At 44.6% G+C, this 51673-nt stretch overlaps 1 protein-coding gene across 1 annotated transcript; it reads left to right on the forward strand.

Annotated features, from left to right (window-relative positions):
* The first annotated feature begins 368 nt into the window (after positions 1-368).
* Positions 369-34265, forward strand: psmb6 (proteasome 20S subunit beta 6). The gene is made up of 6 exons (XM_063048731.1): positions 369-584; positions 4137-4204; positions 6543-6674; positions 7486-7615; positions 19651-19795; positions 33981-34265. The coding sequence occupies exons 1-6, from the start codon at positions 384-386 to the stop codon at positions 34106-34108; spliced, it is 804 nt and encodes a 267-aa protein (XP_062904801.1). The 5' UTR covers positions 369-383; the 3' UTR covers positions 34109-34265.
* The last annotated feature ends 17408 nt before the right edge of the window (positions 34266-51673 follow it).

The following is a 51673-nucleotide window of genomic DNA, read 5'->3' on the forward strand; positions in this document are numbered from 1 at the left end:
TCTGACCAATCTGATTGAAAATTTCTGAACAGGTTACAGAAGTATATTGACAAGGGTAGGGCTGTAGATGAGACTTGCATGGATTTCAGCAAGGCCTTGACGAAGTCTCACATGGAAGGAGGCTAGGGCTGGTGGGATCCTAGGTTAGTTTGTAAGTTGAATCCAACATTGGCTTGGCAATAGGAGACAGAGGCTGATGGTAGAGGTTTCTTTTATGATTTCCCCGCCCCAGCTGTTGCTCGACCCACTAAGCTCCTGCAGCAGATTGTGTGTTGCTCGGGTCTCCGGCAATTGTATGTCTTTACTGGCAGTAATGCTGCGAGGCAATCTGACCCCTGCAGTGTAACGCCGCTGATCTGAAGCGGTTCAATCTCAGCCAGTTAATGGGAGTGCGCAGGCGTCCTCCTGGTTCCCAGCGGCCCCCGCGTGGCGTAGTCCTCCAGTTTCCCGGTATTCCTTCTGGCCGGCTGAAGATGGCGGTCGTGTTGCCGATGATGGGGCGGATTTATGGATCGGCGCTGGAGTCCACACAGTGCTGCTCCAACCTGCACCCCGACTGGATGAGGCAGGAAGTCAGTACGGGGGTGAGTACGACACGAGTATAGACGATTGGTGAGGGAGAGGACCCACACGCAAAGCCGCAGCAGAGCAGGAGGCCACCCGTCTCTACATGTTTAATAAAACGAAGGGGCCGGGGGCTGACCGATTTTCTCTCTCGGCCCCCTTAATTTGCCCATCTCAGATGATCAGATTGAGCTTCCACAGACTTCCAGGTTAGCGAATTGAATGAAGAATTTGTTTCCCTATCTCGGTCTCTTTATTTTGAAGCCATAGCCTATGAATCTAAACTATTCAGCCGGAGAAACAATCTCCCTGCATCCTGCCTGTTGAAACCCAATCAATTGCCTCTTTTTCTTCTAAACGTTTGCCACCAAGTTTCCCCTGTTCTCATTTATTTGATCCACCTTGCTTTTCTGGACTTTGCTGTCTCCATAATCACTGACTGCTTTTGGCAAGCCCACAGATTTGCACAGCAACCACAACTGTTATACTTTCACCCTGGCGCCTGACAGGGCAGCATACTCCTTCCTTTGTCTCTGTCACATTTGTTCTAATGATGAGGCCTTCTGCTCTGGTGCCTCTGAAATGTATTTCTTCTTCCTAAATGTAACATTCCTCTGCCACAGAATATTGGAAACTCTCATCCGCATTTTCACAATTTCCCACTGGTCTGTTCGTACATTCATCATGGCCTAGAACAAAGAGTTCCACGGTATTTGCATTCACCCCATCAGGTTGTTGAGGGGTAATAACTGTTCCTGAATTTGGTGGTGTGAGGCCTGAGGCTCCTGTACCACTTTCCTGATGGCAGCAGTGAGAAGAGAGCATGTCCTGGGTGGTGGGGGTCCCTGATGATGGATGCTGCTTTCCTGCGACAACATTTCGTGTATATTTACTCAATGGTTGGGAGGGCTTTGCCTGTGATGGGCTGGGCTGTATCCACTACTTTTTGTAGGGTTTCTCGTTTAAGGGCATTGGTGTTCCATATCAGGTTGTGAAGCAGCCAGTCAATATACTCTACTCTGCACTACACAGTGGATTGTCAAAGTTCACTAGGGATTGTACACTGTTTGTCAAAGTTCTGGATGTCATGTGAATCTTTGCAAACTCCTAAGGAAGTAGAGGTGCTACCGTGCTTCGTAATTGCAGTTACGTGCCTGACCCAGGACACATCCTCTGAAATAATAACACTGAAAGTTTCTGACAGTCTCTAGCTCTGATCCTCCACTGAGGACTGGCTCTCCTGCAGTCTATAATCAGCTCCTTGGTCTTGCTGACATTGAGTGAGAGATTGTTGTTATGACACCAATCAGCCAGATTTCCAGTTTTCCTCCTGTATGCTGATTCATCACCACCTTTGATTCGGCCTACGACGGGGCGTCGTCAGCAAGATTGAATATGGCATTGGAGCTGTGCTGAGCCACACAGTCACGGGTGTAAAACGAGCAGAGCAGGGAAGCAAGCACACAGCCTTGTGCACCTGTGCTGATGGAGATCGTGGAGGAGATGTTGTCAATTCAAACATACTACAAATGAGGAAATCCAGGATCCATTGCATAAGGAGGTATTGCGGCCAAGGTCTTGAAGCATATTGATTAGTTTTGAAAGGATGATGGTATTGAATGCCGAGCTATAGTTGTTGAAAAGCATCCTCATGTATGCATCTTTGCTGTCCAGGTGTTCCAGGGTTGAGTGAAAAGTCAATGAGATGGCATCTGCTGTGAACCTGTTGCTCCAGTAGGCAAACTGGAGCGGATCTTAGTCACTTCTCAGGCAGAAGTTGATATGTTTCGTTACAACCTTCCAAAACACTTCGTCACTATGGATGTAAGTGCTACTGGATGATTGTCTTCAGACAGGTTACCACATCCTTCTTCGGTACCGGTATAATGGAAGCAGGTGAAGGCCTCCCCATGTGGGAGATGTGTCATTGCTGGAACTGTAGGGGTGCTGCAGCTCAAGAGCTGCTGCTTTGATGCTGGATGTCTTTTTGTTGAAATAACTACCAAATGCAGTGAAACAACAGATGGGAACAGCTTTAGTATGACTCAGTACTCCTGGAGAGAAGTGAAGAATATACACGTGATGTTTAACTTGGAAATCAGGATCCCTAAGCATCATAAATTCAAAAACAAACTCGGAATATCTACAGTTGACATTTCAGGCCAAGACCCTCTTCCCCCTCATTCCCACACCACCTTATTCTGACTTCTACTCCCATTCTTCCCAGTATTGAAGGAAGGGTCTCTCCATAGATGCTGCCAGAGTTTCTCCAACATGCTGAGTGTGTTGCGCTGGATTTCCAGCATCTACAGATTTTCTCTTGTCTCTTAATAGCCAACTGTATCCATAGAGAAGGGGTTCCCAACCTTTCATTATGCCATGGACCAATAACCATTAAGCAGGGGGTCTAGGCTGGAAATCCCTGACGTAGATAGATCTGAGATGTGATGGGTAGAGGTTTGATTGTAATCCATGCGAAGTAAATCAGAGAAGTGGATATTCACGGGAATATTCTATGGGGGCCTGATGTGATAGATCCTGGTTTTCAATCTCCTCTTGGGAGAAATCGAGAATCAGTGATTATTGTTTCAGAATAAGGTGCAACCCATTTAAAGTGGCAATTTCTTTTGAAGGATATAAATGTTTGGAGTTCTCTATTGCAGAGGTTGTAAAGGCTGAACTACTGAAAGCATTCAGAAGGCAGTGTAAACTGTGAGTAATGTGGACCAAGCAGAGTAATGCAGCTGAGGGGAAGGTCCAGTGATCCATGACTTTGGAGCAGACATGAGTGACCCATGGCCAACTACTCTTCCAATTTCAACTTCTAGTTTATTGTCATTCAACCACCAAACAAAACACTGCTCCTCTGGACCAGGGTGCACGACACAGAAAATATAACTCACACACACACAGCACATAAAGTAATATAATTACCAGAAATAAATTAACAAATAAAAAGGTGTATTTACATTGCAAGTTAAAAAATAAACAGTACAACGCTACATTTGTGATGAGACCTGAGTAGTGGCTGGGAGTTCCGTCGTCTCAAGGCCTGGGGAAAGAAGCTGTTTCCCATCCAAACAGTCTTTGTCCTAATGTTGCGGTACCTCTTGCCTGATAGTAGAGGATTGTTGGAAGGATGGAACAGATTATTGACAATGCTAAGGGCTGTGTTCACAGCACTCCTGATAAATACCTAGTGTGGGTGGAAGAGAAACTCTGATGATTCTCTCAGAATTCCTGGCAATCCTTGGCAGGGTCTTTCAGCCAGATGCCTTGCAATTTCCATCCCAGATGGTGATGCAGTTGGTCAGGATACTCTTGATGGTGCTCCTGTAAAGATTAGTTAGAATGGGGGAGGTGGGGTGGTATCCTCGCTTGCCTCAGTCTCCTCAGGAAGTGGAGATGCTGCTGTGCTTTCTTGACTAAAGAGGTGATGTTGAAGGACCAGGTGAGGCGAGTTCTTATGCAACTGAATATAATTGTATAATGGTTGACTCTTTACTTTTAATTCTTGTGTGGTCAATGTTGTGTGTGTTTCCTTTGTAAAATCCGGCTGTTTTTTGATGCAGACAACTATTATGGCAGTAGAGTTTGACGGTGGTGTTGTCATCGGGGCAGACTCAAGGACCACAACAGGGTAAGGCCGTCATTTCAAACGTTGTTTGTAATAAGAGTCATTCTACTCTTTAACTGTGTAAATTTATCCTGTCCTTGAGGCATTGCTTTGCTCCAAGATGAGTGCTTGAAACCTAAATAATATCAGAAAGTAAAGATGATGTAAGTGGACTCATAGAGCACAGAAACAGGCCCTTCTAGAATTTGAACCGTCACTATTAAACGTTATGGCACAGAAAGGGAATTTGACTCAGAGTCTGTCACCTGATAGGCTCATTGTCATGGCCTTTCTTCGAGGGCATGCAAATTATTCTCTCAAGTGCCGACACAATTCACTTTCAAGGGCACTGATATCTTCCCAGCACCCCTACAACAGTAAGTTCTAGACCGTCACCACCCCTGGCATAGTTTGGCCCAAATTCTAAATCTTTGCCCCAGTCTTTGGACCACCCCAAAATGAAAACAAGTTTTGCTGCTTAAGTCATGAATTTATACATACTTCTATAAACCTCTCAGCTTTCTTCCCCCACCGAGTTGACCCCAGTGTAGTCAGCTTAACGTTACAGCTGAGATATCTCACACTTTTAAGTTCAAGGTAAATATATTATCAAAGTACGTTCATGTTACTTTACACAACCCCCAGATTCATTTTCCTGCAGGCATTCACAGTCGAACAAAGAAATACAATAAATTAAATGAAGAACTACAAAGCCAATGTGCAAAAGAAGACAAACTGCAAAACAAAAAAACTAGTAAACAAACAATACTGAGAGCATGGGTTGTAGAGTCTTTGAACGTGAGTTCAGGAGTTGTGGAACCAGTTCAGTGTTGAAGTTGTCCATGCCGGTTCAGGAGACTGATGGTTGTAGGGTAACAACTGTTCCTGAACCTGAACCCCACCCCTCCCTCCTTCTTGATAGCAGCACAGCAGTGAGAAGAGAGCATGGTGGGGGGGGGGGCTCCATGATGATATTTTGTAGAAGTTCCTTGTAGATGTGAACAATGGTGGGAAGGGCTTTTCAGTCCTTTTAGTAAATCTTTTGCAGACCTTAAATTCTTCTTAAAGTTACATGACTAATTAGAGTGAAAATTGGGGGGGGGGGAATTATTTTTACATTTAAATGGGGCATTTAAGGAAGGGTGTAATAATATAAGAAGCAGTTCAGAGAAGGATTACTAGATTGACTCCTGGAATGGGTGGGTTGTTTTATGAGGAAAACTGGATTGGCAAGGTTTATGATCACTGGAATTGAGAAGAAGGACAGGTGATGATTGAACCATACAAGATCTGGGGGTACATATGGATGGGATATTTCCTGTTGAGGAAGTCTCAAATCAATAGTCACTGTTAATAAAATGTCCATTTAACACAAATTACTCAATTCTTTTTAATGAGGATTGTTAGAATTCAGAACTCTCTTCCTCAAAGGGTAATGGATGTGGTCTTTGATTTAGAATGGTTAGATCAATACTTGGTAACAAGGATGATAAGAGCAGTTGTAACGAGGAGTTGAAATGCTGGTCAGTTTTGCCATATTGAGTAGTGAAGCAGGATCAAAGTGCCATAGTGGAATACTCCTGATCCTTACATTTAATCTTTATCTGTACCGTGTACTTCCTTTCCCCCAAGTGCATTGTTACTTTAACCAGGTGTACCCAAGAGTTCTTGTGCATAAATACTGACATATTCAGGCTGTATTCATAAGGATAAACTCTAGTGTTTATGGTTGGGTTGAGTTGTTCTCTAATCTTGGCAATTTATTTGCACATGTTTCATTACCATGCAAGGAGACATCGCCAGTGCACTGTTGACTGTGCTGTGTCCTCCAAATGCTTGGCCTTTATATACTTTTACATCAGCTGATTGAACATAATTTTGGAAACTCCATTGCGACATGGGGAGGAAATCTGGTTGCTGTATGGCGAACTTAGTGTGCTGTGGTCAGAAATTTTGGTCGCATCAACTCATAAATAGAATCAAGGTCTATGTTTTTGTTTATAGAATTCACCGAAAACCATGCTTCTAGGAATGCTTTTGCATGCTGCAAGTTTACTTATGCCGTGACTTTCACTGATGCCCTGTCAAATTTGTGCCCCTCTCGATCTTCATGTAACAATGAAACAGATTTTAGGAAGTAACTGAATGCCTTGATCCAAAAAATGGAGGGAGCAAGAGACCTAATATTTGAAACTGCAAAACATGTGATTGAGCCTTCAGGAATATAATCAGGCAAAACAGTAAACCACATCAGGAATGGACAAGCTATTACCTCAATGTTTTCCGGGACCTTGGTAACAAATGCAAATGATTGTTTATTTCCTGAAGGTATTTTACAGCAAGTATCATTTTATTTTTATAGATCGTACATTGCAAACAGGGTCACGGATAAACTGACCCCTATTCACGACCTCATCTTTTGCTGCCGCTCAGGGTCGGCAGCTGACACCCAGGCAATTGCAGATGCAGTGACTTACCAGCTCGGCTTCCACAGGTCAGTCTGGCAAAATGCTGCTCATATATTCGGCAGCAACTGAAACATTATTTGTTAGAATGATTAGTGAAAATTTTTTGATAACGATTTTCAACTGGAACTAGGCTTCAATATCTAGTAGTCCCAAGCCTCTTGTACAAGCTTATTCTGTATGAACTTCAGGCAGTTTCCCTTCTATTCCCTAATCATTTGATAAAATGTCAATGAGTGTGATGCTCAGAATAGTTCCGCTGAATGAAGAGGTTCTTCCTCTCTATCTACAGTACAACGCAAGGTCTTGGGTACATATATATAGCTAGGGTGCTTAAGACTTTTGTACAATACTGCTGTAGTTTTACATATTGCACTGTACTGCACAAAAAAAATTCAATATACATGTGAGTGATGATTAACCTGATTCTGATATGAGTCTCTATCGTGGACTGAGGGTGGGAAGGGGCAGGGAGGTTAAATCCTTGCTGGAAAAAAAGAAAGAGAGAGGGGAGGGAGCAGGAATCATCGGAGAGACATTCTGTAATGATCAATAAACCATTTGTTTGGAATCAAATGACCTTGCCTGGGTATGTGTGCACCCGAGCCAACCTACCACCCTGGCACTCCTCTGCCACCTGTCCCACACCCCTTCCGTTGTGCTCCACCCTCACCATTCCCAACAGACTTTGCTCCCGCCAGATTTACAAGCGCGCTGTCCATGTTGACAAATACCGTACTGTGCAAGTGCTGTGTCTTGTCCCAGGCTCTTGCTGCCTGTTTGTGTTGTGTGCATCTATGGAAGCTGTAACACTTCTTCTCTGCTTCCCTTTCTTCACAGCATTGAACTCGACGAGCTTCCACTGGTGCAGACTGCTGCCAATTTGTTCAAAGACATGTGTTATAGATACCGGGAGGAGCTGATGGCTGGGATCATCGTTGCTGGCTGGGATAAAAGAAATGGTGGACAGGTAAAGATTGAGGGGATTTAACTGGTCATATTATATCATCACTAATATCAAAAATCTAGTTTATGAGGCCGCAAAGTTTCCTCCGTCACCACTTGGCCATATTTAGCTTCAGATTAGTCCTACGTCAGTCATTGTCCCTCTAATTTGTAATGACCAGTGTGTGCAGAAATCTTGTGCTGTACAACTTTTTGCCTGGTGACAACATGTGCGCACTGAATTTTTAAGTGGAAGTAAACCTGACGCAATTCTAAGGATAATAAATTACCAAGTCCAGTAGCTGCACATTCCTGACCTCTTGAACTTTCAGTGGAGCAGTTTCTACTGTTTCATTACACTTTAAGTGAACTAGCAATTCTGTTGTGCTTTACACCTTTTGCTTCTGTGAAATTTGACATAGTGAATCAATAATTTCTTCAATAAAAACAGTATAAGTAAGCCAGTTCTAAAATCTGCAGGCAAATCATCACAAACTCCACACTGCCTGCATCTGAAACCGGAAAAGGAAATGTGATTGTGTACGATCATGAAATATGCTTACACGCTAACGAGATAGAGGGTGACAACCTTTTGTGCACAGTTTAAATTCCTTTGAGCGCTAGTAGCAAAAGATGTGTGTGCGCACACACCTTAGAGGAACATTGGTGTCAGTCCTTTATTGTTGGACTTTTTCAATTTGATTTGGGAGTCCCTTCAGAATGTTTCTGGCATTGATCCTGTGGTAGCTAAAATTAAAGGTAAATGTGGGGCAGATATTATCTTCCTATTTTGTCTTCTGGCGTCCATCCATCAAAGTCTTGATGAGGACAATAGAAAACTCAAAAGTTGGCCTCTGCAAGATGCCAAACTCTATTCAGCCCATCCCAAGCAGTGAGCAGATCTAAAGGTTGTTGCTCCCAGCTCAATCACGGGACTTTCATATTGCAGTGCAGTCACATTTTCTTACAGCAATTCTTAATCACTGACATTCATTGGCTTCAGCCATTGATAATTCTGCAGCTGAAATCAGAATCAGATTTAATATCACTGATATATGTCATGAAGTTTGTTGTTTTGCGACAGCAGTACAATACACAAAAAAAACTATAAATTACAATAAGAACATATGTTTGTTCATTATGTGCCATGCAGTTTGACATGGGCGATCATGGTCTTTCCATGACTGATTGTTCTTGGCAAATTTTTCTACAGAAGTGATTTGCCATTGCCACCTTCTAGGCATTGTCTTTATGAGATGGGTGACCCCAGCCAGTATCAATACTCTTCAGAGATAGTCTGCCTGGTGTCAGTGGTCGCATAACTAGAACTTGTGGTATGCACCAGCTGCTCATACGACCGTCCACCAGCTGCTCCCATGGCTTCATGTGACCCTGATTTGCAGGGATGCGGGGGTGGGGGGGGGCGCTACACTTTGCCAAGGGTGACATATAGGCCAGTGGAGGGAAGGAGCAAGCACCTCTCACCTCCTTTAGTAGAGACGTGTCTCCACCCCATTACCCAAAGAACATATATAAAAGTTAAATTAAATTAGTCGTGCAAAAAGAGTAAAAGGAATAACGAGGTAGTGTACATGGGTTCATTGTCTGCTCAGAAATCAGATGGCAGAGGGAAAGAAGCTGTTCATGAAACATTGAGTGTGTCTCCTCAGGCTCCTGTACCACCACCTTGATTGTAGTAATGAGAAGAGGAAAGGTTCTGGGTCATGGGGTGTTACGGGGAAGTAGATTCACGGATTTGATGAGAGAAGATGCTGATTGTGAATAAGCATGTTAACTATTTACAAGACAAACAGTGAAGCACTCAGCCAGACATCTAAGTCAAACAAGCAGTTATGTAGGCCCTCTAAGTTAGAAGACCACAACACTACACAGTCAATAACCTCTTATACAGATTCTTATCTAACCTTGAGTGCCCAAAGTGGCAGGAGAAAACAGACACTAACCATACCACACCGTGGCAAATACTAAACTTGAGTGTGCAAAGGCCTTCTGCACTACAACATATGCCCCCTCCCCCCACACACACAAACTTTACCATTTCCGTGGCACACCCTGTCTGTCTGGTCCAAGGTGACCTGAGAATGAAAAAGAGAGAGCATGCTTACTGTGTGCTAGATTTAAACCCCACCATCACCATGATGTCTTCAGCTTCACAGAAGCCAGTGCAAGAGGCTGTAGTGCTCCTTACATGGGCCAGTCCCCGCCTCCCATGGGGGAGTGGCTTTCGATGAGCGGCCAAGTTAAGACACTTACTACAACATTCAACCCCCTGAAAGTCACAGCACCGAGTCACTCATCCGCAGGCTAGTATAACCCCCGCTATACTACACACTATACTACAAACAAGACATAACACAATAATACCCAGAATTATCAGCACACCAGTTACTACCCAGTCTGTTAACAGTAGTCTACCAGCCTCCCTGCATCCCAAAAGACCAACTCTTCCCCCCGGCCCCCAAACCCCTGGGTGCAGTTGTTCTGAAGCAAGCCCTCTACTTTCCTGATCTTATTTACTGAGTGCTGGATATGATCAGCCAAGTGAGCAACATTTCCTGACTTGTCAGTGATGTAGGTGCAGTATTTCTGACCAGGTGAAACCTTTCCCAGTGAGAGGGTAGTGTAAGGCCATCCAGTTCTGCAAGGCAACCATTTGAATAGCCATCACTTCGGCTGATACTCAGGTGGGTGCATCCTCCATGTGCTTCAGAGCTGTGGTCTTCTCGTTGGCCAATGCCTCCATCTTGCTGTGCGCATCAGTTCCCAGGTCAGCTTGGCCATACCATACAGGGCAAAGGCTATCACCCAGAAACTTCCTGCCTCTGTGATATGCCCTTTACTGCGCTGAACTACATAAGCAGGGTGCTCGTTCGGGCAGTGTATATGTACGGTATCGGAAGATGTACCATCCCATGTGAAGCCACAGCATTCAGTACGTACTATTTGGTGTCCGGGGGGTGCCCACCTCCACGGTAGCATTCAATGTCAACATAGTCATCCCAGGATACTGCTCCCGCTCACACTGGCTATACCCCACTGACTGGTTCATTGTGCCACCTGCACCAACACTCCCTGTTGGGAGAGGGATTACTGTCCGAGTTGGGACCTTGGGGTTAGACAAATCATGTTTAGGGATGTCCTTAAAACACTTACTGCATTGGCATTACTGTGACAGAAGTTCTTTAAGACAGACCATTCTCATACTATGGGGGGAGGTTGGCTGTATTGAATACTCTCTCCTTGCTTCCCCCAAAACAGAATGTCAAAGCTGATTAACTGGACAAGTTCCTCCAACAGTTCTGTTTGTTATTGGAGAGGATTGGTGTCAGCAGCAGTGCGATGGTACCCTTACGCAGTCTGAAGCATTGGTGTGGTCTCATATTCGTACATGAATGTGTTGTACGATCTCACAAGGACCACCATCATCGCCGTAAGCAGCTACCACTTTGACATTTTGTAACATGGGGAGACACAAACACTCTCTCCTTCAAAGTTCAAAGTGTGTATACATTCCACAACCTTGAGATTCATCTCCATACAGGCAGCCACAAAGCAAGAAACCCAAAAGAACCCATTAAAAAATATTTGACGAACACCCAATGTGCAGAGAGAGAGAAAACAAAAAGTGCAAATAGCATTTAAAATGCAAGTGAGACCTCATCATGAAGCCCAGAGCAGGCCACAGCCTCAGCTTCGGTTCATCATGTAGCAGAGTAAAACATTGTGGAGTGGGGACCAGCCAGAGCAGGCCCACAGGCTTGGGCTCGATGCAGCAAAAAGGACATGTCACTCCTGCTTCCCCTGGTAACACTACACACCACATATTCTCCAGTCCAAGCACCACAATCTCTCCCTGCTCCAGTGGCCCCTAAGGTGGCTGCACCCAAAATTTCTGGGATTCCTCTTTGAGGTCCTCGCGACTCATCACATCCATAACATCTCTCTTTGGCATGTTAGACATGTCCTCCTATGTGAAGACCGACACAAAACAGTCATTCAAGTCCTCAGCCACGTTAGACACCTTTTTCAGCTTAATTTTTTGATTTTATTTTATTTAGATATATATTGTGGAATAGGCCCTTCCAGTCCAATTGGCCACGCTGCCCATTTACACTAGCCTAATCACAGGACAATGTACAATGACCAGTTAACCTACTAACCTGTACAGCTTTGGACTGTGGGAGGAATCCCACACATTCACGGGTGGAATATACAATCTCCTTGTAGGGGGACTCAACACCCTGAGTTGAAATAGCATCATGCTAACCTCTATGCTACAAAATGTTTTATGATCTGTTTTAATATTTTGTGCTAGTTTCCTTTCATGATCTGTCTTCACACTTATTGCTTGCTTAGTGATTCTTAGTTGGTTTTTAAAAGTTTCTCACTACTCTTGGTGACTTTGTATGCATGAACTTGTGTTTGATGCCTTCTGTTTCCTTAGTTGTGTCTCCACCTTTATTGTTCTTTCTTTTAACTGGTATATACTTTCGTTGAGCTCTGTGAAAGTCTTCTACTGTTCTTCATTTGTCCCATCGTATAGCCTGTGTTCCCAGTCTATGCCAGCTGCTCCTCCCTCATCCCATTGTAGTCTCCCTTGAATAGGCATAGTGCACTGATTTTAGATTGAACTATTGTACTCTCCACTTGTATGAGAAATTCAACTGTGCAGTGATCACTTTTTCGGAGGATCCATAGCTACAAGCAACATTAGCTTTACCTGGCTTATTGCACAGGACCAGATCTAAGATAACATTTTCCCATGTAGGTTCACTAACCTGCCCCTGTATAGAAACACCAGTGCCCGTGAATGGAAAACTATAAGAAGTAGAGGTTACAGACCAATCCATCATGGTTACAGCCCTCCCCACCATTGACACATCTTCATGAACTACTGTTACAGGAAAGCAGCACCCATCACCAGTGACCTCCACTATCCAGGCCATGCTCTCTTCTCACTGCTGTCATCAAGAAGAAGGTACAAGAGTATCAGGACCTACACCACAAGGTTCAGCAACAGTTACTACTCCTCAATCATCCAGCTCTTGAACAAAAGGGAATAACTTCACTCAACTTGTAGTAATGTGGAAACTAGCACAGATCCTAGCCTAAGCATGGGACAACTTACAATGATCAATTAACCTACCAACATGCTGTTTTCCGGCTGCTGCCATCAGGAGGAAGGTACAAGATCTCAGACCTCACACCAGCAGGTTCAGGAACAGTTATTACCCCTCAGCCATTAGGCTCTTGAAACAGGATAACTTCACTCAATTTCACTTGTCCCATCATTGAAATGGAGTCACTTTCAAGGACTCTTCATCTCATGTATTGTTTGTTTATTATTTTATTTTTGTATTTCTATTATCAATATATCTATTATCAAATAATGTATAAATGATACAACCTTGAGATTTTAAAAATGCAAACAACAGGAATTCTGCAGATGCTGGAAATTCAAGCAACACACATAAAAGTTGCTGGTGAACACAGCAGGCCAGGCAGCATCTCTAGGAAGAGGTGCAGTCGACGTTTCAGGCCGAGACCCTTCGTCAGGACTAACTGAAGGAAGAGTGAGTAAGGGATTTGAAAGTTGGAGGGGGAGGGGGAGATCCAAAATGATAGGAGAAGACAGGAGGGGGAGGGATGGAGCCAAGAGCTGGACAGGTGATTGGCAAAAGGGATACGAGAGGATCATGGGACAGGAGGTCCGGAAAGAAAGACGGGGGGTGGGGGGGGACCCAGAGGATGGGCAAGGGGTATATTCAGAGGGAGAAAAAGGAGAGGGAGAAAGAATGTGTGTATAAAAATAAATAACAGATGGGGTACGAGGGGGAGGTGGGGCATTAACGGAAGTTAGAGAAGTCGATGTTCATGCCATCAGGTTGGAGGCTACCCAGACGGACTATAAGGTGTTGGTCCTCCAACCTGAGTGTGGCTTCATCTTTACAATAGAGGTACAGAAGAGGTAAAGTAGAGGTTTCTACCTCCTACCCAAGATCCACAAACCTGCCTGTCCTGGCAGACCTATTGTCTCAGCTTGCTCCTGCCCCACCGAACTCGTTTCTGCATACTTCGACACGGTTTTATCCCCCCTTGTTCAATCCCTTCCTACTTAGGTTCGTGACACTTCTCACGCTCTTAAACTTTTCGATGATTTTAAGTTCCCTGGCCCCCACCGCTTTATTTTCACAATGGATGTCCAGTCCCTATATACTTCCATCCCCCATCAGGAAGGTCTCAAAGCTCTATGCTTCTTTTTGGATTCCAGACCTAATCAGTTCCCCTCTACCACCACTCTGCTCCGTCTAGCGGAATTAGTCCTTACTCTTAATAATTTCTCCTTTGGCTCCTCCCACTTCCTCCAAACTAAAGGTGTAGCTATGGGCACCCGTATGGGTCCTAGGTATGCCTGCCTTTTTGTTGGCTTTGTGGAACAATCTATGTTCCGTGCCTATTCTGGTATCTGTCCCCCACTTTTTCTTCGCTACATCGACGACTGCATTGGCGCTGCTTCCTGCACGTATGCAGAACTCGTTGACTTTATTAACTTTGCCTCCAACTTTCACCCTGCCCTCAAGTTTACCTAGTCCATTTCCGACACCTCCCTCCCCTTTCTAGATCTTTCTGTCTCTGGAGACAGCTTATCCACTGATGTCTACTATAAGCCTACTGACTCTCACAGCTATCTGGACTATTCCTCTTCTCACCCTGTCTCTTGCAAAAACGCCATCCCCTTCTTGCAATTCCTCCGTCTCCGCCGCATCTGCTCTCAGGATGAGGCTTTTCATTCTAGGACGAGGGAGATGTCTTCCTTTTTTAAAGAAAGGGGCTTCCCTTCCTCCACTATCAACTCTGCTCTTAAACGCATCTCCCCCATTTCACGTACGTCTGCTCTCACTCCATCCTCCCGCCACCCCACTAGGAATAGGGTTCCCCTGGTCCTCACCTACCACCCCACCAGCCTCCGGGTCCAACATATTATTCTCCGTAACTTCTGCCACCTCCAACGGGATCCCACCACTAAGCACATCTTTCCCTCCCCGGCTCTCTCTGCTTTCCGCAGGGATCGCTCCCTACGCGACTCCCTTGTCCATTCGTCCCCCCCATCCCTCCCCACTGATCTCCCTCCTGGCACTTAACCGTGTAAGCAGAACAAGTGCTACACATGCCCTTACACTCCTCCCATACCACCATTCAGGGCCCCAAACAGTCCTTCCAGGTGAGGCGACACTTCACCTGCGAGTCGGCTGGGGTGATATACTGCATCCGGTGCTGCCGATGTGGCCTTTTATATATTGGCGAGACCCGACGCAGACTGGGAGACCGCTTTGCTGAACACCTACGCTCTGTCCGCCAGAGAAAGCAAGATCTCCCAGTGGCCACACATTTTAATTCCACATCTGATTCCCATTCTGACATGTCTATCCACGGTAAAGATGAAGCCACACTCAGGTTAGAGGAACAACACCTTATACTCCGTCTGGGTAGCCTCCAACCTGATGGCATGAACATCGACTTCTCTAACTTCCGCTAATGCCCCACCTCCCCCTCTTACCCCATCTGTTATTTATTTTTATACCCACATTCTTTCTCTCACTCTCCTTTTTCTCCCTCTGTCCCTCTGAATATACCCTTTGCCCATCCTTTGGGTTCCCCCCCCGTCCCTTCCTGGACCTCCTGTCCCATGATCCTCTCATATCCCTTTTGCCAATCACCTGTCCAGCTCTTGGCTCCATCCCTCCCCCTCCTGTCTTCTCCTATCATTTTGGATCTCCCCCTCCCCCTCCCACTTACAAATCTCTTACTAACTCTTCCTTCAGTTAGTCCTGACGAAGGGTCTCGGCCCGAAACGTCGACTGTACCTCTTCCTAGAGATGCTGCCTGGCCTGCTGCGTTCACCAGCAACTTTGATGTGTGTTGCAACCTTGAGATTTCTTTGCTTACAGGAAGCCGTAAAGCAAGAATTATGATAGAGCCCAATTAAAAAAATAAAATCACCCGACACGCGGAGAAAGGTGGGGGGGGAAGAAAAGCACAAATCATGCAAGCAATAGAAGCAAGTAACAACATTCTGAACTAGATTGAGTCCTTTTGGTTTGGAATTTGCACAGCTTGTTGACTTATGCACTCTATTTGAATGCCTAAGTTGGGTGGTCTTTCATTGATTCTGTTATGGATTTATTGAGTATGCCCACAAGAAAATGAATCTCAGGGTTGTATATATGCACGTTGATATAAATTTACTTTGAACTTTGAACATGCTGTTCAAGAAAGCTATCACAGATGCATTCTATGTAGCCCCTAAGACTGCCTCGACTACCTTGATTCACCCAATCTGTGTAGGAGCTTTGAGAGCTTTGTAGTACAGAGAGACCTAGGGATACAGGTGGTGACATGTGTTCTGTTGTGAAGAATGTATTTGGCAGATTTCTATTCATCGAGGCATTGAGTTCAGGAGTTGGGATATCATGTTGCAGCTACACAAGTCGTTGGTGAGACCACACTTGTGAGCAGTTAATGATCAGGCCCTTCAGCCCCACTTGTCATGCTGATCACAGTGCTGACCATAGTACTCACCAAGTTGGTCCATATCATGCAAAGCCCTTCCAATCCAAATACTTATTCAATTGACTTGGTATGAAGTGAAAGGGAAGATTGGTAGCTTGGGTTGCTTGCTTGTTTATAGGGTTGTTCGCCGATTTGAAGGTTGGGTCGCAAATGTTTCTTCACCAGTTGTGACATCATCATTGCGCAATTGAGTGTTGTTTCTGCTGAGAGCTCAGTTTCTGTTGGTCCGACTCATCGTTCTGATTGGTTGGCTGTTGTGTTGGCCACTAGTTCCCGGCCAACCGCATAGCTGGGTGATCTCTGCTGTCCCGTATCCCTGGTTATCGGTTGTTGTGAGCGTTGGCTTCTCAGCTGTCCACAGCTCACCCCTCTGCCCCGATCCCACAGGCACATTGGTTTGTAAATTGCGTCCAGTGCAATATGTGTAGAGTCTTCCGTTGGGAACCAAGCTCCTAAGAATTCTCTTCATTTCTTGTATATTCTTTTGACTTTTGTATATTGTTCTTGTATTTGTTCCAACCTCTTTCTCTCTCGCTGTCTCTGGCAGCTGATTGCATATATGCATTGGCCTCTGCGTGAACAATTGCCCTTTAGGCTCCCTCTTAAATCTTTCAGCTGCCACAAACCTGTGTTGTAGTTCTGGTGAAGGTGTTACTCCTCTGGAGTGGTGTGGAAAAGAGGATGTTTCTGGGACTGGAGGCCTTGAGCTAGAGGAGAGGATGGACTTTTTCTTTGGAGCGCAGGAGAATTGAAAGGTGCCATTACAGAGGTTTAAAGTCATGGGGAGCCTGGGTAAGATGGAAGGTTACAACAGTTTTCCCCAGACCTTTCTGTGACCATCCACTCTGTAATGTAGGGCAGGTTAAAACTAGATGCTATAGATTTGTTGGAGAGGAGGGGTGGCTTTTAAAGCAGATCTGAGGAGAAACTTTTTCACAGAGGGGGATGTATATGTGGAATAAGCTGACAGGACGATGTAAAGGTGAGTGCGATTATATTTTAAAAGAAACATTTAGGCAGTTACTTGGATAGATAATATTTAGATGGTAATAGGCCAAATGCAGGTGAATGGGACTAGCTGGGATAGGTATCTTGGGCAGCGTGGACAATTTGGGGTTAAAAGGCCTGTTTCCATGCTGTATACGGTACTGTGCAAAAGTCTTGGGGATGTGCATGTGTGTACGTACACGCACATCACACACACATACCACCCACGCACGCACACCACCCACACGCACACACACCACCCACCTGCATGCATACACACCACCCACACGAACACACCACATGCACCACCCACACACACGCACCACCTACACACACACACGCACACACCACCCCCACACGCGCACACACCACCCCCACACACGCACACACCACCCCCACACGCACACACCACCCCCACACACACCACACACAAACCCCCACACACTCCACACACACCACCTCCACACGCACACACACCACCCGCACACAACCCACACGCACACACCACCCATGCACACACACCACCCACGCACACAACCCCCACGCGCACACGCACACCCACACACGCCACGGACACCCACACACGCACACCACCCACACACACACGCATACAGTCACACACACGCGCACACTAACGGACACAAACACACACACACGCACTATGTATTTATAAACTATATATAACATATATAAAATAAACTATATATATATAATGTAGTTTATACATACAGAGTCTTAGGCACCCAAGCAATATATACGTGCCTTAGACAGGGCAAGTTTAACACAAGATCTTGAAAGAGGGTTGATGCTGAACAGGGGTGAGATAACAATATATCCATACAGAACATAACGAACATCTGTAATTTATTGTCACAGAGGCTGAATTTATTTGAGCAAGAGACAGATTTTTAGATGCAAAAGGCATCGAGGAGTACGGGGAAAGGGTGAGAATGTGTACGATAGTAGGGGTCAAGTTCAAGTTTGTTGTCATTTCAGCTGTTACATGTCGACTGCCAAACGAAACAACTTTCCTCCCTACCAAGGTGCACAACATGGTACATATAACTCTCACGCACAACACATAAGTAATATTACCACATACAAATTAACGTATTATAAGGTGCAGTTGCAAGTTAAAAAGTAGAGAGTGTAACACTACTGGCGATACATACGTGATGAGACCTGGGTGGTGGCGGGGAGTTCAGTAGTTTAGTTGGCCTGCTTCCCATCCTAATAGTTTTTGTCCTTGTGCTACCATACCTCCTGATGGTGGGGGAGGTGGGGTGTTAGAGGTTGTTGGATGGGTGGGAGGGTTCATTGACAATGCTAAGGGCCCTGCATATGCAACACTCCTGATGAATATTTGGTATGGCTGCAAGAGAAATCCCGATGATCCTCTCGGCATAAGATATAGGAGCTGAGTTAAGCCATTTGGTCCATCGAGTCTGCTCTGCCATTTCATCATGGCTGATCCATTTCCCTCTCCTGCCTTCTCCCTGTATCCCTTCATGCCCTGACTGTTCAAGAATCTATCAACCTCTGCCTTAAATATACCCAAAGACTTGACCTCCATAGCCATCTATGGCGATGAATTCTACAGATTCACCACCCTTTGGCTAAAAAAATTCCTCCTCATCTCCATTCTAAAAGGATGCCCCTGTATTCATTCTAAGGCTGTGTCCTCTGGTCTTAGACTCTCCCACCATAGGAAACATCCTCTCCACATCCACTCTATTGAGGCCTTTCACCATTCAATAGGTTTCAATGAGGTCACCCCTCATTCTTCTGAATTCCAATCCGTGGAAGCCCAGAGCCATTGAGCATTTCCCATGACAAACCATTCAATCCCGTAATCATTTTCGTGAATCTCCTTTGAACCCTCTCCAATGTCAGCATATCGTTTCTTAGATGAGGGGCCCAAAGTTGCTCAAAATGCTGCAAATGGTTAATAAAGCTTCAGCATTACATGCTTGCTTTTATATACTAGTCAGCTGGAAGTGAGTGCTAACATCACATTGCCTTCCTAACCACTGACTCAGCCTGCAAATTAACCTTTAGGGAATTTTGCATGAGGCTTCCCAAGTCCCTTTGCACCTTAGATTTTTGAATTTTTTCTCCATTCAGAAAATAGTTTATGCTTTTATATCTTCTACCAAAGTGCATGACCATACACTTCCCAACACGGGTGTTCCATCAGCAGTCTTGTAATCCTTTGTAGGGTCTCACAGTCTGATGCCTTGCAATTCCCTTACCAGACGGTGATGCAGCTCTCAATGGTGAATGGCAGAGTTGACTCCGATAACTGGCTTACTTTTACTCCTTTTTTTTTATTTGTTTGTTTTTAAGAGAGCATCAAATGGTCACCAGTGCTGTGAATTTTTAGCATTTGGTGAAGGGCAGAGGTATGTTGCATGATCTCATTCTTGATCTGAGTGTGGGTTGCGTTTGAAGAACAATGAATCATGTTGTCTGTGATTCTAGGTGTACACGATCCCAATGGGTGGGATGATGGTGCGGCAGCCATTCTCGATTGGTGGCTCTGGAAGTACCTATATATATGGATATGTTGACTCCAGCTACAAACGAGAAATGACAAAAGAGCAGTGCTTGGACTTCACGGCAAATGGCAAGTACACACTGAATGCTGAACGTCTCCTTTCATATCTGATCAGTCAGAGGGGTTAACGTTCCCATGTAAGGGTAAGAAGCAAAGCTGGAAAATTTATGAAGCTTTGATTAACAAGGGACATTGGAGGTTTAATCAGCCAAAGGAGAAAGCGTACACTCAGTGGCCACACTATTACTTACCTCCTGCCTCCTGTATCTAATAAAGTGGCCACTGAGTGTACGTTCATTTTCTGCAGCTGTAGCCCATTCACTTCAACGTTTGACATGTTGTTCATTCTGAGATATTCTTCTGCACACCACTGTTGTAAAGTGTGGTTAATTGAGTTACTGTCACCTTCCTGTCAGCTTAAACCAATCAGGCCATTCTCCTCTGTCCTGTCTCATTAACAGGGTGTTTTGCCCACAAAACTGTCACTCGCTTTTTTTTTGTTTTTTTTTTGCACTATTCTCTGTAAACTCCAGACATTTTCCCAATCTTTTTTTATCCCATGAGCCAGTCTCTAGAGACTGTTGTGCATGAAAATCCCAGGAGATCGGCAGTTTCTGAGATACTCAAACCATCCCATCTGGCATCAACAATCATTCCACAATTAAAATAACTTAGTTGACATTTCTTCCCCATTCTGATGTTTGGTCTGAACAAGTGAAGCTCTTGACCAGGTCTACATGCTTTTATAGCATTACATAGGAACTTACAAAGGTTGATTGGGGTTTGGGCCCCTAATTTAAGAAAGGATGTGTTGGAATTCAGAAGGGCAGAGGAGGTTCACAAGAGTGATCCTGGAAATGAAAGAGTTAACATATGAGGAATGCTTGATGGTCTGGGGCTGTACTCACTGGAGTTGAGAACAATGAGGGGGATCTCATTGATACCTATTGAATCTAGGAAGTCCTAGATAGAGTGGATACGGAGGGGTTGTTTCCTATAGTGGAGGAGTCTGGGACCTGAGGGCACAACCTTAGAATACAAGGGTGTTCCTTTAGAATAGAGGTGAGTAGGAATTACTTTAGCCAGAAGGAGGTGAAGCTGGGAATTCATTGTCACAAACAGCTATGGAGGCCAAGTTATTTAAGGCAGAGGTTGATAGGTTCTTGATTAGTAAAGGCATCAAATGTTATGGGGAGAAGGCAGGAGAATGGGGTTGAGAGGGATAATAAATTAGCCATGATGGAATGATGGAGCAGACTTGATGAGCCAAATAGCCTAATTCTACTCATGTCTTTTGGTCAACCTCTCTAGCCAATTACATTTCCTCGTCTCATTGGGACAAACCTATCCAGAAACCAATGTAGGTGCTCCCTAACTAACCTCCACATTTCTGCTGTTCATTTCCCTGATAACATGTTCCCAATTTGTGCTCCCAAGTTCCTGCCCGATACCAATGTAATTAGCACCCCCCCCCCCGACTGAACACTTGCCCATATCGTCGTTGCCCTTGGCTATGCTAAAGTCTCTGTCTCTAAAATGCTTGCCCAATGAGAGGTCTGTCACCTGACCAAGTTCATTGCCCATTACCAGATCCATGGCCTGTCCTCTTCTCTAGTCACTGCATACTGTCTCAGTAGTCATTCCTAGACACACCTAATTCTGCCCCAGCTGAATCTTCTGCACTAAAAAGGTGCTAATCAGTATTAGGGAAAGTAAAGTCACCCATGACATCCACCCTGTTATTTTAGCAACTTTTCAAAATCTGCCCACTTATCTGCTTCTTGGTAACCTGGTGGGGGAGGGGGTATAGAATACTCACAATAGTGATTGCCTCCTTCCTATTTCTGACTTGCCCCACAGAGACTAGATGATTTCCCTGCCCCTACTCTTTTACCTCCCTCCCTATCCCCTTCACAATACCTCAATCCTGAAGTCGTGCCCTCTCGTCCTAGACTCCCCTACCATGGGATATAATTTTGCCATATCTAATTTGTTCAGGCCTTTTACCATTCAGAGTAAGATTCTCACCCCCCCCCCCACCCCCCCATTCTCCTGAACTCCAGGGAACACATCTCAAGAGCTACCAGATGTTTCTCATACGGTAACCCTTTCATTCCTGGAATCATTCTCGTGAATCTTGTCTGAACCCTCTCCAATGTCAGTATATCCTTTTTAAAATAAGGAGCCCAAAAGCACACAATACTCCCAATTGTGGCCTCACGAGTGCCTTATAGAGCCTCAACATCACACCCCTGCTCTTATATTCTATACCTCCAGAAATGAATGTCAACATTGCATTCGCCTTCTTCACCACCAACTCAACCTGGAGGTTAACCTTTAGGGTATCCTGCAAATGGACTGCCAAGTCCCTTTATATTTCTGCATTTTGAATTTGCTCTCCATCTAAATAATAGTCTGCCTGTTTATTTCTTCCACTAAAGTGCATGACTATATACTTTCCAACATTGTATTTCATTTGCCACTTCTTTGCCCATTTTCCTAAACTATCAAAGTCTCTCTGCAGGCTCTCTGTTTCCTCCACACTACCTGCTCCGCCACCTGTCTTTGTATCATTGTCAAATCTTAGCCACAAATCCATTAATCCCATAGTCCAAATCATTGACATACATCGTAAAAAGCAGCAGTTCCAACACCGACCCCCGTGGAACTTCAGCCAGCCAGGATAGGATCCCTTTATTCCCACTCTGCTTTCTGCCGATCAACCAGTGCTCCATCCACGTTGGTAACTTCTCTGTAATTCAATGGGCTCTTATCTTGCTGAGCAGCCTCCTGTGCGGCACCCTGTCAAAGGCCTTCTGAAAATCCAAGTACATCGCATGCACTGCATCTTCTTTGTCTATCCTGCTTGTAATTTCCTCAAAAAATTGCAGTCGGTTAGTCAGGCAGGATTTTCCTTTCAGGAAACCATGCTGGCTTTGGCCTATCTTGTCATGTGCCTCCAGGTACACCGTAATCTCATCCCTAACTATCGATTCCAACAACTTTCCAACCACTGATGTCAGGCTAACAGACCTATAGCTTCCTTTCTGCTGCCTCCCACCCTTCTTAAATAGTGGAGTAACATTTGCAATTTTCCAGTCATCCAGTACAGTGCCAGAATCTATCGATTCTTGAAAGATCATTGTTAATGCCTCCGCAATCTCTCCAGCTACTTCCTTCAGAACCCGAGGGTGCATTCAATCAGGTCCAAGGGATTTATCCACCCTCAGACCATTAAGCTTCCTGAGCACCTTCTCAGTTGTAATTTTCACTGCACATACTTCACTTCCCTGACACTCTTGAATGTCCAGTGTACTGTAGATGTCTTCCATTGTGAAGACTGATGCAAAATACACATTCAGTTCCTCTGCCATCTCTGTGTCTCTCATTACAATATCTCCAGCATCATTTTCTTTTGGTCCTATATCTACCCTCCACTCTCTTTTACCCTTTATATACTTATAAAAGCTTTTAGTATCTTCTTTGATATTAGTTGCCAGCTTCCTTTCATAATCCATCTTTTCCTTCCTAATGACCTTCTTAGTTTCCTTCTGCAAGTTTTTAAAAGCTTTCCAATCCTCTATCTTCCCACTAGCTTTGGCTTCCTCGTAAGCCCTCTCTTTTGCTTTTACTTTGGCTCTGACTTCACTTGTCAGCCACAGTAGTGTCCTTCTTCCCTTTGAAAATTTCTTCTTATTTGGAATATATCTATCTTGCACCTCCCTCATTTTTCGCAGGAACTCCAGCCATTGCTGCTCTGCTGTCCTTCCTGCTAGTGTCCCTTTCCAGTCAACCTTGACCAGTTCCCCTCTCATGCCATTGTAATTTCCTTTATTCCACTGAAATAAAGGAACTAAAATCAACCGATTCTGCTTTGTCTATCCTGCTCTTTAATTCTTCAAAGAATTCCAACTGATTTGTCAGGTGAGATTTTCCCTGAGGAAAACATGCTGACTACGGCCTATTTTATCATGTGCCTCCAAATACCCTGAAACCACATCCTTAACAATAAACTCCAACATCTTCCCAACCACTGAAATCAGACTAACTTGCCTATATAATTTCCTTTCTTCTGCTTCTTTCCTTGTTGAAGAATGAAGTGGCAGTTGCTATTTTCCATTCTTCTAGAACCATTCCAGAATGTAGTGATTCTTGAAAGATCATTACTAATGCCTCCATAATCTCTTCAGCCACCTCTTTCAGAACCCTGAGATGTACACCATCTGGTCCAGGTGACTTGTCTACCATCCGATTTTTCAGTTCTCCAAGATCTTCTCCCTAGCAATAGCAATTTTGGCAACTTGGCACATTTCTATGCACTGACACTCTGGAATGTCCTGTGTACTGTTTCTGTCTTCCACAGTGAAATACTTATTCAGTTCATCCATTATTTTCTTGTCCTCCGTTACTACCTCTCCAGCATCGTTTTCCAGAGGTCCAATATCATACTTTCATATTCCATCTTTACCACCTTAATGACGTTTTTAGTGTCTTCTGTTGGTTTTTAAAAGCTTCTGAATGCTCTATTATCCCACTAATTTTTGCTCTATTATATGACCTCTCTTTGGCTTTAATGTTGGCTTTGACTTTTCTTGTTAGCCATGGATGTATGTACCTTGTGCCTTCTGAATTGCTTCCAGAAATTATAGCCATTGCTGCTCTGCCGTCATCCCTGCCAGTGTTCTTTTCCAGTGAATTCTGGCCGACTCCTCTCTTGGGCTTCTGAATTTACCTTTACTCCATTGTAATATTGATACATCTGACTTTAGCTTCTCCAACTCAAATTTCAGGGTGAATTCAATCATATCATGATCACTTACCCCAAGGGCTCTTTTACCTTCTGGTTTATTCTGGTTTATTGCACAGCACCCAATCCAGAACTGCTGATCTTCTGGTGGGCTCAATCACAAGTTGCTCTAAAAAGCATTTTAGAAATTCCCCCTCTTGGGATCCAGGACCAACCTGATTTTCCCAATCTACCTGCATATTGAAATCCCCCATGACTATTGTAACATTGCTCTTTTGGCCTGCCTTTTCTGTCTCCTGTTGTAATTTGTAGACCACATCCTTACTACTGTTTGGGGGGTCTGTATACAACTCCCATCAGGCTGTGTTTACCCTTGCAGTTCCTTAGCTCTATCCATAATGATTCAACGCCTCTTGACCCTCTTTCTAATGATTTGTTTTTGTTTACCAACAGAACAATGCTGCCCCCTCAGCCTTCCTGCCTGTCCTTTCAATACAGTGTGTATCCTTGGACATTAAGCTCCCAGCTATAATCTTCTTTCAGCCATGATTCTTTTATTTTTTTTTAATTTTTTTTTAAATTTTATTTTTATTTGGATAAGGAATTCACAAATATCATGTACTTTTTTCATACATATAACCTTTTCCATTTTTTTATATGTATAAAACTATAATTATTTATACATTCTTAAGTACACATTGAGATGATATAAAAGGAAATTAGACACTTAAATAGATAATTATGTACTGTGGTAATTCTAATCTATTGGGCTAAGTAATAGTATTAGTTGTTAAGAAAAATGGTAGTAATAGTTTCCATATAACTCTTCTGGACCATTTCCACTGGTCCAAAATGTTGTATGTAAGCCTATGTAACAACCATTGTAGGTGTTTATATCCTAACTTGTTCATGCTTGCTCCTGCCCGCAGACATAATTATCCAATCCCTATGTACTTATTTACTTAATTTTTTCATTTTTTATCCCTTTCCCAAATCTTACCCTTTACTTGTGTTAATTCTCTATTTTCCAAAAGAAAACAAAACAAAAAAAAAGACATTTAGACTAGGGGTGCTTACGTTAGCAATATTACTGTGTTGATGAGAAGAGCAGTATAAATCATTAGGAGAGTCATCTAAAGTCTGCTCGCATTGGGGTTATATATTCAATCCATTTATTCCAGATTTGATAAAATTTTTCTTTTTGAATTCTCAGGGAGTAAGTCAACTTTTCCATTTTAAATATTTCCAAGATAATTTCGTGCCAGTCTCCTAATGTAGGTGGTATTGGATTTAGCCACTTTCTAGTGATTGATTTCTTACTTGCCGCTAAGTGGGTCTGCAGCAACTTTATATCTTCCTTCTGTTCAAGAAACAATACATGCCCCAAATAGAGCGTCTCAAAGTTCAGAGGTATCTGGAACCTAAGTACCTTAACTAATGTTCTATGAATACCTTCCCAATATAGACTTAATTTAGGGCAATCCCAGAAAATATGAAAATGATTTGCCTCGTTGGAGCCGCACCTTCTCCAACACGTCACGTTTGTATCTTTATATTTTTTCTGATATGGGGTCTTGAAGTATCTTATAATGTTTTTCCAACAATGTTCTCTCCAGGTCAAAGAATTAGTTGAGGACCATTGAAAGCTGCAGATTTTCCCCCAAGCCTCCTCTGAAAGTACCAACCCCGCTTCTTTCTCCCACTTCTTTTTAATATACAGTGTATTTACATTTTTAGCATGGGAGAGTGCATTATATAATCGAGAAACTGATTTACTAGGTATTGAACTGCATGCCGAATTCAGAATCTTGAAAAATTCTAATTCTACTGTTGATAGGTCTGTATATCTACAACTCTGGTTAACATAGTTTCGTACTTGAAGGTACCTAAAAAAAAGTCATTGTGTTCTAGGCCATGTTTGTCCTGCAGGATTTGGAAACTTTGTAATACTCTTTTATCTATAAATGAGAGGTAGGTTGTTCACTATTACACCAATATAACAGAGGGGTTATCTGTGAGGCATAAAAATAATTTCTCAGGTAAGGGAGAACCATACCTCCTCCTTCCTTCTCTAACTGTAAGGTGTTATATCGAATTCTAGGTTTCTTTCCTTGCCAAATGAAGCGGGAAATCCATTTGTCCCATTCCCTGAATTGATTATCATCCACCTCCACCGGTAAAGTACGGAAAAGATACAATAACCGAGGAAGAATATTCATTTTTATAGTATTTATCCTTGAATTTAAACTTAAAAAGGGGATAAGATTCCATCTATGCATATCTGCTTTTATCTCTGAGATTAATGGCCCATAATCCACACAGCCACACGAAGCTGGGTGGCAGTGTTAGCTGTGAGGAGGATGCTAAGAGGATGCAGGGTGACTTGGATAGGTTGGGTGAGTGGGCAAATTCATGGCAGATGCAATTTAATGTGGATAAATGTGAAGTTATCCACTTTGGTGGCAAAAATAGGAAAACAGATTATTATCTGAATGGTGGCCAATTAGGAAAAGGGGAGGTGCAACGAGACCTGGGTGTCATTATACACCAGTCATTGAAAGTGGGCATGCAGGTACAGCAGGCGGTGAAAAAGGCGAATGGTATGCTGGCATTTATAGCAAGAGGATTCGAGTACAGGAGCAGGGAGGTACTACTGCAGTTGTACAAGGCCTTGGTGAGACCACACCTGGAGTATTATGTGCAGTTTTGGTCCCCTAATCTGAGGAAAGACATCCTTGCCATAGAGGGAGTACAAAGAAGGTTCACCAGATTGATTCCTGGGATGGCAGGACTTTCATATGAAGAAAGACTGGATGAACTGGGCTTGTACTCGTTGGAATTTAGAAGAATGAGGGGGGATCTGATTGAAACGTATAAGATCCTAAAGGGATTGGACAGGCTAGATGCAGGAAGATTGTTCCCGATGTTGGGGAAGTCCAGAACGAGGGGCCACAGTTTAAGGATAGAGGGGAAGCCTTTTAGGACCGAGATTAGGAAAAACTTCTTCACACAGAGAGTGGTGAATCTGTGGAATTCTCTGCCACAGGAAACAGTTGAGGCCAGTTCATTGGCTATATTTAAGAGGGAGTTAGATATGGCCCTTGTGGCTACGGGGGTCAGAGGGTATGGAGGGAAGGCTGGGGCGGGGTTCTGAGTTGGATGATCAGCCATGATCATAATAAATGGCGGTGCAGGCTCGAAGGGCCGAATGGCCTACTCCTGCACCTATTTTCTATGTTTTCTATAATTTACCTGTGACAGTGTTGAAAGATCCTTCGGCAGGGTTATTCCTAAATATTTTAATGATTTAGCTTCCCACTTAAGATTGTATGTATCCTTCAATTTTTTGGATGGTGTATAATTTAGGGACATAACCTGCGTTTTCTTTACGTTTATTTTATAACCTGATATTTTCCCAAAGTCATCCAACAGTGTAAACAATCCTATAAATGATTTTTCTGGTTCACTCAGATAGACCAAAACATCATCTGCGAATAACGCCACTTTCTGTTCAATCCCTGCCACCTTGATACCTTTTACGATTTCGCTCTGTCTTATTAGTTGGGCAAGCGGTTCAATATATAGCGCAAAAAAGAGAGGAGAAATTGGGCATCCCTGTCTAGTGCCTCTCTCTAAGATGAAGGAGTCAGAGAGGTCCCCATTTATCTTAATTCGGGCTGTAGGGCTGTCATATAGAGTCTGAATTACTTTAATAAACTTTTCTTGAAAGCCGAATCTTCCTAACACTCTGTATAGGAATGCCCAACTAACCAAATCAAAAGCTTTCTCAGCGTCCAATCCTACTACCATTGTCTCTGTCTCGTTCTTATTAACCTGTTCTAATATGTGCAGAGTTCTCCTTATGTTGTCCTGTGTTTGTCTTTGTTGAATAAATCCAGTCTGGTCTAAGTGGATTAGGCCAGGTAAAAGCTTTTCCAATCTGCGCGCTAATATAGATGTAAATAGTTTGTAATCTAAATTAAGAACTCTAATTGGCCGATAATTGCCATGTTCTAGTTTATCTTTACCCTCTTTAGGAATAACTGAAATAATCGCTTCTCTCCAGGAAGGTGGAGTTTCTCCTCTCTGCAAGATCCAATTAAAGGTGTTAAGTAGTAATGGGGCTAACTGTGTCTTCAGGGACTTGTACCACTCTGAGGTAAACCCATCAGAACCCGGGGACTTTCCAGCCTTTAACCTAGAGATGGCCACATTCAGTTCTTTGACAGTTACTGGTTCTAATAAACTTTCATTTTGTAAATCTGTAAGTTTAGGTAGATCTAAAAAATTCAATACACTGTCTATATAGGGCTCATTGGGGGCCCGGGGTTGGGAGTACAGCTCTCAATAATATGTTTCAAAACTCTCTTGAATTTTCCTTATTGTACTCTCCACAAGCTTTGTCTTTGGATTCTTTATTTTATGAATTGTATTGTCTGCTTGTTGTTTTCGTAATTTATATGCTAATAATCTAGCTGATTTACCTCCTACTTCATAATTCTTTTGTCTCAGGTAAAGAAAATTTCTTTGAGTTTCCAACGTATAAATATCGTCAATTTTACTTTGCAATTTCCTAATTTCCTGTTTTCGATTTGAATTACTTTTGTTGCTATCTACAACTTGAAGTTGTTTTAATTTTCCTTGAAGGTCTGCTAATTTTTGTGCATTGATTTTTTTCATGTGAGTGGTAATGGAAATAATTTTCCCTCTCAGTACAGCTTTCAATGTATCCCATAAGATCACTGGTGATGTTTCTCCCGTGTCATTAAGGTCTAGATATTCTTTGATTTCTCCCCTTAATCTCTCCATTACTTTCGGGTTATTGAGTATATGTGAGTTTAGCCTCCATAGTGTTTTCCTCATTTTCCTTTCCAGGATTAGAGACATAGAGACTGGCCTATGATCCGACAGATCAATTGTTGCAATATTACAGTTTTTTATCCTGAGTCTATCTGTATTAAAGATAAAGAAATAGTCTATCCTTGAATAGGCTGAATGAGGGAAAGAGTAATGTGTATAATTTTTACTAGTAGGGTGTAATTCCCTCCAGACGTCTATAATTCCCAACTCCTCCATCAATGAATTCATTTTCCGAGTCAGAGGTTTATTCTGAGTAACTATTCTTGAAGAATCTAATACAGGATTTAATCTAATATTAAAATCCCCTCCACAAATTACTACTCCTTGAGAACTGACCACTAGGTCAAAAATGTGTCTATAATATGACCATTCACAACCTGGAGGAGCATAAACATTCAGCAATGTTATTTTTGTACCTTCTATTCTTCCTGTGATTTTTACAAACCGTCCTTCTTTGTCTTTAGTCTCTGAAATATGTTCATAATTAAGAGTACTTGATATTAAAGTAGCTACCCCTCTTTTGTGACTCAATTTATATGATGAATAAAATACATGCTTAAAGCCCATTCTTTTTAATTTTCCATGTTCAGGTTGGCTCATATGTGTTTCCTGGAGGAAAGCTATTTGTGCCCTCTCTTTTTTCAATTTAGACATAATCTTATTTCTTTTAATTGGATTCAAAACCCCATTAACATTATAGGAAATTATTTTTACCAATTCAGTTTGCATTTTTCTCTAGTAGAAAAAAAACACTCTCCTTTTCTAACCAAACAGTAAGCAATCCCTTCTCAACAGTAAACCAAGACATATAACCACACCGTAGACATTTTTGAATGTGTAACATTTGAAAATTTTTCCCGACTTCCCACAGTGAGGCCTGAGCACCGACCCGCCTCAGTTCAGAGGGATAACCTCTATCTTCACCCTGTGTTAGAGGGCCCTCAGCAGTTTGAATAATCATAGAGAATTTTCTCCTATTTATGTATCCACCAAATTGCTATCATTCAAGTTATTCCGCCTAGTTTATTTTCAGTTACCAGTTTTCATTTTACCTTTAAGTCCGATTTACTCTTTTCAGTCATTTCTCTTAATTAATCTGTATTCTCTGTACATTCGCGTCTGAATATTTGCAGCTTTCCCTTGTAGTTTGACACTCTGGTTCGAGTGGAGTGTCCTCGCCCCACTAACTGCCACGACTTCTGCCGAATCCTCTCCAGTAGCGACTCCGGTTGGGTGATGACTTTAATAGGTAGTCCCCAGTCTGCCAGGTCCGACGTTGCCTCCTCCACCGTAGCGTAAGTTTTTGTCCCTTCATCGTAAAAGACTCTTAGCCGAGCTGGATACAGGGTCTGGAATCTGATGTTGTTTTCCTTCAGGACCCTCCGTGTTTCCGTATATTCCTTCCGTCTGGCAAGAATCCCCGGTGCGTAGTCGTGGTCTAAACTGATTTTGCAGTTGTTCCACATGAAACCTTTCTTTTGCCATGCCTGTTTAAGCACCTCTTCCTTCATTCTGTAACTGAGAAATCTGACCAGAATGGATCTGGGCTGGGCGCCTGCTGGAGGCTGTGGTGCCAACGCGCGGTGAGCCCTTTCTATCTGTAGGTCTTTTGCGGCCGGTATATCAAGGTTCTCTTTAAGCAGCTTCTCTATGAAGGGAACCATCAATCCGGGTTTACCTTCGGTTCCTTTGGGAACTCTGTAAATCCTCACATTTTCCCTTCTCGAGCGGCCTTCTTGATCTATTAGTTTCCACTGGAGCTGCTGTTGCAGCTTCAGCATTTCTGCTATCACTTCCTCGGCGTTTTGTAGCTTCTCTTCAATTCCAACAATCCTCGCTTCGGCTTCATCTATCCGCGAGTTAGTTTTTACTATTTCTCCTTTAATATCTTCCAACTGTTTGCTGTTATCTTGTCGGAACTCGCAAATCTCTCCGAGAATCAAAGACAGAGTCACCGATTCCCCCTCATTATCTCCGTCCTGGCTTGCTGTGGGGGAGCTAGGCCCGTCGCCTTGCTGTGTCTCTTTATGTTTATCAGCCTTCGGAGCGGACTTTTTAATCTTGTTCTTAGACATCATCCTTGCCCCTTTTATTAATATAGTTATGCAATATTAAGTATTTGTCTAAATTCGATTTTGGGGCAGTTTACCTTCTTTTTTGTCGAGAGACCTTTTCCTTACGCCGCCATTCCCTTGATGACCCGGAAGTCCCCTCTCAGCCATGCTTCAGTGATACCTACAACATCATACATGCCAATCTTCCACTGTGCTACAAGTTCATCTACCTTATTCTGTATACTGCTCACATTCAAATACAACACCTTAAGTCCTGTATTCACCCTTTTTGATTTTGACATTGCAACTCAACCCATTGACTAATTTTGCTCTATCATCAGCCTCTTCTTGCTAGGAGTCCCACTACATAGTGCCTCTGTTGTAAACCAACTACCTCACCCTCAATACAATCACTCTGGTTACCATCCCTGTGCCAAATTAATTTAAACCCTCTCAAACAACTCTAGCCAACCTGCCTGCAAGGATATTGAACCCCCTTGAGTTCAGCTTGTAACACAGTTTCTCAAACCCTGGAAACAGCCTTGTAAATCTTGCATGCACTTTTTTCAGTTTAGTAATATTTTTCATAGAATAAGGTGGTCAGTACTGAACACAATACTCCAATGTGGCCTCAGCAGCATCATGTACTTCCAAACTTCTGTGCTCATTGCTGCAACTGATGATGAGCCTTCTTCACCACTCTCTTTAACCTATGACTCCACTTTCCTGAACTCACTGAATTAAACTTCATTTGCCCACTTAACGAGCTGTTCAAGATCTCCCTGTAATTTTGATAACCTTCATTGTCCACCATACCAGCTGTTTTAGCATTGCAGGCAAACTCACTCGTCAAACCGTGTACATTCTTATCCAAATCATTGATCTAGGTGGCAAATAATGAGCACACCACTAATCACAGGTCTTCACTCTAAGAGACAATCTTCCACCATCACCAGCTCTCTACCATCACGCCAACTGAGTACCCAATTAGCAGGCTCTAACCTTGTCAAAGATCCCTTCGCCATGGACTGGAGATTGGCTGACTGGCAGAAGGCAGTGAGTGGGAGTAAAGGAGGGCCTTTTCCGGTTGGCTGCCAGTGACTACTGGTGTTCCTGGGATGGGTCCAGGACTTTAATGTTGTATGTCAGTGATCTAGCTGACAGAGTTAGTGGATCATACAGAGATAGGTGGAATGGCAGGTACTGTTGAGGAAGCAGGGAGTCTGCGGAAGGACTTGGACAGATTAGAAGAATGGGCAAAGTGGCAAATGGAATGTAGAGTAGGGAAGCATGTTATTTATTCAGAGATACAGCACGATAATGGGCCCTTCTGGCCCAGTGAACCCAGTTGCACCTGTGTGACCTGCTAACCCACACACCTTTGCATTGCTGGAGGAAAGCCATGTGGTCACGGTGAGAATGTACGAACTCCTGGCTTTCGTGTTCAAAGCCAGTGCTGGATTTGAACACGAGTCCCTGGCACAGTAATAATGTTACAGTAACTGCCAAGCTACTGTGCCAGCAGTACTCATGCACTTCTGTAGAAGGAATAAAGGTATCGACTAGTTTCTAAAAGGGAAGCAAGGTCAGAAATGGGGTCTTGGGAATCCTAGTGCAGGATTCATTAAAGGTTAACCTGCAGGTTGAATTGGTGGTGAGGAAGCCAAGTGCAATGTTAGCACTCATTTTGAGAGGACTAGAACATCAAAGCAAGGATGTAATCCTGAAGCTTTACAAAGCATTGGTCAGACCACATTTGAAGAACTGTGAGCGGTTTTGGGCCCCTTATCTAAGACAGGAGGTGCTGGCGTTGGAGAGTGTGCAGAGGAAGTTTATAAGAATGATCCTGGCAATACAGGGGTGGAGATACAAGGAGCATTTTGATGTCTGTACTCACTGGAGTTCGGAAGAATGAGGAGGGGATCTTATTGAGAGGCCTAGATAGAATGAACATAGAGAAGATATTTCAAACAGTGAGAGTGTTTAGGTCCAGAGGACACAGTTTTAGAATAGAAGGACATCCCTTTAGAACAGATGAGGATGATTTTCTTTAACCAGAGAGTGGTGAATCTGTGGAATTTGTTGTCGCAGATGGCTGTGGAGGCCAAGTCTGTGGGTATATTTAACGCAGAGGTTGAAAGGTCCTTGATTAGTAAGAATGTCAAAAGTTACAGGGAGAAGGCAGGAGGATCAATAGTGGAGCAGGCTTGATGTGCCAAATAGCATAATTCTGCTCCTACGTCAATGGTATTTAGGCTTTCTTTGTCTTAAAATGAAATTACCGTCACTGGAAATTAAAGAATCCAGTATACCTGTCTGATTAACTGAACTTTCTGTACAATTACATCGAGTATTTTCTCCTTGTGTAATTCATGTCACAGCAAAGTATTTCCCAGCTATCACCACTTAGTTATCTTGCTAGAAATTGTTTATGAAATAAGCTTTTGGGAACCGTATTTAAATAGAAAAGAACTCTCACTGGACGGTTGTGCCTGGTGTCTTGACAAAAATTAGCCCCTTAAGGAACAGCAAGTTTTATTCTCAACTGCAGCTGTGGTTTACAACCATCCCCCATCTTCAATTTGTGTTTCAGCTATCGCACTTGCGATGGATCGCGATGGTTCAAGTGGCGGGGTGATTCGTCTCGCAGCCATCACTGAGAAAGGAGTCGAACGCAAGGTCATATCTGGCAGCCAGCTACCTTGCTTCACGTCAGCTTGAAGGTGGTGAAGTTCAGCTTTCCGTTTGTGTCGCACCCGAATAGTCCTTTTGTTAAAATATGTTTTATAAGTTCTCTGTGTTATTCCATGTTTCAGACCGTAACATATAACGTAACAAATAAAACTGTGGAGTTGATCAGACTTGTCTGAAATCTGATGCCTGTGTTGAGTCATTTCATTGAAGCCATCTCCCAGTCAATCCAACCAACCTAAGCAACCCACTGGAGGAGCTTGGTCAGTCTGCGTGGGGAGATCTGTGCGTCAGGACAATTACTCACTTCTGCTCCAAGCCCTTCTCTCCCCCCCCCCAACGTGCACATACCCCTCCTTCACGCTCTCTGCCCCAACACACGCACACAGCCCTCCTTTCTCCTCCCCCCCCCACACCACCTTCACCCTCTCCTCCCAGCACAGACAACTCCTGTCCTCTCCCCCAACGCAGACAACTCCTGTCCTCTCCCCAGCACAGACACACACTGACCTCCTTTCTCCTCCCCCCCACACCACCTTCACTCTCTCCTCCCAACACAGACAACTCCTGTCCTCTCCCCCAGCACAGACACACACTGACCTCCTTTCTCCTCCCCCCCCCACACCACCTTCACTCTCTCCTCCCAACACAGACAACTCCTGTCCTCTCCCCCAGCACAGACACACACTGACCTCCTTTCTCCTCCCCCCCCCACACCACCTTCACCCTCTCCTCCCAACACAGACAACTCCTGTCCTCTCCCCCAACGCAGACAACTCCTGTCCTCTCCCCCAGCACAGGCACACACTGACCTCCTTTCTCCTCTGCCTCCTGCGCACACACACTCACACACATACTGTCAGATAGGCTCACACACCTCCATACCCCTCCCCTCATGTGCACACACTCAGTCACACCTCCTTACCCCTCTCCCCTCGTGTGTGCGTGCACACACACACATACATACTCTCAGATAGGCACACACACCTCCTTACCCCTCCTCCCCTGACGTACACAGACACATAGGCCTCACACATGCATAGAGAGACACAAAAATCCCCACATACTGAAACAGACACACCACCTTCCCCCTTGCACACACACACTCACGGTCTCTCTCACTCTCACTCTCTCACTCTCTCTCTCTCTCATACCCCCACACAGAGGTTTCAGTTTGTCATTTGTCTCTCGTCCACCATCCTCTGACATGCCTAGTGCACCAAGTGCTCGGCAGGGGGTGCATTGAGACCCACCTTGCCGTTTCTCTGCCCGAGTTCGGTTCTCTTCAATATTAACGTCAATTCCAGTCTGCAAGCGTAAAGGAGAACTTTAACTATTTCTTTAATTGTTACTCCAGATCTGATGCTGCACAAAGGAAGACACAACAAGATAAAAAAAAATTAAAGAATAAATGTAAATACATCAACATCATCATTATGTGCCGTGTGGTATGATGTGGGTCTTTCCATGACCGTGATTGTTCTTGGTAAATATTTCTACAGAAGTGGTTTGCCATTGCCGCCTACTGGGCAGTGTCTTCACAGGACGGGTGATCCCAGTCATTATCAATACTCTTCAGAGATTGTCTGGCGTCAGTGGTCGCATAACCAGGACTTATGATATGCACCAGCTTTAGTAGAGGCATGTCTTCATTCCGTCACCCAAATAAATACATCTGATAGTTTCTATACACACAGTGATTGTATATGTATAAAGTGACGGTAGGTACATGAGGAAATGATAAAAGCAGTGGTGGTTGGGGGTGTGGAGGGGTGGGTTAGTGGGTGGAGGTGTTGATGGGTCTTAGAGCTTGAGATAGTGCTTCTGAGCCTGGTGGTCCTGTTGTGGGTGCTGTGTTACCTCCCCCTGATGGGAGTGGGATGAGCTGGGTGGGAGGGATACTGCCGGTCTTTTCCCAGCACCTTCCTGTGTGTTTGTCCTTGATGCCGTTGGGCAGTTTTGTCTCCCTGTCTGCTACAGAACAATGTCTGTACCATGCAGTGATGCAGCTTGTTCTGATGCATCTGCACAAGGAGATGTGCATGGTCCAGCTCTCTTCAGTTTCCTCAGGAAGTAAAATTCCAGGTGCATTTATTATCAAAGCACGTTCGCATATGTCACCATTTACAACACTGAGATTGGATTTCTTGCGGGCATACTCAGTAAATCCACAGAATAATAACCGTAACAGGAACAATGAAAGACCGCACCAATTTTGCAGTTCAGCCAGAGAGCAGAAGACAGCACACTGCAAATAAATAATAATAAATATATAACAATATGTATGGAGAACATAAGATGAAGAGTCTTTGAAAATGTGGAAACATTTCAATGTTTTAATACCCTCGTCCAACACAATTATCCGTCTAAATATTGACAGTTGTCATCCCAATCTCCGCCTCCTTTGCAGGAGGAAGGCCCTCGTCTGAAGTTTATCCTCTGTCCTGGACTCGCCTTGATTCTACCATCTATTTTTTCGCCATCTGAGGGCTTCAATGTCAAACCCCTGCAAGGCCGGGAGTGATGAATCGCCACGGCAGAGAAGGAGCGAAGATTGGCGAGAGTCCCCGGTAGATGCTCGTACGACTCCAGGATCAGAGAGTTCACTGCGGTCTGAGAGAGTTCACCGAGGGCTGAGCCCCAGTCTCTCTCCGCGACCCCGGCCTCTCGGAAGAGAGATCTCTGCGGACGGCCAGCGTCTGGAGGCGATCTTTGCTAATTTCTAGTATCCGGTGTTCCCGACACATCAACAAGTGAATTCTCTGCAGACCCAAAACCTCCCGCCAACCCTTCCCCGGTCTTTAAAGCAACTCACGTTGCTTGTAGCAATTTATTAATGAGAAAATTCGAGTGAGCGCAGAAGGTTAAAAACTTTATCCAGAGTCGGATGAGTCTCCAGCGATGTCTGACAATGGAATGGGCTTCTTGCCTTTTGATAAACCAATCTTTGCTCCCATCCCTGCGCGTCTTGGTGGCCGGAGGATTTATCGATGTGATGGACAATGGAGGAGCTCATTACCGATCCTTGACTAAAGTTTCCATAGCCCCGGATTAAGTCGATTTTCAGTAGAAACACAACGCACCAGGAGAGCGAAACAGACACAAACTGCCGCGCAGCCGCCTGTTGCAAAGTGGCGAGCGGATTACTGAGGATTTGCCCTTTATAGAGTGGCCGAGAATGTAATTTCAACAGAGAATCATTCGATTCAGGGTGCTTCCAGAGAAACCGCTTTGTTAACCGGGGATTTCGTTTAATTCGCGATCTGCGCCCTGTTGCGTTAAACCCCGGAGCACACTCCGTAGCCGGAGTTGAAAGCATCCGCCGGAGTCTGGGCGTTTGCCGTTGTGTTTCGCAACAGGAAAGAGCCAATGAAGTTCAGCCCCCGCTCGTGAGGCTGGCGTGAAAGGGGTTCAGCTACAAAGCTCAGGGATGTTGAAACCGATTGTTTCGGGATTGGATTATCGCAGAGTTCTGATCTCATTACCCACAGAAAATAATATTAATCCAACCTAATATCTCAGGGGATACCTCCAGCCATCCTAGCGGTGCGTAAATAATTATCTTATCAGTAGTTGGTAGACGGATCCTGAATCTCAGAATTTTCTCCAAAAAAAATCTCTTTGCACGCCTGAACATGGGGTTTAATAAAAAAAACAATCGTCACTTCCTCTCTGTAATGACCAGAAGCCACTTTCGCCTAAAACCTCGGAATGGGGAAAAAAGTCTTAGAGAAAGATCAGTTTTCTGTCCAGGAATTGGTAGACAGAAGGGTCAGTGTTGGGGATAACAGGATATTATGAAAGAGGGGCTGATAGAGGGGGAAAGAGTGCTGGTCAGGCGGGTTGACAGATCCAAACTGTGCACAGAGATGTGTAAAACTTTCTTTAACCCTGAACCAATTTCTCGGCCTCTCCAACTTGGAATGACCTGAGAACTGACGTTGATCCTGGCCCCTCCATCTAAAATCGAGGTAACTTTTTTGCAGAGTTATGATTTGCAGAATCACTTTGGAGAGCCATAGAGTACTACAGCACAAAACAGGCACTTCGGCCCATCTAGTGCATGCTGGCCTAGTCTGCCTAGTCCTATCTACCGGTACCAGGACTATAGCCCTACCTCTCCCATTCATGTACCTATCCAAACTTCTCCGAAATATTGCATTTAACATCAAATCCACGAGCAGCTTGTCCACTCTTGCACCACCTCCTGAACCCCTTCGAGTTTCCCTTAAATATTTCACCTTTCACCCTTAACATGCAACCTCTAGTTCTAGTCTCACCCAGACTGAAGGGGGAAGCCTGTTTGCATTCTCACTACCTACACTGCTATCAAATCGTCCCTCATTCTCTTTGTCCCAGTGAATAAACTCCTAACCTGTTTTACTTTTCCCTGTAGCTCAGGTGCTTAAGTCCTGGGAACACCCTGGTGAATTTTCTCTGCACGCTTTCAACCTTACTGACCTCTTTCCTGTACGTAGGTGACCAGAACTACACACAATACTCCAAACCCAACCTCACCAGCGCCTTGCACAACTCCAACATAACATCCTAACTCCTGTACTCAATGGCCAAGTTTATGAAGGGCAATGTGCTAACAACTCTCTTTACAATCCTCAAGGAATAATTGATCTGTGTTCCCAGATCCCTCTGTTCTACCACACTCCCCAATGCCCTGTCACTCACTGTGTAAGACCTACCCTGGTTTGTCGTCCCAAAGAGCAACACCTCACACTTAAATCCCGTCTGCCATTTTTCAGCCCAGTTTTCCAGCTGGTCAATAGTCAATAGACAATAGACAATAGGTGCAGGAGTAGGCTATTCGGCCCTTCGAGCCAGCACCACCATTCACTGTGATCATGGCTGATCATCCACAATCAGTACCCTGTTCCTGCCTTCTCCCCATATCCCTTGACTCCACTATCTTTAAGAGCTCTATCTAACTCTTTCTTAAAAGAATCCAGAGAATTGGCCTCCACTGCCTTCTGAGACAGAACATTCCACAGAACCACAACCCTCCGTGTGAAAAAGTTTTTCCTCAACTCCATTCTAAATGGTCTACCCCTTATTCTTAAACTGTGGCCTCTGGTTCTGGACTCCCTCAAAATCAGGAACATGTTTCCTGCCTCTAGCGTGTCCAATCCCTTAATAATCTTATATGTTTCAATCAGATCCCTTCTCATCTTTCTAAATTCCAGTGTATACAACGCCAGTTGCTCCAATCTTTTAACATATGACATTCCTGCCATCCCTGGAATTAACCTCGTGAATCTACGCTGCACTCCCTCCATAGCAAGAATGTGCTTCCTCAAATTTGGAGACCAAAACTGCACACAATACTCCTGGTGGGGTCTCACCAGGGCCTTGTACCACTGCTGAAGGACCTCTTTGCTCCTATACTCAATTCGCTTTGTTATGAAGGCCAACATGCCATTAGCTTTCTTCACTGCCTGCTGTACCTGCATGCTTACTTTCAGTGACTGATGAACAAGGACACCCAGATCTTGTTGTACTTCCCCTTTTCCTAACTTGACACCATTCAGATAGTAATCTGCCTTCCTGTTCTTGCCACCAAAGTGGATAACCTCACATTTATCCACATTAAACTGCATCTGCCCACTCACCCAATCTGTCCAAGTCACCCTGTGTTCTCATAACATCCTCCTCACCTTTCACACTGCCACCCAGCTTTGTGTCATCTGCAAATTTGCTAATGTTACTTTTAATCCCTTCATCTAAATCAGTAACGTATATTGTAAATAGCTGCGGTCCCAGCACCGAGCCTTGTGGTACCCCACTAGTCACTGCCTGCCATTCTGAAAAGGACCCGTTAATCCCTACTCTTTGTTTCCTGTCTGCCAACCAATTTTCTATCCATGTCAGTACCCTACCCCCAATACCATGTGCTCTAATTTTGCCTACTAACCTCCTATGTGGTCCAGATCCTGCTGTAAGCTTTGCAAACTTTCTTCACTGTCCCCAGTGTTGGTGTTATCCACAAACTTGCTGTTCCAGTTTACCACATCAGTGATATAGATGACAAACTTCAGAGGACCAGCACCGATCCCTACGGCATTCCGCTAGTCACAGGCCCACGGTCAGAGAGACAACCACCCTCTAGTTTCTCCCGCTAAGCCAACGTTGAATCCATTTACTACCTCATCCTGAGTGACAAGTGACTGAACCTCCTGGACCAGCCACCTACTCCTGATGTCAGGCTCACGGGCCTATAATTTCCCACCCTATCCTTGGTGCCTTTATTAAACGACAGAACAATATTAGCTATCGTCCAGTCCTCCCTGGTGTGAAGGAGGCTTGAAGGTGACCTTACAGAGATTTATAAAATTATGAATGGTGGGGAGAGTCAGAGTCCTTTTCCCACAGGGTAGGCAAGTGTAAAGTTAAAGGTTACAGTTTTAAGATGAGAGTGGTAGATGTGCCTGGGAACTTTTTCACACAGTGTTTGGTGACTATATGGAGTGAGCTGTGAGGGGAAGTGGTAAAGTATGTTGCTTAAAAGACATTAGAAACATAGAAACATAGAAAATAGGTGCAGGAGTAGGCCATTCGGCCCTTCAAGCCTGCACCACCATTCAGTATGATCATGGCTGATCATCCAACTCAGAACCCTGTACCAGCCTTCCCTCCATACCCCATTATCCCTTTAGCCGCAAGGGCCATATCTAACTCCCTCTTAAATATAGCCAATGAACTGGCCTCAACTGTTTCCTGTGGCAGAGAATTCCACAGATTCACCACTCTCTGTGTGAAGAAGTTTTTCCTAATCTCGGTCCTAAAAGGCTTCCCCTTTATCCTCAAACTGTGACCCCTCGTTCTGGACTTCCCCAACATCGGGAACAATCTTCCTGCATCTAGCCTGTCCAATCCCTTTAGGATTTTATACGTTTCAATCAGATCCCCCCTCAATCTTCTAAATTCCAACGAGTATAAGCCGAGTTCATCCAGTCTTTCATCATATGAAAAGTCCTGCCATCCCAGGAATCAATCTGGTGAACCTTCTTTGTACTCCCTCTATGGCAAGGATGTCTTTCCTCAGATTAGGGGACCAAAACTGCACACAATACTCCAGGTGTGGTCTCACCAAGGCCTTGTACAACTGCAGTAGTACCTCCCTGCTCCTGTACTCGAATCCTCTCGCTATAAATGCCAGCATACCATTCGCCTTTTTCACCGCCTGCTGTACCTGCATGCCCACTTTCAATGACTGGTGTATAATGACACCCAGGTCTCGTTGCACCTCCCCTTTTCCTAATCGGCCACCATTCAGATAATAATCTGTTTTCCTATTTTTGCCACCAAAGTGGATAACTTCACATTTATCCACATCAAATTGCATCTGCCATGAATTTGCCCACTCGCCTAACCTATCCAAGTCACCCTGCTTCCTCCTAGTATCCTCCTCACAGCTAACACTGCCGCCCAGCTTCATGTCATCCGCAAACTTGGAGATGCTGCATTTAATTCCCTTATCCAAGTCATTAATATATATTGTAAACAACTGGGGTCCCAGCACTGAGCCTTGCGGTACCCCACTAGTCACTGCCTGCCATTCTGAAAAGGTCCAGTTTATTCCCACTCTTTGCTTCCTGTCTGCCAACCAATTCTCCATCCACATCAATACCTTACCCCCAATACCGTGTGCTTTAAGTTTGCACACTAATCTCCTGTGTGGGACCTCGTCAAAAGCCTTTTGAAAATCCAAATATACCACATCCACTGGTTCTTCCCTATTCACTCTACTAGTTACATCCTAAAAAAATTCTATGAGATTCGTCAGACGTGATTTTCCTTTCACAAATCCATGCTGACTTTGTCCGATGATTTCACCGTTTTCCAAATGTGCTGTTATCACATCTTTGATAACTGACTCTAGTAGTTTCCCCACCACCAATGTTAGGCTAACCGGTCTATAATTCCCTGGTTTCTCTCTCCCTCCTTTTTTAAAAAGTGGGGTTACATTAGCCACCCTCCAATCCTCAGGAACTAGTCCAGAATCTAAAGAGTTTTGAAAAATTATCACTAATGCATCCACTATTTCTTGGGCTACTTCCTTAAGCACTCTGGGATGCAGACCATCTGGCCCTGGGGATTTATCTGCCTTTAATCCCTTCAATTTACCTAACACCATTTCCCTACTAACATGTATTTCCCTCAGTTCCTCCATCTCACTGGACCCTCTGTCCCCTACTATTTCCGGAAGATTATTTATGTCCTCCTTAGTGAAGACAGAACCAAAGTAATTATTCAATTGGTCTGCCATGTCCTTGCTCCCCATAATCAATTCACCTGTTTCTGTCTGTAGGGGACCTACATTTGCCTTAACCAATCTTTTTCTTCTCACATATCTATAAAAGCTTTTACAGTCAGTTTTTATGTTCCCTGCCAGTTTTCTCTCATAATCTTTTTTCCCCTTCCTAATTAAGCCCTTTGTCCTCCTCTGCTGAACTCTCAATTTCTCCCAATCCTCAGGTGAGCCACTTTTTCTGGCTAATTTGTATGCTTCTTCTTTGGAATTGATACTAGGGCAGGTTTGGACCAAGGGACCTTAACCTTTTTAGGCCATAAACTCCTTTGTCAGTGCAGTGAGGCCTAGGAACCCCTTTGTCAGTCCGGTGAGGCCTGTGGACCCGTTTGTCAGTCTGGTGAGGCCTGTGGACCCGTTTGTCAGTCCGGTGAGGCCTCGGAACCCCTTTGTCAGTCCGGTGAGGCCTAGGGACCCCTTTGTCAGTCCAGTGAGGCCTAGGGACCCCTTTGTCAGTCCAGTGAGGCCTGTGGACCCGTTTGTCAGTCCGGTGAGGCCTAGGGACCCCTTTGTCAGTCTGGTGAGGCCTAGGGACCCCTTTGTCAGTCTGGTGAAACTTATAGATCCCTTCTCAGAATAATGTATTTAAATATATAAAATAAAATACATAGGATTACAATAAAGCAATTACATTGAAATACAGTTATCGAAATATAAAAAAAACAACAAATTTGTGATATAGTAATATATCTGCCTTTCTACTAACACATTAAACAACAAGACCATACATTTAAAATATAGGCAAGTTAAAATTCAATTTTATTTTTATAGACATATCAGTGTGAAGACTGAGTAAGAACATTAAACTGTGTCTGTGTCTGTGTGTCGGGGTCGGGTGGTCTTTGACAAAGCAACATGCATGTCTTGTCGGACATTGAATGCAGGGCTGCCCGCTAGTTAGCCAGCTAAGTCGCACGAGCATCTGCAGAGAGGAAGACTGTGAACACATTCGATATAACGTTGGTTCTAACAAGGATTGTAATTTCCAGGCTGTGATGAGTATGATGTAAATGACATTTTGAGATATTTATAACAGCTGAAATGTGATATGAAAATATCTGTGATTTCTATTGGTGAAAAAGTCATGGATAGTGATACCATTACTCTGGTTTGTTGCCCACGTTCATCGTTGAGGAAAATGCTACATTTCATTTAGAGGTTAGTGAAAATAAAGGTGTAGATCTTTCCCATCCAAGCTCAGAAACCCCCTGGTATGTATGCAGAGAGGCGTGGGGGCTGCTCAAGGGGGTCTCTGGACCCCAGGTAAGAACCCGTGGTTTAGAGGGACAAGGGCCAAGGAGGAGAAATTAGATGAGCTCAGGACTTGATATGCATGACTTGTACATGCTGTGTAAATCTTGGCAACAAATCTCACACCCTGTGCCCGTGATATTAAACCCGAGTCTGATTCTGACTCTTAAGTGATTTGAATGGACTCTGGAAAAGGCTTTAACGAGGTTCCGTGTGGGAGACCTGCTTCAAAAGGAGAGATCCAGCACAAAGCTCAAGATACATTATTATTCAATATATTAATAATATACACAGTACAACCTCAAGGTCTGTCCCCTTACAGGCAAAGCAAAGAAAACCGAAGGAATTCATTAAAAAAAAACTAACAAACACCCAATGCACAGAGAGAATAAGAGAAAAAACACCAACTTTGCAAACAATAAAAGCAAGCAAATAGTTTTCCGAACTGAAGTCCACGGAAGGAAGTCCAACCAGGGACAGGGGAGTGACAGCCTCAGATCAGGGCAGGGCTGAGCAAATGTCACAGAGCAGTGAGCTGAACCCAGCCTGGTCCTCTCCTCAGGCCCTGACACCCAGAACACCAGATGACACAGGAGCAGAATTAGGCCATTTGACCCATCGAGTCTGCTCCACCATTCAATCATGGCAGATCCTCTTTCCCTCTCCTTAGCCCCACTTCCGGCCTTCTTCCCGTAGTCCAGTCCAGAACCTATCAATCTCCACCTTAAATACACCCAACAGCCTGCCCTCCACAGCTACACGTGGCAACAAATTCCACAAATTCTACTAACACGTTAAACAACAAGACCATACATTTAAAATATAGGCAAGTTAAAATTCAATTTTATTTTTATAGACATATCACTTATTTTTATTGACAATAAACTGGACTGGTCTAAGAACACTGAGGCTGTCTACAAGAGGGGTCAGAGCCATCTCTATTTCCTGAGGGGACTGAGGTTCTTTAACATCTGCCGGACGATGCTGAGGATGTTCTATGAGTCTGTGGTGGCCAGTGCTATCATGTTTGCTGTTGTGTGCTGGGGCAGCAGGCTGAGGGTAGCAGACACCAACAGAATCAGCAAACTCATTCGTAAGGCCAGTGATGTTGTGGGGATGGAACTGGACTCTCTCACGGTGGTGTCTGAAAAGAGGATGCTGTCTAAGTTGCATGCCATTTTGGACAATGTCTCCCATCCACTACATAATGTACTGGTTGGGCACAGGAGTACATTCAGCCAGAGACTTATTCCACCGAGATGCAACACAGAGCGTCATAGGAAGACATTCCTGGCCATCAAACTCTACAACTCCTCCCTTGGAGGGTCAGACACCCTGAGCCGATAGGCTGGTCCTGGACTTATTTCATAATTTACTGGTATAATTAACATATTACTATTTAACTATTTATTACTATTTTTTCTATTACTAGTTATTATTTCCATGACTATTACTATTTACTAATAGTAGTATTACTATTACTATTTTTATTACTATTTATTATTTATGGTGCAACTGTAACGAAAACCAATTTCCCCCAGGATCAATAAAGTATGACTATGACTATGAAATTCACCACCCTTTGGCTGAAGAAATTTCTCTGCATCTCTATTTTGAAAGGGCGCCCCTCTATCCTGAAGCTGTGCCTTGTTGTCCTGGAGTCCCCTACCATGGGAAAGATCCTTTCCACATCTACTCTGTCTAGGCCTTTCAACATTTGAAAGGTTTCAGTGAGATCCCCCCTCATTCTTCTAAATTCCAGCGAGTACAGACCCAGAGGCATCAAACGTTCCTCGTATGATAACCCTTTCATTCCCAGAATCATCCTTGTGAACATCCTCTCAACCCTCCCCAATGCCAGCATATCTTTTCTTAGACGAGGAGCCCAAAACTGTTCACAATACTCAAGGTGAGGACTCACCAGTGTCTTATAAAGCCTCAGCATCACATCCCCGCTCTTGTATTCTAGACCTCTTGAAATGAATGCTAACATTGCATTTGCCTTCCTCACCACCAACTCTACCTGCAAGTTAACCTTTAGGGTGTTCTGCACATGGACTCCCAAGTCCCTCTGCATCTCAGATTCCTGGATTTCCTCCCCATTTAGAAAATAGTCCACACTACCAAAGTACATGACCATGCATTTTCCAACATTGTATTTCATTTGCCACTTTCTTGCCCATTCTTCTAATCTGTCTAAGTCCTTCTGCAGCCTACCTATTTCCTCAACACACTAACCTTCATATCATCTGCAAACTTGGCAAGATTTAAATCACTGATATACAGGAGTGGTCCTAACACCAGCCTCTGCAGAACACACCAGTCACTGGCAGCCAACCAGAAAAGGATCCTTTTATTTCCACTCGCTGCCTCCTACCAATCAGCCTATGCTCTAACCATGTTAGTAACTTTCCTGCACTACCATGGACTCTTAACTTGCTAAGCAGCCTCATGTATGGAGCCTTGTCAAAGATCTTCTGAAAGTTCAAATAGACAACATCCACTGCATGCTTTTGTCTATCCTATTTGTAATCTGCTCAGAGAATTCCAACAGGTTCGTCAGGCAGGATTTTCCCTGAAGGAAACCATGCTGACTCTGCACTATCTTGTCCTGTGTCACCAAGCACTCCATAACCTCATCCTTAACAATTGACTCTTAACAGCTTCCCAACCAGAGGTCAGGCTAATTGGTCTATAGTTTCCTTTCTGCTGCCTTCCCCCATTCTTAAAGAGTGGAGTGACATTTGCAATTTTTCAGTCCTCTGGCATAATGCCAGAGTCCAATGATTTTTCAAAGATATTTACAAATGCCTCCACAATCTCTTTCAGAACCCTAGGGTGCAGTTCACCTAGCCCAGGTGACTTATGTACCCCTAGGACTTGCAGCTTTTTGAGTAATAGTAACCAAACTTACTTCTCTTCCTTCAGACTCTTCAACAGCTGACACACTGCTAATGTCTTCCACAGTGAAGACTGATGTAAAGTACTCATTTAGTTCATCAGCCATCTCCGGCCCCTCGTTATTTCTCCGGCCTCATTTTCTAGCAGTCCTATATTTACCGTCATCTCCCTTTTATTGTTTTACATACTTGAAAAAGTTTTTATTATCCACTTTGATATGGTTTGCTAGCTTGCTTTCATGTTTCATCTTTTCCCTCCTGATGATTCTTTTAGTTGCTCTCTGTAGGGTGTTTAAAAGCTTCCCAACCCTCTGTCTTACCGCTAGATTTAGTTTTTCTGTATGCTTTCTCTTTTGCTTTTACATTAGCTTTGACGTCCCTTGTCAGCCATGCCCTGACCTTTTCAATCTGGCTGGGAGCTTAAGTCGTCCAAACACTGGATTCTGTTGCTTCGATACACTTTGGTGCCTGGACCCTGCCATGCTGATTGGTCCTGGAGCCGACCTTCCAGACTGGCAAACCGACCTGGCGTTAGGAGCCAGGCATAATGGGAGGAGTTTGTTCTTGCAATTGCTCGCCTGTGACCTGTGGTTCCCATGAGGACACACTGTAATCACTCTGTGCAGATCATCCACACTATAAACCCACTGTGTGGGTTATCTATGTAATAATCTCTCTGTGTGCCAAATATCTCTTCCTCTGGATCACATGATCAGTAATCCATTTGAGCCAAATACCTGCTCAGTGATCTCTCTCAGGAGAATACCTCTATTGTTTCTTTATGATCTATAGGCCCAATAATCGGTGAGGAATACCTGTGTGGTGAACCTCCTAAATTGTGAATTCAGTCAGCTCCATCATGAGCCCCAGCCGTCCCAGCAACCAGGACATCTTCAAGGAGCGACACCTCGAAAGATACACCCCCATCAGCTGAGACAGGCCCTCTTCTCATTGTTACCATCAAGGAGGAGATACAGGAGCCTGAAGACACACACTCAGCAATTCAGGACCAACTTCCTCCCCTCTGCCGTCGAATTTCTGAATGGACAATGAACCCATGAACACCAGCTCACTACTATTTTATTTCTAGTTTTACCCTAATTATCTAATTTAACTATATATATACACACTTCTTACGGTAATGCACAGATTTTATTATGTATTTGCATGTACTGCAGCCGTATGACAAATTTCACAACATTTGCCAGTGATATTAAACCTGATTGTAACTCTATGAATATTATAAAAACTTTGGGTGAAATCCCTGTGCAATAAGTTCTATGTCTGGAATATGCTGGCAGTACAATCCCTGAGCAGAATATCTGTACAGCAGTGTTTCTGGCTAGTTGGCGCTGTATGTGGAACACGCATACAGGATTAGATTTATGTCCAACAACTGCAGTGACAAATGACTGCTGAGATTGCAACAGGAGTCTCCCACGAGAGTTCCCTGAAAGAGTGCTAATGCCTGCACAAAACACCAGGTGAACAGGGCACCTCAGGAGGTAAACATAAACCTTTTGGTTCTGACACTACAAGCACAGTGGCCACAACAAATGGGCATGTGGAAGGCACAAGCTGTCACTGTCCTGTTACTTTCACCTTCTCAATCTCTCAGCAGGCAATGAATCAAGGTCGAGTGTGGGGGTTGGGGTGCTTTAAAGTCACAATGACTTAGAATATATCATTGAACATGTGGGTTTTGCAACTTTCTTCTATTTATTGAGATACAGATCGGAATAGCCCTTCCGGCCCTTTGACCCCCAAACCCAGCAAACCCCCAATTTAATCCGAGCCTAATGACGGGACAATTTACAATAACCAATTAACCTACCAACCTGCTCTTTTCTCACTGCGGCCATCAGGAAGAAAGTACAGGAGCCTCAGGACCCACATCGCCAGGTTCAGGAACATTTATTATTGCTCAACCATCAGGCTCTTGACCCAAAGGGGAAAGCTTTACTCAATTTCAAATGCCAGTCCATGAAATGTTCCCACAGCCAATGGACTCACTTTCAAGGACCCTTTATCTCAGTTTCTCAATATCTATTGCTCACGTATTTAGGATTATTATTATTTCTCTCTCTATCGATTAGCAGTTTGTTGTCTTTTGCACGCTGGTTCAATACTCAAGTTGCTGTGGACTTTCATCAATTCTTTTGTGGTTATAAATCTCTTATTGAATATGCCCACAAGAAAATGAATCACAGGGTTGTATATGGTGACATACAGTTTATGCACTTTGAGAATAAATTTACATTGAACATTCAACCAGTATGTTTTTTCAATGTGAAGGAAAGCAGAGCACAGAAAGGAAACCCACGCAGTCACGGGGAGAGTGCACAAACTCCTCACAGGAAATCAACGCGGTCACAGGGAGACTGTTCAAACCCCTCACAGGAAAACCACGTGGACACGGGAAGAGTGTACAAACTCCTCAACCACAGGAAACCCACGCGGTCATGGGGAGAGTGCACAAACTCCTCACAGGAAAACCACGTGGTCACGGGGAGAGTGTACAAACTCCTCACAGGAAACCCACGCGGTCACGGGGAGAGTGCACAAACTCCTCACAGGAAACCCACGAGGTCACGGGGAGAGTGTACAAACTCCTCACAGGAAACCCACACGGTCACGGGGAGAGTGCACAAACTCCTCACAGGAAACCCACGTGGTCACGGGGAGAGTGAACAAACTCCTCACAGGAAACCCACGTGGTCACGGGGAGAGTGTACAAACTCCTCACAGGAAACCCACGGGGTCACGGGGAGAGTGTACAAACTCCTCACAGGAAACCCATGCGGTCACGGGGAGAGTGTTGAAACCACTCACAGGGGTCACGGGGAGAGTGTACAAACTCCTCACAGGAAAACCACGTGATCACAGGGAGAGTGCACAAACTCCTCACAGGAAACCCACGCGGTCAGGGGGAGAGTGTTCAAACCCTCACAGGAAACCCACGCGGTCACGGGGAGAGTGTTCAAACTCCTCACAGGAAACCCACGCGGTCACGGGGAGAGTGTACAAACTCTCACAACAAACCAACGCGGTCACGGGTAGAGTGCACAAACTCCTCACAGGAATCGCATGTGGTCTCGGGTAGAGTGTACAAACTCCACACCCACAGGAAACCCTCGCGGTCACGGGGAGAGTGTACAAACACCTCACAGGAAACCCATGGGGTCACGGGGAGAGTGTACAAACTCTTGACAGGAAACCCACGCGGTCTCGGGTAGAGTGTACAAACTCCACACCCACAGGAAACCCTCGCGGTCACGGGGAGAGTGTACAAACTCCACACCCACAGGAAACCCTCGCGGTCACGGGGAGAGTGTACAAATACCTCACAGGAAACCCACTCGGTCACGGGGAGAATGTACAAACTCCTCACAGGAAACCCACGCGGTCACGGAGAGAGTGTACAAACTCCTTACAGGAAAACCACGCGGTCACGGGGAGACTGTACAAACTCCTTACAGGAAACCCACGCGGTCACGGGGAGAGTGTACATACTCCTCACCCAGAGGAAACCAACACGGTCATGGGGAGAGTGTACAAACTCCTCACAGGAAACCCACGCGGTCACGGAGAGAGTGTACAAACTCCTCACAGGAAACCCACGCGGTCACGGGGAGAGTGTACAAACTCCTTACAGGAAACCCACGAGGTCAGGGGGAGAGTGTACAAACTCCTCACAGGAAACTCACGCAGTCACGGGGAGAGTGCACAAACTCCTCACAGGAAACCCACGTGGTCACGGGGATAGTGTATAAACCCCTCACAGGAAACCCACACGGTCACGGGGAGAGTGCACAAACTCCTCACAGGAAAACCACGAGGTCACGGGGAGAGTGTACAATCTCCTCACAGGAAACCCACGCGGTCACGGGGATAGTGTATAAACCCCTCACAGGAAACCCACACGGTCACGGGGAGAGTGTATAAACCCCTCACAGGAAACCCACACGGTCACGGGGAGAGTGCACAAATTCCTCACAGGAAAACCACGAGGTCACGGGGAGAGTGTACAAACTCCTCACAGGAAACCCACGCGGTCAGGGGGAGAGTGTACAAACTCCTCACAGGAAACCCACGCGGTCACGGGGAGAGTGAACAAACTCCTCACAGGAAACCCACGTGGTCACGGGGAGAGTGAACAAACTCCTCACAGGAAACCCACGTGGTCACGGGGAGAGTGTACAAACTCCTCACAGGAAACCCACGTGGTCACGGGGAGAGTGTACAAACTCCTCACAGGAAACCCACGCGGTCACGGAGAGAGTGTACAAACTCCTCACAGGAAACCCACGCGGTCACGGGGAGAGTGTACAAACTCCTTACAGGAAACCAACGCGGTCACGGGGAGACTGCACAAACTTCTCACCCACAGGAAACCCACGCGGTCACGGAGAGAGTGTACAATCCTCTCACAAGAAACCAACGCGGTCACGGGGAGAGTGTTCAAACCCCTCACCCACAGGAAACCCACGTGTTCATGGGAAGTGTCTACAACTCCTCACCCACAGGAAACCCACACGGTCACGGGGAGAGAGTTTAGACCCCTCACAGAAAACCCATGCAGTCACGGGGAGAGTGCACAACCTCCTCACAGGAAACCCACGTGGTCACGGGGAGAGTGTACAAACCCCTCACAGGAAACCCACACGGTCACGGGGAGAGTGCACAAATTCCTCACAGGAAAACCACGAGGTCACGGGGAGAGTGTACAAACTCCTCACAGGAAACCCATGCGGTCACGGGGAGAGTGTTCAAACTTCTCACAGGAAACCCACGCCGTCACGGGGAGAGTGTGCAAACCCCTCACAGGAAACCCACGCGGTCACGGGGAGAGTGTACAAACTCCTCACAGGAAACCCACGCGGTCACGGGGAGAGTGTACAAACTCCTTACAGGAAAACCACGCGGTCACGGGGAGACTGTACAAACTCCTTACAGGAAACCCACGTGGTCACGGTGAGAGTGTACATACTCCTCACCCACAGGAAACCAACACGGTCATGGGGAGAGTGTACAAACTCCTCACAGGAAACCCACGCGGTCACGGAGAGAGTGTACAAACTCCTCACAGGAAACCCACGCGGTCACGGGGAGAGTGTACAAACT

This window comes from Mobula hypostoma, chromosome 5 (genome assembly GCF_963921235.1).
Source record: "Mobula hypostoma chromosome 5, sMobHyp1.1, whole genome shotgun sequence".
Classification (NCBI taxonomy): Eukaryota; Metazoa; Chordata; class Chondrichthyes; order Myliobatiformes; family Myliobatidae; genus Mobula; species Mobula hypostoma.

What these genes read in the sequence shown, in the direction of transcription:
- psmb6 (XM_063048731.1), top strand. Translation starts at nt 384, where the DNA reads ATGGGAGTGCGCAGGCGTCCTCCTGGTTCCCAGCGGCCCCCGCGTGGC. An exon ending in GGCAGGAAGTCAGTACGGGG is followed by an intron (nt 585 to 4,136) that starts GTGAGTACGACA and finishes TTTTTGATGCAG; the next exon opens with ACAACTATTATGGCAGTAGA. An exon ending in ATAAAAGAAATGGTGGACAG is followed by an intron (nt 7,616 to 19,650) that starts GTAAAGATTGAG and finishes CTGTGATTCTAG; the next exon opens with GTGTACACGATCCCAATGGG.